The sequence below is a fragment of the Hippopotamus amphibius genome, chromosome 3 (assembly GCF_030028045.1).
Source record: "Hippopotamus amphibius kiboko isolate mHipAmp2 chromosome 3, mHipAmp2.hap2, whole genome shotgun sequence".
Taxonomy (NCBI): domain Eukaryota; kingdom Metazoa; phylum Chordata; class Mammalia; order Artiodactyla; family Hippopotamidae; genus Hippopotamus; species Hippopotamus amphibius.
The window spans coordinates 46,454,117-46,526,205 of NC_080188.1; the positions used below are offsets into that span (position 1 = coordinate 46,454,117).

The 72,089-nt window shown below is 39.4% G+C and overlaps 1 protein-coding gene across 1 annotated transcript; it reads right to left on the reverse strand.

Moving 5' to 3' along the window:
- Window positions 1-4,958: 4,958 nt before the first annotated feature.
- On the reverse strand, window positions 4,959-45,337 carry BTC (betacellulin). The gene is made up of 6 exons (XM_057728557.1): window positions 45,259-45,337; window positions 20,493-20,591; window positions 13,512-13,629; window positions 8,388-8,534; window positions 6,504-6,614; window positions 4,959-5,064 (listed from the first exon to the last, which is right to left on the reverse strand). The coding sequence occupies exons 1-5, from the start codon at window positions 45,320-45,322 to the stop codon at window positions 6,506-6,508; spliced, it is 537 nt and encodes a 178-aa protein (XP_057584540.1). The 5' UTR covers window positions 45,323-45,337; the 3' UTR covers window positions 4,959-5,064; window positions 6,504-6,505.
- Window positions 45,338-72,089: the final 26,752 nt, after the last annotated feature.

Below are 72,089 nucleotides of genomic sequence, written 5' to 3' on the forward strand. Positions count from 1 at the left end.
AACAAACAAAAAACACTGTGCAAATGATTTGTTTAGGATTGCTAGTTCTGGATCACTGAGTAAACAAATGTTCCTAGGGTGTTAAAAAAAGAATATGCTAGAAACAGGTTTATTAAAATTAGTTTATACATGGCAGTATTTCAAAAACGGTTTTACAGAGCAGTCAGAAAAAGGTTCTCTCTCACTGCTTACTAATACCCTGCATATGACAAATCTGCATCCAGCTTGAATCACAAAGCTTCAAAATATTTTATCATTCTGCACACGCCGTACAAGAATGATTATACTTTCTGCAGCAAGCAACACGGAGTTCTGTGTTTGTGAAGGATTGTTTCTTTGACTTCTTTTAAATGACCTGAAGAAGGAGAAAATGGAAAATACATACTGAAGTCCCTCGGTTGCGCTTTTTTTCTGGGAACTTAAACCTGAGTAAGTATAAGAAAAAATGAAGGAAAAGCTCTTTAAAAACATGTTTGGTTAACATTTCTTTTATAACACAAGTACTGCCTGTAATTGTTGCTTAAACACTCCTAGAGATCCACATTTTGAAATTTCCAATAGCACAAACATAATTTTATCTATTGAAAATAATTGCTGATATAGTTTTTGGAGTTGTATCATTTATTTAGTTTCCTAATATAGAATTTCAGAATACTTCAGACACCAATAGCTGACGGGTGCTGAGGACGAATGCGCTTACAGGAGTGCCAACTAGATGTTATTATAAGATACACATTCTCAGGATCCAGTAACACTAGCAAACAGACAAGAATAGACTATTCGCACGTTATGTTCTGGCATCAACACTCAGCTGCCAAAGCTGATCACATGGGAACAGGTTTCTTTGCAGAAAAAATGCTTTGAAGCATAGAAGATGCTTTCAAGAAGAACAGATGCCCAAATATAGCACCCATATTCATCAACCATAACAAAAAAATGTATAAAGCAAGATTCTTACACCAAAGAAACATAGTTATACATTTTTGCTCCTGACAGTCATTGTTAAAATATGTCATTTATTTCAGGGTCAGTGGAAGTCTGCTCATCTTCCCATACACTGAGTTCATCTGTGAACGCTCATCTTGAGTTTCATGCTCCAAGACCGCGGTATAGGTTGCAAGCCTAATGACAATATCCTCTGGATAGCATAACTTCTTGGATAAACCTTGTTTTAAATTCAGTGCTTTGAAAAATTATATCCACTGCAACATAAACTGGTGAGCATGAGGTCACTATTTGTCCACTGATGAGGTCCCAGAGCCTAAGGTACTTAGCGCTTAGTAGGTACTTAATAAATATTTTTGAATGAATGGATGACAACGATGCCCCAATATACTTAGGTTCTCATATGATATCAATAGTATATGCAGAGTGTACTAAAGTGAAAGTGTCATTAAGGCAATAACTTGGCCGTAAAACCGTGAGACTGAAATATGTGCTAGACTTCCTTCATAAAATTTTGTACAAACCAGGGCCTTATCTAAATGGCAAGTTATTTGACCCAGAACATTTTACTCTACTCTCTATGTAACCTGTTTATACCACGGGCAATAATATAGAGTGGAAAATGTAAAAGGCCCAAATAATCCACTTCAGGAAAGAAATCAAAAGCTCTCCTCCATCTCAGCCCATCACTATATAACAGTATTGGAACCAGAAACATCTCACCTCACAGCTCACATGCCAGTATACTTTACCCTGTCAGGTGCAGGACATTCTGGAATAAGGCATGAAGCCTTGATTCCTTCTCTTGTCATATTCTTTTGTAGCAACACCCACTAGTCCCCCACTGCTAGAGCTTTCCAAGAAGTTCTGTAGAATATGACAAGCAGCCAACAAACAGCTGGCTTTACCCAGGATTTGAGGTAAAGGCCCTTGTTCTCAGAGCCAGTCATCAGCTCAGATGTAGTTTTCCTCCAGAGCCTTCCCCAATTCCTTCTAAACTGGCTAAGTCATCCTCCTCGATGATCTCATAATACCTTGAGCCTCTCTCAGAGCCCCAAATTGTATTGAAAATTTCTCTGAGAGGCTGTTTCTCCCATTAAACTGTAAACTACCTAAGGGACCATGTCTTCATCCTCCTTAGCATTTGTCACAGTGGATGGAGCAGTGCCTAGAATACAGGAGGTGCTCTGTCAATGCTTGCTGGACACGCTGCTGTCTCCATGATCCCCTGCAATCATGGTCCTGAGTGCCTACACAGTGAAAATGGAATACTGTTGCCAGAAGTGTTCCTCTAATACAACTGGAAGCATAATTTGATAGTATCGTTTCATAAAGGATGTCATTTCTGCTTTAAGAAACTGTTGTCCCAGATGGAGAGAACAAACATATGGGCACCAAGTGGGGAAAGTGGGGAGGGTTGGGGGGGGAATGAATTGGGAGATTGGGATACCAAATTGTACACTCTAAATATATGCAGTTTATTGTATGTTAACTGTATCTCAATAAAGTTTCTTAAAAAAGAAAAGAAAGTGTTGTCCACAGTCTCATGATGCACTGGAGTTAGGATCTTGGTTCCAGCTTACAGAAATGAAATAGAACTAGCTTAAGCCAAATGAGGAATTTATTCTAAAGATACTAACAGGTCTCATGGAGGCTGCATACAGGAATGGAATGAAGCTAAACTTTGAGAATGCACGGGACAGGAACTTGGACTACCAAGAAACTCACTTCTCATCTCTATTCTTTCCTCGCCAGCTTCCTTTACATTTCTGGTCCATGTGGAGCACAACGAGACTGCCAATGGTGTCAAAAAGCACACGTGTGTACCCCAAGAACCCAAAGAGAGTAACTTTATTTCAAGTTCCCAATTTCCCTGGGAATGACTCCAGTTGGTCCAACTTCATTAATTGCCCACCTCAGACCAACCAAATGAAGCTGGAGGTGGGGTTAAAAAATATGGTTAGGTTATTGGGCAGATAATCTCACAGGTGTCTACCACACTTCCAAATTCTTTAGTTTCTAAGGAAAACATATGGTCAGAGTAAACTGTTTCAAAGGTATTCATGACAGCTGCTATAAAATACAAGGTTTTTTAAGGCAATAATATTCAAATTTATTTCTATTCGTAATTTGTGGTAACAATGGAAAATTCCTAAGTAAACATATATTTGTTTTGTTTTAAAAATAAATTTATTTTATTACATGGTAATACTGACAGTATACATAAACAAGGTCAACTCATATGCACAACAATTATAAAATACATTTTAAAAAGATATGAAAATCTTTGAAGTTCTTTCTTGGTAGTTCAGATGTACCAGATTTCAAGAGACACCATCAACATTTTAGCATCAAAACAAAATTCCCAAGCTTAAATTGCCTTGAGAGATTCCATTGGTCAACTAACCTCTGTTAAGGAAATAAGAAACATTTACAACATTTTTATTTATTTTAAATGCTCTAACAAGTGTTTGTTTCAAGCACTCTTGGTATCAGTGAAGACTGAGAAAGAGAAAGAGCTCAGAGGAGGCTTTTGAAAATAAAGTGTATACAACATGGATCAGATGAAACTGATCGTATTTCACAAACTATAGAAATGATCCCTGAAAGTATAGTCTTTGATCGTATTTCAAAGATGCTCATTGTCAGGAGAAAAAATGGGTTTAGAAAATTCTGCATTGTTTGACTTGGCTCTTATTGACATTTGAGCTATTTCTGTGTTATACATAAGTACAACCTCAGTCTCACTTGAAACATGATGTGCTAAAAGGTCAAATACAACTTCACCTTTTCTCTGAATTCTCTGCTTCACTTTGGGTATGGAGTCTTTACTGCAAAGTAAAATTTACAAAGATTCTGGAAAAGCTGCTTTACTGACAGGCACAACAGCCAAAGTGTAGCAATTCGAGGATATCTGTCATCAGTTTTTGTAAATTGTCCACCCAGCTAATGTAAGAAACTCCATATTCTATAGAATTTTGGCTAAATGTGCATTCTGCTTTTTCAGGTTTAAAAAGAATCTTTATTAAACGTCATATGGAGTTGAAGGAGCATTTGGCAAGATGGTTCCACGTAATAGATGATTATGGCCATAATTTCATCATGCCAAAATTCACCTGAGAGCAATCACAGGTACTGTTTTTTAAAAGAACAGAAATAGAGATATGGTCACAGCCAGTCTCTGCCTGGGCTCTGTTGTGCTGTCACTGACCATTTACTCCAGGATAAATCGCCTCTGCCAGTGCTATCCTTTAGCGAGCATAAACACTTACCTGGGACTTAAGGACTGTCAGGCATTTACTTTGCATCTCTGCTCATTACCCTAGCTCTGGGGCAAATCTGTTTGCTTAAGTGTAAGAACATATGTATATTACTGAGAATTTATAAAGGAGCAAAGAAACATAATGGAAGTCATGACTACAGAAAGCATGATGATAACAGTAACATATATCCAGGACTCTGCATTCTGAGTTTCTGCAGGAAAATGTACCCGTGTCTCAGAGTCATGGCAAAACACAGTTTAGTGTGAAGTCTTGGGTTATATTGTGAGTTAGGTTGCAACAACTCCAATGAATAAACATGATGGTTAAGAGCATAAACTTTGAACCTGGGTAAATCTTGGTTCCAATTTCAGCTCCACCAGTTCCTAACTCTGTAAATCTAAATTAGATTATTTAACTTTTTAGGGTTTGTTTCGATACATGAGACATGAGGATCATAGATTCTTGAAGAATTAAAGGAAATAATGTATTTCAAACTCTTAGCACGTAGTAAGTTTTGTATAAATGGTAGCTTTATTATTAATTCAATTCCTAAGATCTAAATTCCTTCTTACTCTTCTTTTTTGTTTGACTAGTAATCCTGGTGACAAAACTTAAATGAACGTTTATTAAAATTTCCCTTCTTAACTGGGTGCTTTTCCCAAATACTATATAATAGTAAAATTACTTATTATTATTTAAAACAATAGTAAACAACACAAATTAACATTACAAACAAAAAGTAGATACATTATTTAAAATTCATTTTGCTAGCTGTTTTCCTGAGACATATTCTGTCCATTTTCAAATGAGTAAGCCATTCTGTAGCTTGCCACCAGCCTGGAGGTACCTTCATAGACTGTAGGAAAAAGGGAAAAAAGAGCAAGCCATTGAAAAGCATTGTGCTATGTAATTAAAAAACAAAAATGTAGAGCCAGCATTTTTGTTCTCAATTCATTCATGTCATTCTGGTAATAAGTTAGGAGCATGTTATAATTTCTCGATAAGCATTTACTATAGCCTATTAATCTGTTGGGAGTTTCTGGGAAAGGAGATTCTTTGTACTGCTGGGCAAGCTATGGAAACACAACTTCCTCTTGTTGGATGGAAACAAGGAAGCATGTGGCCCTGATTGCTACTGGCCTCTTCTGTGACCTGAGAGGAATTAGCCAAGGATGAAGCCAACTCTCGGAATGGTGAGCAGAAAGACAGAAATAACAGTCCTCTGCATGGGAACTCTGGTACATGCAAGTGCGAACGCTACCTTCCCTCCAGACTGCCAGTGCACGTGAGCCAATACATTTCCTTTAGTTTAAACCAGTTTGGTTGTGTTTGATGCCATTACAGACAAAACTACCCTGCACGACTGAGCTAGCTATGCTCTGTCTGCCCCCTTAGGGCCTTCCTCTGCCCTGCTCCATGCTCCATGGGGCTGACCTACAGATTGCATCACAAGGGCTCCCTTACCCTCTGGATGGCCATTGAGTTTGGCTAGTGGGAGGCACCTGCTGAAGATCTGAAGGCAGGAGGAAAGAAGGTTTGGAGGCATTTTTCTCCATTTCCTGCCTCCTTCCTTGTTTAGGTGATGGCCGTGGCTATTTCCATCCACAGCTGTAGCTCCTGCCTCATGGGCCCTTCCAGCACAGCCAGCTTCTCAGTGCCAAGGTAACTCTTCCCCAGCCCTTCCCGACACAGGAAGGGGACAGCCTCCTGCCACTGCTAGACCCTGGGATCCTCAACATTCCTCTGGGTTCCCTCATCCCTGCCCTCCCTGCCCCTTCATCGAAATGTCTTTATTGGATAATCTGAGAGAACTTGTGATTCCTGCTGGGATCCCAAATGATAGAACATTTAAAAGAGCTTAGAACGGTGCTTGGCATGTGGTAAATGCTCAATAAGTGCAGTTATTATTAAAACATTGCTTTTGTTATTCCCTTTCAATGTGAGATGTCTAAACAAAAATTCTTCATTGGGTCCCCAAAGGAAAAATATATCAAATATCTTATACTATTTTATAAGAATATAAAATAACCACCACAACCACGCAGAACTAGCAAGTAGACTGATCTCAGTACATTAGAAAAACTGTAAAAGTCTACTTTCTATCTCTGTGGTAACATGCAAAAGAAAGATAAGAGAAAGTCTTTTATTTGGCTTCAGATTCTATGAAAAAAATAATTTATTTTTAGATGTTTAAAAATATAATCAAATTCCAATCAATGACTCGCAGTTAAGACCTACTTCACCAGGTAAATGTCACCTGAATAGTTCCCCATCTACCAAGTTTATCACCCTTACCATTAAGCAATACTAGTCTCTTGAATGTCATCATTGATAGGAGTTATATCTTTACCCAGAGTTTCCATTTCTTCTTCCTTCTTTCTTCTTCTACGATGTTTCCGAAGAGGACTTGGAAAATAAAGTATTAGAAATTAGTGTGGACCTATTAGTTAATGCAGTCACAAAATTAATTATCAAGAGAGTCTATGATCTTATCTCTAGACTGTTAAAAATGTATAGGTTCCTTTTTAAACAAATATTTTAGGTTCTCTCTTAACCCATCCCTTTCTCTAGGCTCAAATGATAGCTACCGTAGTAACCGTGAGGATAGACTGTAGTTACAGCTTCACAAGAAGAATGTGGTACCTGATTGCTGATAGAGCTTGGTGAGCACAAGAAAACTTTTCAGGCCAAGTCATTTTACAAAATAGACTGAAAAGCATTATTTAGTGTGTAAATAGAAACAGCACAAAACGGAAACAGATATAAGAAAACCAAGAGAATGAGGGTAGCCTCTGGATATGTTAATTTTCTAAATATATTAACTAAGAAATGTGTTAGATATTCTGGACTGCAGTCCAGTTTTCTTAAAGTATAATGCAAAATTCATGTAATAAAATAGGGCATTTCCTAGCTCTGCCCCAAACTTGGCCTTACAAAAACTCCTTTTTGTCATGAAGTAGATAGAATGTTAAAAAATACCTTTCAATTTTATAGCTAAAAGGAATCCTATAGGTTATTTGGTTTAATTCTCTCATCTTACAGAAAATAAAATTAAAGTTTAAAGCTGTTAAGAAATATGCCCAAGGTCTCAAAGATGTTTAAAGCCAGAGCTGGGACAAAAATCAAAGACTCTAGACTCCCAGTAGCTATGCTAATGTTTTTCTACCAAGAATGTTGTAAAGAAAGGAATTCTCTAATGAATACCACAGCCCAAGAGTAAATCTAACAGTTTAGGAGGCTTCTCCAGACAAGAAGGCAGAGTTTTAAGAAAGTGTCTTTTTAGCATGCTGTGTGGGAGTCCTGGTGTGATAAAAAATTTGATTGGTCTCCAAAACTTACTTAAGTATTACACCAAGCCATTCTGTCTCAGAGGAAAAAACAAGGTTTTTCTTGATTACCAAAGTTGTGGTATATAATGAAAAGTAAATACCGGAAAAACAGTGCAATCATCTTTTGTAAACAATATACATTATTTTAATGTGACCAAGAAGAAAAGATATTTGTTTGTTTCTTTCAAAGTTATTGTGTCATGATACAATTTAAGAAAATAGAAGTCTTGTTTAGCCTATTAACAAACCCACACAAAACATGACTGACTTTAGGACTAAATAATTGACTTTTTAAATTGAGATATGATTGACATATAACATTGTATTCGTTTCAGGTATACGACCAAATGATTTGGTATTTGTTTATATTGCAAAATGATCACCACAATAAGTCTAATTAGCATCCATCATCACACATATTTACAAAATTTCTCTTTCTTGTGATGAGAACTTTTAAGATCTCCTCTCTAAGCAATTTTCAAATATACAATACTGTATTATTATACTGTATTAGCTATAGTCTCCATGTGTACATTATATCCCCGGACCTATTTATCTTACAACTAGAAGTTTGTACATTTGGGTCACCTTCATCCATTTCACCCACCTCCTTTCAATTAGGAGATGTATATAAATTTTACTTTAAATTACAATAATTAGCAGAAAAGTGACACGAATTATGTCATGTATTTATTATAAATCCTTCAAAATAAATGATGGCAAATTGTGAAAAGTGATTTAAATTAAAGCAAAAAGGAAAGAGAAAAGGTGGGAAGGAGGGAAGGAAGGAAAGAAGATAGGAAAGGTAAAGTTTTCAGATTTCCTTAAAATTAAATTTAAAAATACTTACTGACAGCATGTGCAGACACCAACCACCAAAATGATAAAAATTACCATAACTGCTATCAAACAAATCACCAAAATCTGCCCTCTATCTCCTCTTAGGTAAAACAAGTCAACTCTCTCACATCTTGCCCCAGCGTAGCCTTCATCACAGCTACAAAAATAAAACAAAAAGAAGGCAACAAGGTCAAAAGCGAAAGACTTTTAAGAATCTCTACTATTTCTTTTTTGAAGAAACTAACACTATTTCCATTACTTGGAATTAATAAAGGGCGTAATTCCTTAAAAAAATGTTAGGTTGTACAACCACTGTGTCCATGAGAAATTTCATTCTTTGCGGACAACCTGTCATCCCTTGAACATCATGAATAATATGCCTAATAGAAATAAATAGGGATGATAACAATTTACTAAAATTTATCTTGAAATTTTAGATTCTGAGTTTGAAAGGGAGGGAATGATAAAATTCCCTACACAGCACTCCCAAGTGCTTAAATACCCCCAGCACAGGGAATTCAAAAATCCCCAGGATTTCCCATTTCATCAGAGGGCAATACAAAGAGTTTCAGTGTGCCCAAATTCTCCTATTACAAATCATTTCTTAAGTATATGGTTTCATATGATCAAACATGCAACACATACAAAGCTCAGTAAATGTCATTCTGCAGGATTTCTCTCTCCCAAGCCCCAGCCCCCTGGCCTCTCCTTTTAACTTCCATGCATCAGTTCTGGTTCTACTGCTTTCAGGAGTCACAGATAGGTAACACTCTTCCTTCCACCACCTCCCCAACTGCATCCCCTCAAAATACAATAGGTCTTGTCCTCTCCAGTTCCTTTATCTGACCCTCTGAGGCCACATATTCAGAACTGTACACCATTTCCTCCATTCTCCTCAAATGCCCCCTTTTTCTAGGCCCTAGTAAAGCGTTGTGACCAGAAATCAACAAACTCTCCAAGTGGCACTATTTCCTCTCTCATTCTTGCGACACCATCAACACAGCCCTGAATTCACCTCAACTTAGCAGATGCCCCACGCTTGAAGTTCCAGATACAGAGCCATTTGACCAAGCTGAGACTTGTCTAAGCAACACTCAACCCCCTAAAGCTAAATGATTTAAGGACCATCTGTAGCATTCTCTGAACTGTGTAAGACGCTTAACAGAAGACTAAGATGTTTGTCTGAGGACGTTTTAAAATTAAAATTATATGTTGTAACAACACCTTTGCACTAACAAATATTTTCCCTTTTTTTCCCCTCGTACTGATTTGAAACACAAAGAGATACTGGTCAAATACATAAATATTTAAATCTCAGAAAGATGAAGCTCTGCTTCTTAAAAAGATTTCTATGCAACCTCATTTTTTGTTGTTATTGTTTGTGTGTTTGTTTGTTTGAAGAAAGGATCTACTGCCAGGCCACTCTAGAATTTATGTTTGGTAAGAGCCAAGGCAGTTAATCCCCACAAAGTCTTATTTCTCAAGTAAGGCGATCCCTTACTGGCAATATTGTAGCTGATACAATGCTTTAAAAAAAAAAAAAAAGCCTAGGTCAGTCACAATCAATTGACAGGTGAAGCTCAATGCAAGCAAAGGAGAAAACAACACCTAACACTATCTATTGCAAAATGACCCCAGGATGTATGAGGGAAAATTGCTTCCTGCAAGATAGCTAGGATCTTCATTGCAAGATCAAAACAGAAAGAGAGCTTAGAAATATCTTGAAATATCAAAAATCTTTTGCACATAGGACTGGAAGTGGGGGAGGGAATCACTTTTAATTGCATGTGTGGGAGGGAGGTTTTTAGGGTTTTTTTTAAGGTTATAATTAAAATCAATAAATATAGTCTCTTCCAATTAGCTGAAATTTCTCTCACAAATTTACTAAATACGGCCTTTTTAAACAATAACTTTGCCCATAAAGTACACAGCAATTACTTGCTGCGTTTTTAGAATGTTTTTCTAATTATAAGCTCTGGGTTCAGTTGCTTACCCATGCATTAAATGAATTTCTCAGTAAGCAGTCCTTCCTGTAAGTTGTAGCCCAGTGAAGCATGCAGAGGGTCAGACCCTTACACAGCCAGTTACAGTGGTTCTCACATTATCTCACTGCTCACCAAATTAATAATGTATCAATTGATGGTCATTTCAATAAGAGAGGACGAGGCAAAGGGTGAAAGATGCTAGTAGATGTTTAATAAATGCGGAACAAATTAAGAAATGAGTTTTTATTTAATAAGCATCTTATAAGTTAAAATTTCAAATAACATTTAAAGATGCTATGACCTATGAAGACTCTGAAAAATCAGGATTTGGGATCCTTATTGTGAAATAATCACCAGACACAGTTCTAAGAGATTTATAAGTATTAACTCGATCCCTATAACAACCTTTGAAGTATGTGCTATTATTAACCCAGTTGATAGGTGGAGAAACTGAGGTACAGAGAAAATAAGTGAATGGGGCTAGGATTCAAATGCAGGAAGTCTGGCTCCCAAGTTCATGTGCCTACCACATGTAACACTGCCTAAATGAACTGTGCCGTGTGAATAAATAAAAGTTATGTATCTGGAAACAAATCATCTCCATTCCAAGAAAATGCTGAAAAAACTAAGAAGGGATTTGAGTTATTTGAAACACACTTTGGAATTTTTATGTAAAGACAGGAGTCCACAAACTCCTATGATCCCAAGCAAAAGGAGATATTTCTGGTTTCCCAAGATAGCGTAATCACCAATGACAAGACAGTTTTGCCTGATCGGTGCTGCACCAAGTCACCTAAAACGTCAGGTCTAGGTTGAATATCTCCCATTTATTTGAATGGTACCATTTAGGGAACATTTACTCTGTGCTGGGTATCATAATCAGTATTTTTGCTTGATGCACTACTTTGCTTTATTTTCAACACTTGAAAGGAAGATATCTTTTTTTTTATAGATGATAAAACACTCAGGAAAGGTAATTGACCCATTGTTAATGCTGCTTAATGCTGGTGGAAACAAAATCTTTATAAATTTATTTATTTATTAATTTATTATTTTATTGTCTGTGTTGGGTCTTTTTTTGCTGTGCGTGGGCTTTCTTTTTAGTTGCGGTGAGTGGGGGCTACTCTCCGCTGCAGTGCGCGGGCTCCTCGTTGCCGTGGCTTCTCTTGTTGTGGAGCTTGGGCTCTAGGTGCATGGGCTTCAGTAGTTGCAGCACATGGGCTCAATAGTTGTGGCTCACGGGCTCTAAAGCGCAGGCTCAATAGTTGTGGTGCAGGGGCTTAGTTGCTCCTAGGAGCAGGGATCCAACCTGTGTCCCCTGCATTGGCAGGCGGATTCTCAACCACTGCACCACCTAGGAAGCCCCGGTGGGAACAAAATCTTAATTTAGGTCTATCTGACTCCAAAATCTGTGTCCTGATTCCTATGCTCTTCCTCCTCCCCTTGGTTTTTGTATCATTCCACCACCAAGAAGGTGCTCCTGGTTCAGATGCAGGCCTTGGTTTTGACATTTAACACACCACTAGATGAACCGTGAGAGAGGGACTTGTTCATTTATTCATCAGACATTTCTTGTGCACCTAGTAAATTCTACACACTGTGCTTGGCACTGGAATATGAAAATGAATAAGCCATCATCCCTGGCATCTAGGAGCTCACAGCCACAGAAGGGATGTTCAAAGAAACCAACAGTGATGCTCCAGGGGAAAAAGCTTTCACAGAAGTGTGACCAGATCACAGAAGAAAGACATCTAACTCAAGTCAATGCAGGGGTCCAGGAGGAGCTGATGTTTGAGGTGTACCTTAAAGAGTCAATAAGAATAAACTTTCCAGAGTATGAGAAGAGCTTGTCTAATGACTGATGCAAAGGAATGTAGGGTTTTGGAGGAACATTTGGGAATGCAGTGAGAGATATGGCTAGAAAGTAAAGCCAGGATCAGAGGAGCTAGAGAGGAAATGGGTTTTAACCTCTGACTGATGGGGATGTGCTGTGTGCTGATCTCAGGCAGGTAGATTACACCCTGTGGCTTTCATTCCAGAAGGCAGCAATATTAAAGAACAATACATCTACAGACCTAGGGACCAGTTAAAGAAATGTACTGGGTTAAAGGGCATTAATCTTTTAAAAATTCATTATATTCTCCCAAGCCAGTGAGCAATTAAATACATTTTTTAAAAAAATCAGCTCTATCTTTCCCAACACATGCACAAGCACATTTTCCTTATTTCCTTACATGAGTTTTTTTTTTTCTTATTCCCCATAAGTATTATCTATGTATATTGATTTTTAATTAAATTTAATTATAATCAAACTTTGAGGAAGTCCATGATTCTTCGATGTTCCACTATATCAAGGCTTGGAATCACTGTTCTGCAATAGTTGTGAGAAAAAAAAAAAAAAAGAATACTGGGGAAACTACAAAGAAGACCATAAGCATTCTATAAACTTTAGGTCAAAATTGTACTTAAAAAATCACCTTGCTTCTCTCCAAGGTAGGGTCTCAGACAGCACTTGAGTGAGACATCTTTAGAAGAAAATAAATATTTAAGATATGCAAAAAATTTGTTTGTGCCTGAGTAAAATTAAACTTGGACTCAATCTACCAAGAGTTGGAAAGAGAACTTTCCTCCCAGTTCCCTGCTGTACTAAACAGGCTCTGTGAATTTCTAAAAATAGGACTGATTTCCATGCACTTAATTGACACCTGCAAAAGTAGCTTTTAGTTTGGCAGAAATTCCTTCATATTTACATTCCCTACGAACCACCTAACCCTTGCCAGAAGAATGTGTTTGCATTCGAGCGACCTGGGAGCTCATCTGAGCTGAAAAGCATCCTTAACATTGGACAGAAACAGCTTTGCTTGCGCAAGGCAGCAGAGGACAGAGCCCCGCGAAGAAGGGGATCTGGACTCTCTCGCGCTCATATTTCACCAGGAAAGTGTGCGTCAGTTTCTCCGTCAGTAGCTGTCCAATGGGGCCCCTAAACAAGTGGTGCGGGGCGGGGCGGGGCGGGGTGGGGGGTGGGGGTAGGACGGGGGAGAACTGCATCCCAACAGATGGCTGGGTTAGCTCAGACTTTCCAGTCCTGTCACCCTGCAAGCCGGCACCAGTCTGTACCCCTTTGCTTGTCGGCTCCGCGCTCCACTTACACGCAGGAGGGCGTCTGCTCGGCCACCACGAAGCGACATCTCCCTTTAATGCAGTAATGCTTGTACTGCTTTGGGCACCGAGAGAAGTGGCCTCTTCGCTTTGGTTGTGTGGTGGTAGCTGAAGAATGAGAAATGATTCAATAAATCAACTCACCTTAAATACACATTTGTAAGTAGAATCATATTCCTACCTGTGCTGCCAGTTTTCCTGTAGGATATACTCCAATCTCTCATTTCTCCTTTCCACACTGGGTTATTGCAGACTTTTGTGACCCGAAACTGGCCCTAGAGATTGGCTAATGAGGATTGTGACAGGAACATTTCATATTTTAACTAAGATTTTTGTCCAAACTACCTCTCAGAAACATTGATGTTGTTTAAAGGGTAAAGCATAATTGTGATAAGAGAGAAGGCTCTTCTTTCTGTGAAGATTGTCAGAGACATGGGGCTGATGGCATTGAAAAGAGAGAAGGGTTTTTCCCTTTCTTTTTCTTTTTTTAACTTAAACACAGTACTTACTGAGTGCCAGATGCTGATCTATATGCTTTATATAGAGAGTCATCCCTCAGTATCCACGAGGGATTGGTTCCAGGACCCCAGGTGATACCAAAATCCACAGATGCTCAAGTCCCTTGTATAACATGGCATTTACAGTCGGCCCCTGGTATCCCCCGGCTGGGATCTGTGGTTGGTTGAATCTGCGGATGCAGAAGCTGAAGATTCGGAGGGAGAGCTGTATTAACTCACTCAATACTCGTAACAGCCTTGTGAGGGAGGCACCATTCTAACTCCTATTTATGGATAAGCAAAGCACAACGCATAGAGGCTTCCTCGCTTTCCCAGATCCCACAGCTAGTATGTGGCAGAACTGGGGCTCAAAGCCAGGCAGTCCTGTCCCAGAGTCCATGCGCTTGACTGCTCCACTGTGGCATTCTGTCAAGCAGGTCACTGGCATCTGCTGTCAGCCTGAAGTACCCAGAAGTCCTGCGTCTCTGAATGGGAGATTATCCCGCTCATCTGAGCCCTGGAGGGTTTCTCTTGCCCTGAAGGAGGAAAACACTGGAAGCTTCATATCCAGGATTTCACTCCTTCACTGACTTCCTTGCCTTGCCTTTCAGAATCTGAATTGCCTAATTTTTCAACATGGGGGCCGGGAGCGGGGGGAATAATATGGAGCCATTTCTCTACTGTTTACATGTAGAAAGTTTCAATAAACAAGGATTGTCAAGAGAAACAGTAAAGAAATACTAACTAGCAGTTCCATGTGTTGGTTCACAACAGACACCTGCCACACCCAGAGAAAACTGCTAACTAGCCAGCTCCAGCCCAGGGTCGAACTTTCCATGATCATGGTATAACCAACAGCTTGCAGGCCTCAGACACCTGTGGAACCAGAAAGCCCACGGTGGTCACTTCAGAAGGGCATCTCACACTAGGTTTGGTATGGCACCTGGCACCCCAATGACATTAAACAATCCTTTTATAAATAGCAATGACCTCTAAACTTTTAAATTAATATTATGATTAATAATGATTATAATATTTATATGTATATATATATATATGTATATATGTAATTGTCCGGGGTCACCAGAATGGAGACTTGCAAACGACTCAGGGTGATCTATACACGGCAAATTGCTGTGATGCCAGGTCACAGAGTTTCAGAGCATGACAGAATGTTGCTGAGGAACTGGCTGGCCTGGTTTTGGTTGGTGACTTCAGTACCAGCCATGCTGACTGTGCATGCCAGAATGCCAGACATTTGCTCCCATGCATGCCAATCAATGGGAGTCTTATTGAAGTTTCTCCCAGAAATAGCTGCAAAATGTCTCAAAGGCAAAGATCTGTGTATTTTGGCAAATAAGTTGATCAAATGAAAGTCGGCTTCCATTCATCAAGTACTTCCTCTTTCTGTAGCCCCATAGTAGGTATTGGAAAACATCAAAGAAATAGGGATATCCTATCTAACTATCTACATGGGTACAATAGAACAAATTTAAGTCAATAATAAGCAACAAACTAGTAAAAACAACCATAGTAACTGTGTAAACAGTGTGCTACACTGCAAACAGTACAAAAAACACTAGCTTAGGAGGAAGGAAATTAGTGTTTCATTTTCAGCTCTGTTTTTCATGAGTCCTATGGGTCCAGACAAGCTAATTAAGCTGTCTGAGCCTCAGTTTCGTCATCTGGAAATTGAAGATGATAACATCGACCTTAAAGAGCTGTTGAGAGGCTCAAATAAAAAATACATGTGGAAATTCCTAGCAGAGCACCTAGGACAATAACATCCTCAGTAAGTGAGTTGATTCTAGAATCTTAAAAATCTTTACAATTCTTAGAGCAATCTTGTGCCAGTACAAAAAGGGCTTATATAATTAAAGAAGATTTCTAGAAACTGTAGACTTCTTAGGAGGAGGTGAGTAAGCAGTTGAGTTGTAGAGAATGTCAAGAGCCACAGCTCGGGGTCAGGAATAGGCCAGGCTAATGCAGGAGGTGGGAGGCAGATTTAATGGCTAGGGAAGAGACCTGAAGGGGAGCAGCCAAGGATGGCTGGGAATGGAAGTTAGAGACCTCAAATGTCAGTGGCCTAAAGTGTTTACCCTTGAAATCCAAGGTGGGAGAGAGCTGAAGACGGTTCTTATGGATTAAGTTAAATGTAATATGTAAAAACTAAACTGTGAAGCATTTTATCAGTGTACTAGACAGGAAAGTGCAGAATGGATTAAAGTAGGAAGATGCCAAGGGGGAAAGGAGGAAACCAAGGTGTACCTCAGCCATCCAGACATACGTGATACAGGCCTAGGGCAGGGGAATGGAGGGCAAGGAGATGAATTTAAGAATAGATAATCAACAAGGATCTACTGTATAACACAGGGAACTCTATTCAATACTCTGTAATAACCTGTAAGGGAAAAGAACCTGAAAAAGAATAGATATATGTATAACTGAGTCACTTTGCTGTACAGCTGAAACTAACACAACACTGTAAATCAACTCTATTCCCAATAAAGAAGCAGTAAGACTTACTGATGGATCTGTGGTGCTCCAGAAAGATCTTTTCTACTTTGCAAAGCACCCCTGACCTTAAATATAAGCCATATGGCTCTGTATCCTGAACTTTACTAATTCCTCTGGCTGTCATGCCCCTTTAAACATAGCCAGTCTTTTAACAAACACCATAGAGAGCAAGATACCAGAGAGCGCCTTCACCAGCAGCTGCTGGATGCAGTGATTTGAGCAGCCTCCGTTCATCCAAGCAACACAAATCCATGCCAGGGAAATGGTTGCCAGGCCCTGTTCTGATTGCTCACAGAGTTCTCTCCTTTGCCAAATAAGCATGCCCTTAAATATTCCCAGCATTATCTGGATTTAAAAACCCTTCCATGCCACCAAGCAGAAAACGTCCTGTGATTTCTCTACGGAACTTTAAAACCTGGAAGAAAAATTAATCATACATACCACCCCCACCCCCACCCCCCAAAAAAACACAAATGGGATCCTCTCTCTCCCTCATGGAGATGAGAAGTCTTATCAGCATTCCCCCTTTTGAAATGCACCTAAAATTCCAGTTGCTTTCACCTAATATTCATCAAGGTCACATTATCTGAAAATTGAACATCTGTGAAATCTAACATTTTCTGCCTGTCATGAGACCTGATGACATAGGGCAGGGGATGGCAAAATATACCCTTCCATTCCAGAGATGCTTGTCAAGAAAAAGGAAAAGTTAATCTTATGACAAAAGAATGATTAGTCCCATGTATTGTTTCTCTTTTGAGAAGTGAATGACACGGTCTTGAAAACGTAACAGCCATGAAGATTCCGCTGATACTGGGGGTGGTGGAACTTAATTGGTCTTTTTCCCCTCTAACCTTACTCTTTTCCAACCCACATTCCCCAAACCAAAACTTTCCTCTGGGAGTGAGTTTGTCCTGCAAAGTTACATGGGAAAATTACGTGTACCAGTGGACCAGATCACAACACAATCTTATAAGTGGATGGGCACCACAGGTAACAGAACACAAACTTTTCATAAGACACTGTATTCTGCAACCAATTAAATAAGAAACCACCAGGGCTACTGCAGGTCAGGTATGTCAAATTTGATTCTAAGAGTTAGTAAAAGAGATCAGAAGTAAGAACATCTTTACTCGATAGTATGGACAGACAGGTAGGAAGTGGTCACCTTCTTTGGGTCATGTGAAATAATTAGATGACACGTGATGGATTCTCTTGGGCCAAACTAAAGTGGAGGAATACAGCAGACGCCCAAATAACCTAGTTTAAATATAGAATTTTCCTCAATTTGATGGATGCTGTGATTAAACAGTGTGGTTCCTTAGTCTTTCTGTACATGATTCTTATTCTCAAGCCAAAACAAGATTTGTGATGCCTTTGTGATTAAAACTCTTCACCATTGATACATTAGGTTTACTTTTCATAAAACCTTCCTTTACTTACTCCAATAATGCTCAGGAAAAATCTATTTAATGGTTTTGCAAGTGATATTAATATCAGCAACTCTTCTGAAATCAACTCTAAGGGTAATATGCAATTACTATGACAATGCTTTTTTTTTTTTGGTAAATCTCATTACAATGTTTATAGCCTCCTGTATCTCTAAACCTTTAGTTAGATACATAGTTAAATCTCTGTGTAAGAGATTTAAAAGGGGGTGATAGAAGTCCCACAAGTGTTACCAAGGAGAGAGAGGAATGAAAACAAATACCTATAAATTCATCCTCTCACACAGATATCTGACCTAAAGAAAGGCGGGGAAACCAGTGCACAGAAGAGTTCAATTGGTCACAGAAGAATATGGAGAAAAGTTTCCTCCTAGTCTACAAAGTAGAGCCTGAGGCTTTAATATTCTAAGCATCTTCCCAATAGGGGTTTCTTCATTGTATAACCTTCTTAAGCCAAGAGGGGAGGAAGAAAGTTTTATGTATTTTACGTTAATTTTCCTTCTTATCTTGCCAACTGTCTCCATGGGGGAGGGGAATGTAAATCCAGGACGCTCTTGCAAAAGGGCAAAACTGGAAAACTGACTGTAATTGAGGATTCCCATTTGTCTTACATTCAACGCCATTTCCTGTAAAAATATGAATTGGTCTGTTTCTCCAGGAAAAGAAAAAAAAATCTCACAGATGTACTTGTTCCCCTCCTGGGCTCCCAGGATATGCTTACACAGGGGCCAGTAGGCCTGATCAGCATGTCTTTTCACCAGAAGGACTGTGCCAACCATTTCTGAGCTCACAGGAGTGAACCTTCACTTAGAGCTGCCCTTTTCATTCTAGCCCTTTAAAGGAAGAAAAAAGAATCCAGTGTTGAGATTTGAGTGTATTTCATGTATTTAAAACTATTTATGGCTGGGAGACAAAAAAGAATGGACAGGAAAAAAATTGTATTTCCTTTTGTTTTTCAAGAGGCATGTGATGCTTCCTTTGCTCATCCTCCCCGGCTGGGTTGACCTCAACTCCCCTAACCTCTAAGTCTTGCAGGGCACTGAGGCTCGGTGCTTTCTCATCTCTTCTCCTCTCACCTCTTAAAGTTCCAGTTCTGTAAGATAAATCCTTTCTAGAGATCCGCTATACAACATCAGATGTCACAATTGATAACATATTGTACACTTAAAATTGTGTTACAAGGGTGGATCCCATGTTAAATGTTTTTACCACAATAAAAAAAAATTAGAAATACATTTAGGAAGATGATGAGGAAGATTTTTTAATAACCTCCCCAAGGAAATGTGAAAATGCTGTCATGTAAGACATTTGAAACCAGACTGAAGAAAAGCACCAAACACATAAACGGACTTTGTCCTTCTCGCTATGTGGGTGACAAGACCTGCACAAGCACGACCTAAGACAGTGATGGACTCCATATCCTGTGGACACTCTCCAGACAACTCACTGGGGGAGGGGGGAAAGAGGAAGGCTGGCCTGGAACACTGATGACTCACATCAGGATGACTTGCTCAGCATGTTCCTGGCTCAGTTACAACATCCCCAGGGTTGTAACTTACACCAAGGAGCACTTGCACCAAGTCACCATACTCCCAGTTCTGAGAAGTTTCCAGGGAATACAGGAGGATCTTCTCCACTTGGCTGTACTTTTGGAATTGACCTGTGTTGTGTTTTATTTTGTTTTAAAATAAGAAACAACCCTGTAGAAGACCAGACCATATAATTCATAATGGACAGACAGACCTTAGACCAGGAGTCAGCCAACTATGGCCCCAAAGCCAAATTTGGCCCACAGCCTGTTTCTCTAAATAAAGTTTTATCGGAAGCCATCCAAGGCCATTCATTTGCACAGTGTCTCTGGCTGTTTTCATAGTTCAATGGCAGGGCAGAGCAGTTGCAACAAAGACCACATGACCCACAAAACCTAAATTCTTATTATCTGACTCTTTACTAAGGCTGATCCCTGCTTCAGGCTAATAACTTTGAAAATACTAATTCAAGCATCTCCAAGGTAGAATATGTTTTAAAAATTGTTGCCTTCTTCCCTTCTTTTAAGTCATAAAATAGAAAAAAAATTTTTTTAATTTGAATAGAATATGCCAACTTTCTACGAATCTAGTCCAAGATATCACATGCTAGAGGCCAGAGCACACATCTACAATGCCCAAAATAGTATAATGATGAAGAATGGAAGTGCTAGAATGAGAAAGACCTGAGTGTGAACCCCAGATTTGTAATATATCAGCCGTGTGACCTTTGGCAAGTTACGTATGCTTTCCAGCTTCACCTTGAAATAAAGTAAAAAATGTCCTCCAGCTCATAGGGTTCTTGCAAGGAATGAATGAGTTACTATATGTAAAGCCCAGTACCTGGTACATTAGCACGTGCTCAAAAAACTACCTAGTTTTATGATTACTATATTATCAATAACTGAAAATTTAGGGGAGTCAAGTTTCTGAGGTTGAATATAAAGCTGATAAAAACAAATGCATCGCTTGTTATGCATTACCTGGGCAGTTTTCTCCACGATCTGCACAGAGAAGGCCATCATTTTCAGGACTCCTGGTTGAATTCCCATCTGCCACCACACAGTGGAGGATCACTAGACCTTCAATTTTGAAACAGAACCAAAACAAACATGAAAACTTGCTCAATGGAAATGTGCTTAATGTGAAAGTGTCTATCAAAGTCATGACCATTTATGAAAATAACAAGCCTGCAGCTCCCATTTCCAAGTCATTCTCTTGCAGTGAGGGAGGGGTACACAGGCCAGTGTGTCTCATTTTTTAAGCTCAGGGCTCAAGACAGAGTTTTCAAGCCAGCATCACTTACATCTGACAAGGCCTGGCCCCTTAAGTGAGGAGACGTGACCATAGTTGTGATGGAGCCTTACCCTACAAGCAGAACAGAGGGAGTTCTCAGCCGCTGGATAAATACACTGATGAACCCGTGTGGCAATGTATGTTCTCCATTCCACATGGACCCAGTGTTTTTCAGGCATAAACTATTGAGCGTGCTTCTTTCTGGGGAGATGCAAACTAGATATTCAATTAACAAGAATAATTTTAAAATGTCAAGTTCCTCCGGCTACGTATCTCTGTCTCTGAGAAGGACAGGCCTCATGGAAAGGCATGGGGAAGAGAGGAATATTATCTTGAGGTTAGGACAGCTTAGAAGAGGCGTCCCCAACCCCTGAGCCTCAGACCAGTACTGGTCCACAGCCTGTTAGGAACAGGGCCACACAGCAGGAGGTGAGTGGTGACCGAGCAAGTCAAGCTTCATCTGCTGCCCCCATCACTCCCCATTGCTCACATTACCACCTGAACCATCCCCCACTTCTGTGGAAAAACTATCTTCCACGAAACCGGTCCTTGGTACCAAAAAGGTTGGGGACCGCTGGCTTAGAATACAAAGTGTAGTCCTTGTGCAGGTCCTGATTCAAACAAACCAACAGTAAAAATCACGTATGAGACAATTTGGAAAATCTGACATTGTCTGGACATTAGACAATATTAAGAAATTTTTATAGTTTCAAGTGTGATAATGATATTGTGGTTTTGATTTAAAAAACAGTTCATATCTCTTAGAGGTATGTATTTAAATACTTATTAAGGAAATTAATATATCTCTGATTTGCTTTAAAATAATGCAACAAGGGAAGAGGGGTATGAGGTAGTGAGGGAAAGGCATAGATGAAACAAGACTGGCCACATATTGATAACAGTTGAAGCCAGGTGGTAGGTACATCAAGGTCACTCTGCTGTTCTCTCCACTTTTATATATAGTTTTTAAAATCTATAATAAGAAGTTGGGGAGGGGAGGGCAGAGGAGGAGAGATAAGATGGCTTGGGAGTTAGCTGGTCCTGAGTTCATAACCTGTTTTTGCCACTTTACAGCCTTGCACCTTGGGCAGGTTTCACAACCTCCTGGTTTCCTCATCAGCAAAGTAGAGGTGACTATTAACTCTTCTTCAGAGCATTGTGAGCATTCAACCAGGTAAGGAGGCAAAGCACTTAACACAGTGCTGGCACATAATCGATGCTCAATTAAACTACTCATTATTATGTAACCAGAGGAACAGAGTAACTTGGCCTCTGGCTGTATTGACATTTATACATCTAGACAAGTTTCTAAATTATACATGTCCTCCAGTACAATTCAGTTCAACAAACATCCACGAGCATGCAGAAACACACAGGTGGATAGGATATGCTATACCCTCAAACTGCTCCAAAGCTACTAAGGCAGGTAATCAGCCAACTAAGTAACCAAAACGCAAAGTGATAATATTGTACCAGAGAACAATAGTATCCAGAAAGTTCAAAGGCCAAAAGGGTCTTCAAAAAGAGTCTTTCAAAACAGATTCTTTTCTATCTCTATTGAATTGGGGAAAAAAAAAAATTTTTAAAGAGGTGGTAACTAGCATTGGAAACAGTGAAGAGAAATGAAACTCATATCCATTGGGGATGCGTAAATTAGTATTACTTTTCTGGAGGACAATGTAGCACTATGTGTGCTAAAAGCTAAAAGCTTAAAAATTGTACAAGAGCTTAAATCTAGTAATTTCATTTCTAATAATTTTCCTAAGGAAATAATTTAAGATATGCAAAAAAATTTTGCTACAAAATTTCTGCATGTGACATGGGTTATGAAAAATTAGAAATTACCTAAATATCTAACAATAGAGAATTGATTAAATATATGGAAACACTTTCATGGAATAAAATGCTATTCAGCCATAAAAAATGATTTGCAGACATTTCACAATATTCCTCAGTAAGAGAAGCAGGCTACAGGATAGTGATGTAGTGGGATCTGAGTGTTTGTCTGTGTGTGTTTGTGATCATTATAAAAATATCCATGTAGATAAATAATCAAAAAAGATGGGTAAGTAGAGACTTGTCCCCAGTGGTTAGAGGAAGACTTTTTCTTCAATTTTCCTTATTTGCACTTTCTAATTTTCCTACTTGAATATTCTGTTTGTTGCAACAAGAAAAAAGGAGTAGCTCAAAATTAAAAAAAAAAACAAAAAAACAATTTGGCCACCAAATTTCTAGATTTTTCCTATCATTTATCCCAATACCACCCCCTCCTTTCACGCTTAGAACAAACCAGAAATAATCATTTATGACTTCTCAAGCACAGAAATTGTATATTACTCAGTTTGGTAATCCTGGAATCTAACACAGAATGCAACGGATATTCAACAAATGTTGAAATATTGATCATTCTTAGGTCAATCTATAAACAAAAAACAAACAAAACAAATGTCAAGTTCAAAGATCCCAATATCAATTTCTAGTGGAAAATTTTAACCAACTTCTTTTTTTATATAAAACAGGTTTAAACCATCTTTAAAATCCCATACGTGGGCTTTCTTCACAGACAGAGTCAAGAAGCATTAATTCTGCAGTTAATCTGATGATGGAAATTGAAAAAAAGCTAAATCTCATAGAGATTCAACATATGCAAACTGAGGATGACAATATCTCTGTCTCAGGAGTATTATAAAAACTAAATTGAGTAACATAAGAAAAGGCACACACAAGCTTGGCACATAGTATACCATTTGCAGTCTTCTTCTGCTCCTTCCCACTATCACTTATAATTTAACACATCACTCTTTATGTCCACATAACAGAAGGAGTCCTGATTCCATTGAAACACTGCCTGGGCCTCCAAACATTCTGACAGGCTGTGCCCAGGCTCTCTTCTGCTAAGGCTCACTCCATACACTGGCATCAGCTGGGAAAGGAATTCCACTGGGGCGAGACCCTGGGGAGGACCCTTGGGGTAGAGACATTCTCAGGCCAACCAGACACCAAGCTCAAGGCTCTGGGACAGGGTACACAGTTCCTCCCACTCCCCCCCAACAATCTTCATCAGCTGGTGGGCATGAACTAAATCGAGCTTGAGCTTGAAGAACCATTTACTTAGTCTGCATAGTTTTTAAAAATTGGATGATAACAGTTCATATCAAGCCTGGATTTTCCTGCTTCTATTAAAAAAGCAGAAGGTCTGGAAACACAGATCTGAAACACCTTCATGGCAACCACTGGCAGGAGCCTGGTAGCATGTGACCCCTTTAAATGCCACAGACCTCATCAGGCTTGCCGTGTTCATTTATCTTAACTGCCTAGAAGCTGACAGGCATTTGAGTGAGTGATCTGTATGGAGCGACTCAGAAATCATAGAAATGCTCACAAAGCCAGCTGCTCAATATTGGAGGCTGCTTCAAAGATAAAGGACACTTCTGTTCCATCCATAATTCAACACATATTTATTAAACATTTTGGGTTTGGCACTGGTGCCAGACATTGAAGGTTCAAGGATAACAGATATTATCACTAACCTCAAGGAGCTCGTATTCTGGCAAGGAAGACAGACACACCAATCTATAAGGTATAGTGTGATAATTACAAAAGAGGTAACACAGAAATAACACAGGGTGGAGAAGCAACTCTGCCTAGCAGCGAAGACTAACGGAGAGGGCGGGAATTATGGTGAGTTTTTAATGAGTAGTAAATGAATTTTAAAACATCAATTAATAACTGCTAGGAAACAAAAAGTGTATAAGCAAGATAACATAATTATAGTATATTATTTGTTTCAGCAGTGGACAATATTTATATGGTAATAATAATGTAAATACTGATAATTTAACAAAAATTTGTCATAAAATCAGGACCAGTAATTAGCCAACACAGACCACGTAGGGAAATTGGTTGTAACTAATCATTATCTCTGCTGTGCTAGTGCTTCAGTGTTTTGAGTATCACCCCTATAGTAACTATATTAGAATTAGAAGAGAAACTCAATAGGTAAAAGTTTAAACTTGACAAGTCAATAAATAACATTATAAGCAAACTGTTTAGCAATACAGAGGTAAATACAGAAGAAGCACCCTGTAGAGTCAAAAGTGGTTGATTCTAGGGAGGTGAAGAGGCAGGAAAGCAGGTATAAAGATCTGCTGTTTGTTGTTATAAACTTTTTAGTACTATTAGATTTTTTAAAATCTGTGTATATTTATTACTTTATTAAAAATGAAATTAATTTTTAAGAAAAGGATAAATAAAATTATAATTAATTTAATTATAAATTAAATTCTAAATAAAAGGGACAACTTATAAAAAGACATGGCGTGAATAACTTCTCTAGTTCATCTGGAGGGTGACTGGCGCTTGTAAGGGAAGAGGAGACTGGAGGGGTGGTAGGTCACAAATGGCCTAGAAGCCATGTTAATTACTTTGCGTTCTGTTATGTAGCTAAAATGGGGTCACTGAAAAGTTTTAAAAGTGAGAAGCAACATGATCGTCTTATTTTTTTTCAGTTTGAAAAGGCTGCTTTAATACCAGCACAGGTAATTCAGACACACCTAAATGAAGGCAGTGGCACACGAATCTCTATGGAGAAGAATAAATGAATATGAGAGATATTCACAAAGTGAAATATGAAAAAAGACTTGATGACTAATAGGCTAGAGTAGGAGATGAGGAAAAAGGGGTCTAGGATGACTCCAGAGTTTGTGGCTAGAGTTACTGTCTGGATTGTGGTACCAATCACAGATATACAAGGAGACAAACAGGTTGAGGATTACTGTAGACTGAACTTTTTGTTGAAACCTAATCCCTAATGTGATGTGATGGGCCTTTGGAAGGTGCTTAGGTCATGAGGGTGGAGCCCTCATGTATGGGATGGGAGCCCTTGTAAAAGACACCTCACGGAGGGCCCTTGCCCCTTCTGCTATATGAGAACACAGCAGAAAGACGCCCGTCTATGAACCAGGAAGCAGGTTCTCACCAGACATTGAATTTACTAGAGCCTTCATCTGGAACTTATCAGCCTCCAGAACTGTGAAAAATAAATGTTTGCTGTTTACAAGCCACTCAGTCTATGTTATTTTATTATAGCAGCCCTAACTGACTAAGACAAGCATGGAGAAAAATTCAGTTTTAGACACTCTGAATTTGAGATGACTGTGTCTCATTTAGAGGTAGTAAACGGGTATTAGATCTGGAGCTCTGGGGTGAAGTCATAGCTACAGGTTCTACATTTGGGAGTTATGAAAAATAAACTGGTAATTAATGCCATGGATATTGATCTGTTAGAAAGGGCCATGTGAAAAGAGAAAGCTGATTAAGGATAGAAGCCTGAAAAAAAATCAATATAATAGAGGGGCAGAAAGAGAAGAGTTTTCGAAGGATCAAGAACAGCCACAGAACTAAGAAGAGAGGTTTTCTAGAAGCATTTGATCAACTGTATAAAAACTGAGGGAGAATTAAAGATGAGAACTGAAATACATACATTAGATTTGACAACCAAAAAGCACTAGCGATATTTTGCTAGAGAAATAGTAATGCCATGAAAGATTTGCAAATAACTGTAGATTACTCTTCAAAGATATTGAACTGAGAGAGGGCAGGGTAAGATCAGTCAATATGTACAGAAGAAAAGAGAGTTATTTTGCTTTTATTTTTATCATGAAAGATAATTGACAGGAAGATGCCAAAGGTACAGGAGAGAGGCAAAGGATGAAACAATAACAGAGCAGAAAGGTTGGAAAGTTTAGCCCAAAAGGCAGGGCCATTGCTGCAATTGCAGTGTAGTCCTTTACAAAGTTAGCAATGCTGGCAGGTATAACTTTATTTTGAGTGAATGGAAAGTCTTTGGAAAATAAGAGCTTAAACATTCAATACATCTTACCTCGTTGCCCAAGGAAATCCAAGTTCTGGTTAAAATGAGTGGGAAACATCTAATGGGTTTCCAACTTCCATATTACTGGCCTTTTGGACTGGATAATTCTTTGTTGTGGGATGCTGTGCATTGTGCTATGACTAGCAGTATCCCTGGTTTTTACCCACAAAATGCCAGTAGCATCTCCCTTCCTTCCTCCATCTACCCCTGAGATGTCACAATCAAAACCATCTCCAGACCTTACCAAATGTTTCCTTGGGGGAGAAATTCAATTGGTTGAAAACGATTGAAATTCTCTCCAAACTGTATTAATAATTTTATCTAAAACATAGCTTTCATTTTTAATATATTCCTTTAATCTAAGTCAACCGCATAGCCTCAAAGGCTCAATTTTTGACTTAAAAAAATTTCTTAGGAAAAGTATCATTATCTTATGGAAAGATCACCAGACTCAGTCATTAATTCACCATGTGACTCTGAGCTAATTAACACACTATACTGACCTTTTTCCTCAAGAGAAATTAGGATCATAGGTTCCCTGCTTATCCCATAATCTAGTTCACAAAAATCAAGTAAAATAATACAGCAAAAGAATTTTTAAAGGAAGATTTATTATTAAAATCATTTTTATCAGAGAATCTGTGGATTGTGTTTTAGAGAACAGGAAAGAAAATGGGGAACTTAGAAATGGAAAACATAAGATTTTCATTCAAAAGAGTTACAAATTATATTAAATTTCAGAATTAGTAAGAACCTTAGCGTTATTCAGATCTTCTACCAACCAAATCTCAGCTCCCCTAAAAATATCCCCTGGGAGAGTTCATCAAGCCCACCTTTAAGATTTCAGCACAGAGACTTCACTCTCTTCTAAGGCATCCCATTTCAATGAAACCATTCATCCATTCTTTCAATCACAGTCATTCATTCAAAAAAAAAAAAAATCTGAGCACCTATTTCTTAAGCTCTATAAATGCGTCTTTGTGTTGAACTGGTTTTTGCCTTCCCATAAGTTTACTCTGCTTGTTGGCATCACCTAGAATAAGTCTAATCTCTCTTTTTCATGACAGATCCTCATATATTTGAAGCCAGAGATCAAGTCTTCCTGAAAGGATTTCTCTTCCTCAGGCTAAACATCCTGGTTCCTTCAATCACATTTTACCTGACCTCTCAGAAGCCTTGACATCCTCCTTAAATACAAGGTTAAAATACAGTGCCATTTTACATGATTTGGCAAAGACAGAATAGAACAGGGCTCTCAGCCCTCACAATGCAGGCACCATATTCCTGGTAATGCAGCCCCACAGCATATCAGCCCTTCTTAACTATTCCATTAAATACAGGGGGTTTATTCTGCTTAGAATAAAAAAGAAGCTCCTAAATCTCTTATACTGCTGGAAAGTAGTGTATTATTGATGGCTTTTTTGTTCTTTTTGTTTTTGCTCTGTTTTGTTTCATTTTAATTTTCCCCTGAAAAATGATTTTGTACTTGTCCGTTTTAGATGTTATTGTGTTAAATTTTACCTGTCATCCGAATATTTCACAATCTCTTTGTTTTCTTATTCTTTCATTCAACCTATTATCCATGCCTCTCTGCTGCACATGACCTATAGAATTCTCAAATGCATTCAAGCAATAAAAACAAAATAAAATAATGTTAGATTAGCTGCATTTACTAAGTGACTGGATATTGAGTCCCTATTTCTAGGGTTGCTTTTTAAATATCCACCCCACTCATAAAATTAAATACAAAAAGGAAAAGAAACCCAATTCTACTTTAGTGAGTCAAAGCTCCATTTACTTTTATGCACTTTGAGATTCTCAAATTAAAAATTACAGAATGTATTAAAAGTATTACCCCCATCAGCCAGCATGGAGAATGAAGTCATTGGGAACAATACAAGCCTTCAAGGAGACACAGCTTGACAAGGAACATGACCCGCTGTCTCAAAGTTACCACTAACACTGAGGTAAGTCATATACCAGCTGGGTCAACTATTTAAAAAGTTCAAATGTGACCAAGCTAAACAGTAATATACGTTATATTTGCCTCATCTCTGAGGTCAACTTTCCATTTTTAGAGCCAAGTGCATTTTATATTTTTCAAATAAATATAACATTATCACAAAATGCTCATATGTCTATATTCTGATAACCAATAACTTAGGACACCTTCTTAGATATCCTAACTTCTAATTGTGTTTACTAAATCCAGTGATTTCCTATGATATCACATCAATCTTATTTTAGGATTCAAACTATGCTCCATGTCCCGTTAGACAATCCAGCTGTAAATCAACAGAGAATGTATCAATTTATGACTATAAGCAGAAATTAGAATATTTCATAGATCCCTGAAATTTCATTTATATTAGAGGGAAGCAGCATAGATTAATAGGAAAAGTATATGGAGTCAAATGGAGCTGTATTTGAATCCTGAATGCACTTTTTAATCATCAGCTTTGGGATATAATTAAGTTATTCAGCATTGAACTTCAGGGTCCCCATCTGGAAACTGAAGCCCATAATACATAACTTACATGGTAATGATTTAGCTATCTGCTTAAAGAAAGTGAAAAAAGTAAATTATGAATTATTAACCTTGGTAATGCCTGGCACAAAATAGGCACTCAACAAAATATCAGCTATAAGAGACCAGAAGTAAAAAAAGAATTCTTATTACTCTAGTAAAATACAGATTCTCACCTTCAGTAATGGATAGTGACACATTTCTACATTTATAGTGTGATTTGATGTGTGTATAAAATATATTTATGAATCAAACTACAAAAAAATAAATACACACACATATACTATTACACTTCCAAAGTGCACTTATATGTATGTGTTCAGTAAGGAAAACCTATATATGGTCTTTCCACCCGCATGCTGTTTTTCTCCAGTATTTTTTCTTTTTTTTTTTTTTCTTGCCTCTAGATTCTTTTTTTTTTTAGAACTTTTATTGAGATACAGTTAACATACAATACACTACATATATTTAGAGCGTACAATTTGGTATCCCAATCTCCCAATTCATTTCCCCCAACCCTCTCTGCTTTCCCCACTTGGTGTCCATATGTTTATTCTCTACATCTGTGTCTCTATCTCCGCCTTGCAAACAGGTTGATTTGTATCATTTTTCTATAGTCCGCATATATGTGTTAATATACTGTATTCGTTTTTCTCTTTCTGACTCTCTTCACTCTGTATGACAGTCTCCAAGTCCATCCATGTCTCTAGAAATGTCCCAGTTTCCTTGCTCTTTACAGCTGAGTAATATTCCATTGTATACATGTACCACATCTTTTTTATCCATTCATCTGCTGATGGACATTTAGGTTGCTTCCATGTCCTGGCTATTGTAAATAGTGCTGCAATGAACATGGGAGTGCATGTGTCTTTTTGAATTATGGTGTACTCAGGGTATATGCCCAGCAGTGGGATTGCTGGGTCATATGGTAACTCTATTTTTAGTTTGGCAAGGAACCTCCATACTGTTCTCCACAGTGGCTGTATCAATTTAGATTCCCACCAACAGTGCAAGAGCATTCCCTTTTCTCCACACCCTCTGCAGCATTTATTGTTTGTAGATTTTCTGATGATGCCCATTCTGACCAGTGTGAGGTGATACCTCATTGTCATTTTGATTTGCATTTCTCTAATAATTAGTGATGTTGAGCAGCTTTTCATGTGCCTCTTGGCCATCTGTATGTCTTCTTTGGAGAAATGCCTATTTAGGTCTTCTGCCCATTTTTTGACTGGGTTGCTCGTTATTTGATATTGAGCTGGATGAACTGTTTATATATTTTGGAGATTAGTTCTTTGTCTGTTGATTTGTTTGCAAATATTTCCTCCCATTCTGAGGATTGTCTTCTCATCTTGCTTATAGTTTCCTTTGCTGTGCAGAAGCTTTGAAGTTTCATTAGGTCCCACTTATTTATTTTTGTTTTTATTTCCATTACTCTAGGGGGTGGATCAAAAAAGATTTTGCTGTTATTTACGTCAAAGAGTGTTCTTCCTATGTTTTCCTCTAGGAGTTTTATAGTGTCTGGCCTTATATTTAGGTCCTTTATCCATTTGGAGTTTATTTTTGTGTATGGTGTTAGGGAGTGTTCTAATCTTATTCTTTTACATGTAGCTGTCCAGCTTTCCCAGCACCATTTATTGAAGAGGCTGCCTTTTCTGCATTGTATATCCTTGGCACCTTTATCATAGATTAGTTGACCATAGTTTATCTCTGGGCTTTCTATTCTATTCCATTGATCTATATTTCTGTTTTTGTGCCAGTACCATATTGTCTTGATCACTGTAGCCTTGTAGTATAGTTTGAAGTCAGGAAGCCTGATTCCACCAACTCCACCTTCCCTTCTCAAGATTGTTTTGGCTATTCGGGGTCTTTTGCGTTTCCATACAAATCGTAAAATTTCTTGTTCTAGTTCTGTGAAAAATGCCATTGGTAATTTGATGCGGATTGCATTGAATCTGTAAATTGCTTTGTGTAGTATAGTCATTTTCACAATGTTGATTCTTCCAATCCAAGAACATGGTATGTCCCTCCATCTGTTTGTATTGTCTTTGATTTCTTTCATTAGTGTCTTATAGTTTTCTGAGTACAGGTATTTTACCTCCTTGGTTAGGTTTATTCCTAGGTATTTTATTCTTTTTGTTGCAATGGTGAATGAGATTGTTTCCTTAATTTCTCTTTCTGATCTTTCATTGTTAGTGTATAGGAATGCAAGAGATTTCTGTGCATTAATTTTGTATCCTGCAACTTTACCGAATTCATCGATTAGCTCAAGTAGTTTTCTGGTGGCATCTTTAGGATTTTCTGTGTATAATATCCTGTCATCTGTGAACAGTGACAGTTTTACTTCTTCTTTTCCAATTTGGATTCCTTTTATTTCTTTTTCTTCTCTGATTGCTGTGGCAAGGACTTCCAAAACTATGTTGAATAGTTTTTCTCCAGTGTTTTTTAAAAGATAATTGACATGAATGAACCTCAACTGATTAATAGAAATACATCATCTTCTGCATGCATGGTTCTTTGTATTTTCAGTATGGTTCTACCAGTGACTCGGCGTGGTGTTTATGTCAGATGGGAGTTACTGATTCAGTTGGTTAGTTAACTGATTCAGTGATACAAATATAAAAAAGTCAGATCTTAGATGATACTATTTAACAATCAAATGGATTATATTTGATTATAAATCTAATTTTTAATTTCTGAAAAATAAAGTTAATAAAGTTTTAAAACTTAACTCAACATTAGGAGTAAAAACTGTAAGCATCTGGGGAATTTCCCCAATGTATTTTTATTGTCAAAAAGAAAAACAGAATCTTGAGTATGCACACAATACGCAAAAAGTATTTTCTATGTCCAAAAAGAGGACATGTCTAACATGGAGTTGAAAAAAATATTAAGGGGTGGAAATGCTGTTTAACATTGAGCTTGTGGGCAGCTGAGTAAAAAACTGTGAAATAGATTAAGTTTGACACTGCTGTTCTCCTTCCTCTCTTTTTAACTCCTTTTCTTTCTTTTTTGTTGTTGTTGTTGTTGATTTTTCCCCTCCTATCAACCAGTATCCACCTACTGCTTTAACATTTCCCCTAATAGAACATAAATTCTTCATAGATTTCCCCTTCTAAATGCATTTGCTTTCAAAGCAGACCTGCAAGGAGAGAAATTGCTTAAGTCAACAGAAATACGCTAGAATCAAGTGCCTCAACCTGGATCTTCTGGAAAGCAGAGCCTGAGATATAGATTAAGGGGTCATCACTTTATTGGGGAGGTACAAGCTCTGGGCCATGAGAATGAGAAAAAAAGAAAGAAAGCAGAGAAGGAGGCAAAGCAATGAAATGTGTGTACCCATCATGCTGGGTGCAGCTCCAGGGTAAGCCACAAAGACACCGAAATGAGTGACACGTTCACTCACCCATGAGCTATGTAAAAGGTTCAAAAAGGAACTGCATCTTGAAGTATCCCACAGAAGAAAGAATGAAGGATGAGTTTTTCTGCCCCAGTTACTTCCATCACCCATTTCCCTTTGGACAAAATTTTCCCCACTGAGTGCTGCGTGCCCCAATCTCTGGCCCCTTGGTGAGTGAGAGGCCAGAACACATGCCCTGGGACATGGCCTCATATCTAAGTCCAAAAAGAGGGGCAACCTGATATAAGTGGGGAGCTGATTAAGGGACAAGGGAGGTAGTTGAAAAGCCCTTAAGAAGTGCATGATCTTGTGTCCCAATACAGTGAGGATTGGGGGCATCAGGACATTTCAGAGGGAGCCTTGTTCCAGGACAAGGAGGGATTTTTCTAAGGTCTCTGAAATCACACCACCTGGAGGATCAACTCCATGATGGGTGATGACCTAGAAGGGTGGGATAGGGAGGGTGGGAGGTAGGCTCAAGAGGGAGGGGATATGGGGATATATGTATAAACACAGCTGATTCACTTTGTTGTACAGCGGAAACTAGCGCATCAGTGTAAAGCAACTGTACTCCAATAAAGATCTGGAAAACAAATAAACAAACAAACCTGAAAGACAGGCTTCCAAATTTTCAGGGCCAGGAGATGAGGCCAAGACAAGGGGTAGAGAAAAAATAAGAGTCTTCACAAATAATTTATGTCCATCCAAAATCAGGAAAGTAGAATATGACCTCCTTCCTCCTCCAAAGAAGAAATTCTATTCCAAATGGTAGAAACAATATCTTGGTGTTTAAGAAGGGCTTAGAATGATGGATAACATTTTGTTAACTCATAAAAGAACTCCACAATCTTATATTTTTAAAGCCCAGAGAGGGGAGAAATTTAACAACCTATCATACATAAACTAACTCATATATCTGAAAGCTGTCAACACCACGATAATGCCTTTGCCAGTAAATCAACCTTTATTATTTTTGCCATGACCATTATTAAATCTGTCACAACAATGACTAAATTGCATGGGGACCCATAGTAACCTAGAGCTAGTTTCTTAGAGATCATCACTTGTCAAAACTTGACTTTCTGAATCCTATTCCTTTATGATAAGGCTGGACAAGACAAACATCGTAGCACTTTAAATGAAAAGCTCTGGGCTCACTGAATTTCCATAATAGTTCAAAGAGAGGAGGCAAAAGGAACCATGGAAAAAAAGAAGAATTTGTTATCAAGGAGGATTATCTGAGTGCAAAGTGAGAGGGATAGTGGAGTTGGCTTCTGGATCCAGTGATAACACAGCCTCTGACCCATGAGGAAACAGTCATCAAACTCTAATAATGGTAAAGAAAAGAACACAGGATTTCAGAGTAGATGCTCTCCCAACCTGAAAAAAAACCCAGAATTTTGGCCCTTAAAATGAGTTAGGGTAAGTCAACCCAACTTAACATTAGCCCATTATTATCTTTATTGATCAAACCATTTGCAGAGACCAGAAATATCAATCAATCAGTATCAGACAGTATATTATAAGTGCCAGGTATAATAAATTCTAATAGAATTCCAAAAAGAGGCAATGTGTTAAGCTGAAGAAATCATAGGGAAAACTTTCACAAAGTAAGCTGGAAACTAAACTGGACCGAAGGCAATGACTAACGTAGAAACGAGCTGTGTGTTTTGGGGGACAATGAGTAAAGATGTCCAGCTGGAGTGAAGAATTATACAGAGCAGTATTAAGAAACAAGGGCCTTCTTGATATGTGTGGTGTGACTGTGAAATAATTCAATTGATTTTCTTGTGTGACCTATGAAAATGACTCATTAAGAAATAGTCACACCACGTTTCCAGTTGAAACTTCACCACGTCTGTTCACCACATCCTGAATAAAGCATCTGACTAATCTAGAAAACCACTCAAGAAGTATTTAATAGTGATGAATGCTGTTGGGTAGAAATGGGTGAGAAAGAACAGGGTGCATTTCTTTTGTTACGCTTCTGCAGAGGCAAATGGAAAGTGTATCATTTCATCTGGCATCTAAATCACATTTTGTTCTTCTTATCCTCTATTACAGGATAATTATCATTTGTGTAAAAATGAGTAGAGAATCTTCTCACAGAAGTTTCCTATCATAGGATGGCAATGTTAGAAATTTGTCTCCTGAAATAATAACATCTGAAATTTTTGTCAATGTAATTTATCAATTATAGTTATGCTAGGGTTTTTCCCCCCAATCACAAGAGGATCCCAGGTGATAATTATTATCTTAATAGATGGTAAAATATAAAGAACACAGAGTCTTTAAGGCAAAAACTGAGCCTGGGGCATGGGATTGATACTATGTCCCAAGATGTCCTCTTATCACATCATATTAGTGGTACATGATATCTACATGGCATTATTGGTGATGTTAACCTTGATATTTCTATTCATGAAAAGACATGGTCACTGAATACGGTTTGGGGTGGGTGGGGGGAGTGAGGGCACTTAAGTGATTTTATTTTTCAAAATTCTTTACCACTGGTACTGTAAAGTTATTTTTTTTTCCTTTTCATACTCTATTCTTTGGAAGCAAGTCACCAAATCCAGCCTACACCCAAAAAGCTCAAGGAATTAAGCTCTACCTCCTAGAGGAGGAAGTATCCACCCCTATTATTTGCAGTTATTCCATAAGGAAATTTGTTTCCTCTCCTGAAAAGTCTTCAAAAATTTAGATTCATAGGGACATGTCAACCAGACTTTACTAGGTCTGGGGAGAGGCCTAATAGTCTGTACTTTTTGCTTTTCTTGGAAGAACAATCAGACCTGGGGTCTACTGCTCTAATTTGAAGTCAACATCCATATTTCCAAATGCTCATTAAGACATCTGAGTGTCTCAAAAGCAGTTCACATCTCTACCAAAAAAAAAAAAAAGGCAGTTCTCTTTCACATGTAACACTATAAATTCTTGTTCTCTCTTGGGTTAACAGTGTTGGACATGGCTTTAATTCTTCTTTTCCCTTTGTTACCTACACAAGTCATTATATCATATAAATTCTTATTTAGAAATATTTATTGAATTTATTCCTTTCTCTCCATTGCCTGGCCCAGACTTTCTGGGCCTTTTGAAACCAATCATAAAACCACTGCACTCCCTGTATGATACCCTATTGAAAAATATCACAATAGCTACCCATTATCCATTATTATTGCACTCCCTAGAAGGAGCCTCCTCTAAAATGAGTTCGGGACAAAATGATGCCCTTAATGTTACAGAATGGAGTTGCCATAGAATAAGGTGAGGTCTTCTGTGAGACGAATGATGTTCATTGCCATCTGGTTTTCTCTCTCTAATTGTTGTGTGGTCATGAGTCAGTTTCTTGAATTTGTCCTCTTGGATGTCTCTTTCTCCAGGTGCTATTGCTACTCTAAGATGGATCTGGGGCTACCTTCTGCTTATGAGCCACCTCCAGCCTTAGAAAGCCTAGCAGTACATGGTTAGGAACCATGAAGCAAACCACTTAGGTCAGCCTCTGATCTGGACTTAGCTCTTCACCAAGCTATAGGGCTTCCAGTAAAAATGGAGTCTAGACATTTCCACAGAGTTAAAACAGGGTCCTCGGGGAGGAGATCATATAATATTTTAAAATAAGGTCTTGACATAAAAGTATAAATTTAGATAAATTACAAAACCTCCTGGCTCCAATCCCTATGAAATCCTGCAAAGATGGTGCTGCATTAAGAATTCAGGATTCTGGGGGAGGGTGCAGGTTATGCTGCCTGTAGGGTAGGGGTGTTGGTGGCTGGGGATGAGTTGCTTTCTCCAGCAAAACTTTCAGGACCAAAGAGCAGAGGTCTAGAAGGAAGGACAACCAGGACACTCGTCGGCCAAAAAATAAAAATAAAAAAATAAAAAAACTCAGGATCCTGCCTAAGGCCTTCATTCTGAAAAGCAAGTCCTTATCCAGTCAATATCAGTATTTCCCTCAATACCACACAAAATCAATTCTTTGTTCTAGGCTTCGGGTCTGCTCACTCTCTGCTACACCAAAAGGAAAAATAAGTAATTAATTTATCCACCTTCTAATTTTTCTCCCATTTTTCCTCCACCACCATCATGGAAAAACTAACTCAATTCTCTGTTACTTAGGTGATATTTTTTCCCAATCACTCCAGCCCATAATAAATCCTCCTTCTCTGAGATGTTTAGCCTATACTGGGTAATTTAAACTTTGTTAAGTATTGAACTACTACACAATGTTTCATTTCTGATGAACATTTATACCCAATATAATACAAACTCCTTTTGCAAAGACAATGACTTAGACAATTCTCCTTAATGCTAAACACAGTATTAGACACACTTTATAATAGTACTAGACACACTTTATAATAGTACTAGACACACTTTAAAATTGTATAACCTTTTAGATATGCCTTCCTCATTATTACATGTTTTAGAAATAAAGACTGTACTTCCCAACAACCGACCCAACACTATGCCACGGTGGTTTTGGATAAGTTCTTGCTTTTGGATGAGTTCCTGTTTTGCTGAAGGTTGTACTCAATACCTACATTTCATGAGCATATCTCAAATCCTATCAGGTCAACCTACTCAGGAATGGGAAGTACAGCCGCCAGCTTAGTGAGGAACTGTCTAAAGTAAGTCATTGTTAGCAAATTCGAAGACATTAAAGATGAAATACAAACAGTTGTTGCAAAATTAGGAGTATTCTAGTTTCTGATTAAGGCAGCTAGGAAAGCCTGCGCATGCGCCCATGCTGAAACTACAAGTTTACGTCAAGATCTTTGCGATGCACTAAGAGAAGCTACGGGTTGTAGGAGGACTTCCTGGGCTGTGTGCATTCAGATTTGTTCTTTGAACAAATATATACATTCAGCATCTACTATGTACAGTAATCCTCTCGGCACTTGGAATATAGTTGTGAACAAAGACAAAAATCCCTACCATCGCGGTACTCATATGCTAATGGAACTATTTAAAGCACTGTTGAAAGCATGGTTATGAGGGGCAGATTTCTGCTTTTTTTTTTTTTTTTCCCTTTGATTGCTTCCAGTGGTGAATATTACAGCAGTTTCCTTTGATCAAAGTACAAACACACTCCAACTGGCTTAATGAACACGATTCTATTTCTCCTTTTTAGACATACCTATGAAATACTTTTAAAGTTATCCACATATTCACAAAGTTAAGAATATTAATAAATATTGAACATTTTCTAGCTAACTATTCTGCTAAAATCTTTGCCTGCATTATCCCATTTTATCCTCAAAACACTCCTGTGTTCCTAGATGACAGGTACTATTATCATTATTAACGTTCTACAGATAAGAAAATGCAGCACAGAGAGATTAAGTAATTTTCTCAATGTTACAATAAAATTATTATGGAACAAAATATTTATGCATGGCTGTCTGCTCCTTAAAATCTAAAAAAATTATTTTGTCATAAGAAAACTTTTCTAAAACAACTTTATTTTCCATTTGTCTGACATTTAGAAATGAATTTTGACATTGCATCATCACTCATTCTCCCCAAATGACAGTTTATTTCTTTTCAGTTAATTATTTGTATAACTCCATTAAATGAGACAACCCTAATTCTGATGAGATTAAAAGTACTAAAATTATCTTGTAAATGTTTCATTTTTCTCTGCTAGTGAAGACTGACTTTTTATCTGAGTCACCTTAAGATGTTAGGTTCTGGTATCAATGCCAGGCAAGTGCTGGAAAGCTTTTCATTGCATAAAACTAGGATCAAAATTGGCAGTTGAAGAAGAATCTATGGAGACTTTTTTTTTTTAGAAAGCAGATAAGCATTTTGCTTTTGCAGCACCATTTCTTACATTTGTTCCTCCCTATCAAAGCCAGCTGAAATAGAACTCTTTTGAGAGTTTTTATCTATTGCCTATTTCATAACTAGTGGGAGCAGGAATTTGAGAAATAAAGGCAAGGGAAAGTTTTTCCACCAGTTGGCAGACCCTGATTACACTTCAGAAGTACCCAGAAGTAAAATACCCAAAATTTTTAAAACTAATGATTTCTTCTATGCTTTCCAAATATCCATTATAACAGCTCATATTAATCCAGACCTTACTATGTTCCTGGCACAGTTTAAGTGCTTTATGTAGTAACTCACTTGGTCCGCATAATAGTCTTGGTTCTATTGCTCTCAGCTTTTACAGGTGAAGAAACTGAGGCCAAGAAGGTTTAAGAGATTTGTCCAACATTAAGGAGTTAGTAAATTGCAGCACCAGGGGAGTCATGACTAGATGGTCTGGTTCAAAGTCTACACTCTGGACTATAACATGTTGACTCGGGATATGCTGTTTTTACCCCTTCTCAGTAATAGGCCTTGGGTCCAATCAGGAGGAATCTAAAGCAATGTCACCCCTCTCCATCCCCCCTAAGAAGTGTTCCCTAAGTGTCACAATGCTGCAAGCAGTCCAGGAAAGTGCAGGAATCACCCCACAGGTTCAGGTTCATTTAAGGATAGGGTCAGACTAGGATAGCCAAAGTGATCCTAAGCACAGACCAAAGGAAAACACCTGGTCTGACCAATGCCAACTGTTCACTACCAGCTGGGATGGCCTGGGTCTGGGATGTGAGTGGACAGGTTTCCTGGCTGGGATGAAGAGCCAAGAGTCCAAGAACATGAGGTATAGCCAGAGTCAGGGATGCCACAGATGTGTGGGTAGGCAGCAGAGAAAGCAAAGATGGTAGGAGACTGCTAGAATGAACTTAAAAGCTTTTAAAATAAGTCAGAAGAACCGGGTTCCTCTTAAATACAGTGAGGCATCATTGTACTATACTTTAGTGTTCTATGCCCCACTGTCTCCCGCGTTCGGCAACAAATATTTATCTGCCATGATCCAGGCACTGTCACTTCCTCCTCATTGTTCAGGCTCATAAAGCCAGACCCTTAGACAAGTTACTTAATGCCTCTATGCCTCATAACCTTGTCTATAAATGGGAATAATCCATTATGTGCAGCTCGTGTGCTCAGTGGATAGTGTTATGTGGAGGAAACAAGTTATTACACTCTTAGAATAGTGCCCGGAGTGTATACTACGTAACTACTCTGCTGTTATTTTTGGTGTGAAGATCAATGAGGTAATGGTATGAAAATGCTTTTTCAATTGTGAAGATCCCCAGAATGTAGAGTAATTATGTTGAGATTCCATACCCAAGGTTAAGAAGATGTCTGAGTACACGGCAACATCTTGTGTCAGTCACCCTAGGAGACTGGACCAGTCAAATGTCAGAAACTCAATGGGAAAGTGGTCATGAACAAGTCAAGTCTGGGTCCCCTTAAATGTCCTCCTTCAGCTCTGAGGACAATTCCCAGTCCTTACTACTGGGCTTTCTGCACTAGAGGCAGAGGTAAGTAAGCCTTCCTCTCCTACTCTGGACAGGCCTGGACCGTGTGGCTCACAGTGCTTAGATCGAACCATCAAGGAATCCAGACAATTGATGGCTATGAAATATCCAGACATAAGGTTAGATTAGTCAGAGAATTCCTCAACACTAACAAGTCAGACTGCATTCAGCCTCCTCAGCAAATCTATCCCAACTCCTACAGGAACCACCAAAGGTTTCTTATATATTTAATACTAAGTAGAAACCCATGAACATAACAACTCGGTTATTCCCAGTTAATGAAACACATGTGTATTAGAAAAAGTTCACATTAAATAAGAGAACAAGTCACTTCACACCTCACAGAATTCAAAGGGCCCTTTTTAATGAACCACTGGAGAATGTCGAATCCAACGCTTTTCCCTGCCTGCTTTAAACACCTATTTTCAAAGCCTATATTTTGACTGATGAGGTCTGCCCTTGAACCAAACACGTGGGAGACAGGTAGCATTACCAAACATAAGAAACAGAAGTAAACTTATTACTTGCCAAACAAAAGTCCTTTCATGAAAGGATCCCTAGCAAGGCGGGAAGCAAGTCCCAAGTAAGAAGAGACGAACACGTCCTTCTACATCATCTCTGAGCTGTGGGCATGTTTTGCCAACAAGAAATAGAACTGTTTTCTTTAATGAATCTGCTGTTCCTTAAATGCCTGGGCATTGTTACCAACAGCCACTTGCAATCATTCATTCAATTAATATGTTTTCAGCTCCCACTATATGCCAGGCACTCTTTATACATCTCAAAGATAAGGCTAAGTGAATGAATACATCCATGATCTTGCAAAGAGAGAAATGCTATGTCAGTAACTCATCCTATCATACAACCAACTGAGGCACTTTGAAATAAGAAGGCTGAACACAAACATCGTTATACTTTTTGTCATTGCTTTGGAATCAGTGCTTCTAGTCTACAGGTCAGGTAAATAATATACTACATATCCTCAAAAAATGTAAAGAATGAATGAAAGCACTTCTTCGCTATTTGACTTGGTCTTGCTGATAATCAAAGTAGGTTACTACCTAACTGATGTAAATTAAGATTAAATACCCTATCTATCTCCAACCATCTAAAAAAAAAAATCTCCTCATTTCTTTAAAACAATTATAGATTCATTTGGGCTACCAAGATTCCTTTTAAAGACACAAATATGCCTGGACAAACTAGTAGTCATTAGCAGTACAAAACATAGCCATTTTAATCAGATTACTTTCCTCTTCAATTTTCCTTTGGGGGACTCTTGACCACCTGGAATATAGATTCTTTGTGGATCCAGGGGTCTGTCCACAATTTCAGAAGTGTATCAGGATCATGGCTTAAGCCTGAACTGCATGCAGCCTAGATTCTAGCTTATCTGGACCCTCCTGGGAAGACACTAATTCTAACGGAGAAGCTGACAAGCATGGCTCATGGATCAGAGGGGTAACTTGGGCGACAGCTTGGTGCCTGCTTCTCTGCCTGTCCCCTGACCCAGCCTCCTAGTGACATTCATGCCTATGTCCTGACATGAGCTGACTACTATCAGAGGGTGAGAAAAAACAAGATGAGGCTTTCCCACTGGGCTCTCCATGAATTTCAGGAGCACAGGGTACTGGGGTGAGCAGTCTCAGCAGAGATGGAGCAGCACCAGGGGCATGGACAGAGACAGCTACTCTCTGTCCTGCGCACCTTCCACTTCAGCACAGATATTTGCAGGCCAAGCGTCATCAGGGCCACCTTCAGTGGGCACAACAAAGCTTTCTGTATTATTGGTGTCTGTCTTCCACAATTATTTGGGAATTTCCACACAATAACTGCGACTGGAGCAACAGCAAAATTTGATTTGTAACACTTGTTAATATGCACGTGTGGCCTGTGAAACCTGGGATTTCTGAAGAGGAAAAAAAAAATTAAAGAGGAAAAAACTGCTAATGCTCTTCTAAGCCAAAAAGCATATCTGAAGAGGCAAATCCTAAAATTTTCACTGTGTAGGGCTTCAGCTACTTCTTTTGTACAATTAGAATTTTACTTGCTGCCACCTACCTGCTTTACAACGTGAAACCTATATATTACATCATGAATACATTCATATTCTCAAGAACTTTAAAAACCAATTTACATATATTAATAGTTTAGATTTTAATAAGGAGGGGAACATATTTTTGACCTTAAAACACACGCTTTTTAAAAAGAAATGTTTTTTCCCCTTTTCACTGGTTATTATTTTAGCTTTAGTTTGTTACAGCAATTGGATCAGAGGGAGAAATTTTAAAATGGCATTAATAGGGAGTCCAATTTCCTCAAGGTTAAAAAACAAAAACACTTTAAACAAAGTTATTGCCCCTTTGCCATATTTATCAAAGAAGCAAGCATCCATGGTTCTCTTTGTTAAGATAAAGTTTACAGGAAACAAAGATCCATTACAAGTAAATGGAAGTTAAATACTATTGTAAAAAAGATTTTCTCTTAAATTCCCAGTAGAAATGTTGGTTAAAGATCAGCAGAATGTCTACTTGGTAAGGATCTTAGTCTCATCTAAAACAACCCCTTTATTTTACAAATGAGAAAAACAACACCCAGAAAATTGTGACTTATAGACATCTCAAAGTCACAGAATGGCAGAACTGGAACCAGATCTCATGTCTGCTCTCAAGGCACATTCACTGTGACACACATACACACACACATCCATCGAACATCACACAGCCATTGCTCACATTCTCTTCAAAAAGTAAGATAACATGTGACTTAAATTAGGAATGAGACTTAATTAAGTGTGTATGAGAGAAATAGGACCACTTAATGGAAACACTGATGTCAACAAATTACATCCTCTGGCATATTTTGCAAGGAGTGGAGCCTCTTAGGGAGTCTAGAGACTGAATTCAATTCCCTAAACCAAACATTCGACAAGACAGTTGCACACTTAGGTTACCCTGAGTTACAATAGCACTGGATTCGAATTCTGGGTTTTTTGTTTTTTTTTTTTTTTCATTTCTGCCCTTTGACAAGTTTTGAGAAAAAAACTGTATGATAGTAAATAGGGAAGAATGCCCATCACCCTGGAATAGTCATTTCTACCATAACATTTCTACCAGCACATCACCCTAATCATGTCCTGAATTAGCTTGTGCCTGGATTATATCTAAGAGATTATCAGGTCGTCTGGCCCCTCTGCCCTCTTCCCACGCTGCACCCCATGGCCAGGTTTATCTCCTTAAATCATTGTTTGTATTATATCACTCCTGTATTCAAGACCTATGATGGTGTGCGTTTAACTGTTCATTGATTCATGTCAAAATATTTTAATCTGGCTTTTTCGGCTTCTCATAATATGTCTGCCTCTCATCACTTCTACTTTCTGGCAGGCCGACTGCCTGTCACTCCAGGAAATTAATCTCATTCCCACCGTCAACCCTTTACTAAATCCTTTTCCCCTCTCTCGTCCCCCTCCCTACTATTTCAAACCCTACCAAGCTTCAATCCCACCCATTCAGGTCCTCCATGCAGCCTCCCCACTGCTCCTTCTCTCCCTGTTGAGCTCTTTTCTCTGGTTTCATGACCTTTTCTCCAATTGTTTCATATCTGTTAGTCCTGCACTTTCAAATTCCCAACATTCTGGGGGGCAAGAATCATGTCTTAGGACTCTCCTGAGCCCTCTTCCCACCCCCATTCCCATATACTCTAGCATCTTGCTGACGGTAGCAGATTCTCAGTAAACACTTTGACGGTAGGACAGACCTGATAAGATGGAGAAGAGAATGCCAGCTTCATCCAGGTGATGCTGGCAAAAGCATACTACTGTCTCCCCGCCTAACTCTTAGGCCCATTGCCCTTCTTCAGGCCCCACATCACTCCATCACTAAATTGTTTCTGACCTCTCCCTTGGCAGGGTTTATAAATCAGTCCTTTCTCTCTAACCATGATCTAAGTCTGATCCACTTCCAACCAAGGTCATGACACATTTTGGGCACCTCTCTTATTCCAAGGACACAGCCAAATGTAAGTTTCCATTTAGATCCCACCTCGTTTCCTCCATAAGAGAAAGCCCAGCCCTCTCCAGGCTGGAAGGTAGCGTCCTCATCACATAGACACTTCAGCTGTGGAGATGTTCCTCCTCCCACATTGATGCCCCAAGCCCAGATGTCCCTACTCCTCACCCCAGCCACGACTGCAAAATATTGCCAGTTTCCCTTCCCTCTGGTCGCACCCCCCTCCCCCCAATGACCATGATGCAGAGGGGATGCCTTGAAATAGCAGGGTTTTCCCACTTAAGTATTTTCTTGCCACCTTCCCATACTGGCGGGTGAGGGGAGCCTTGCTTCCAGCACTATAAACTTTCCCAAACATCTGAAGTTCCAGCTCTCTCTCTGCCAGCACTGACTCCCAAGGAGGTGAGCAGAGCCTCCAGGGGCTCTCAGGCATCCTACCACTTCTCCCACTGGCCACTCTTCCCTCACACCAGGTGACCACACCCAGCAGTCCTTAACCTAACCACCCAAGTTTCACCTTCGAAGTGAAGAAAAGTTTTCTCTCTGCAACTTCTCCTTAAAATAGGAAATAATGTGTTGCAAGTAAAGCATCTATGTGTTTCATAGTGCCCTCAGTAAAATATATCTCCCTTTCCTTTTGCTTCCCTATCAGCAACAGGAGATCCGGGTCTCAAAAGTTGTCTTTTTCTTCCTCCTCCTGCTCCTCCCAACTTCACCAGCAAGAAAGGGGTGTAATAATTCATTCCCGGGCCATCCTCATCTCTTCTCTCTCCGGGGTCGTGCCCCTCCTATCTCTGGCATCCGCCCAGGGCGCACACGCAGGCAAATCGCTCTGCACCTTGCTCCTCACTCCCGGCGGCCTGCATCTCAAGCCAAGGAGCTCCCTTTCCTCTTCCTCCGGGGCGATGTCTTCTCGGGCTAGTCTCCCAGGCTCCCGCTTTGGTGGATTTCCCTGCGTCCACTCCTCGCTCGCCGGCACCGCGCCCCAACGCCCGAGAGCACCTGCGCCCCGGGCCTCGGCTCTGCGCCGGCCCGCGGGATCCCTTCCGCCCTCGGACCGCCCCCTGCGCCTACGGCCGCCGCAACAGGTGTAGCCCCAGGGGCCCGATTGCCAGATCCTTAACCTCGCGCTCCGCCAGTCGTTCAAGTTCTTCGACCCGCCCCTGCCAGCCCCAGGGTGCCCTCGGGTCCAAATGCCAGCGCGGAAGGTTCGCCCTCCCTGCGACTCCACCCTAGACTTTCCTCCTGGGTCTCCAGTGCCCAGTGCGGCCACTTACCCAGGGCGAGGGCCAGGAGCAACGGCAGGGAGCTGGCGCCGCTGCCCGGGGCGGCCCGGGCCATCAACCCCGCTGTGGGGCCGAGCAGCCCCCAGACGAGCCTCCCGCCTCCTCCTGCGCCCCCTTCCCGGGCCACGGGCACCCGACGGGGTGCCTGGAAACGAATCCCGGAGCTCGCAGGAAGCGAAACTACTCCTCCGGCTGGCACTCCGGCTGGCACCCCGTCTGCCGGGCGGGCAAACACCCAGGGCGGGCGGCCGGCCGGCTCCGCGAGTGTCGCCGGGAGGAGGGAGCCTCCTATTTTTCCGCGCTCTTTCTGCACACACCCCACCGACGGGGCGCAGGACTTCGTCGTGGTGGCCTCCACGCTGTTCCCACCCAAGTTATCCCACACCCACACTCCGGGACACTTTGGGGCTGCCCTCGGGCCAGCTCACCCACTCCCCCTGCTGGGTCGCACCTGAAGGTTCATTTCCCTCCCCCTGGGGAGTCAAGGAGGTGGGGAGGGGGGGCAGCGAGAGCACGTGGTGAGGTCCGAGGTGCGGGGCCTGCGGGTGGCCCTGGGGAAAGCCGCCTCTAAACTCGCGAGCCACTGCGCGAGAGCCGGAGACCCGGACTGCTCTGGAATTCCAGCTTGCCTTATTCCAGCCAATAGCTGGTGTTCTAGAGGGACCGGAGTCAACACTCACTGTGGTTAGCCTCAGGCATTTGACAATTTCCAAGCTTCTCTCTTTCATATATAATTTGTTGAATATCTAGGAGTTTGGGCTCACCAGGAGCTACTTTAAGAAAGTCATATTTTTTTTTATTTCTCCATTTACTCATCTGTCCATTGTATTTTCATTTATTTACTTAATTCATCAGCTTTACTGAATCTATACGAATAAGGAGAATGCTTTTTGGGTGGGGCTTGCCAAGCGCTGTCTCTTCTTCAACACACCTCTTCTTTAAGGAGAGGTGGAATCTGATGCCTCTGCACCAAGCGTTTTCTGGAACACAAAGGCATCCTCACAGCTTTCAAAGACAGAAAGCAGCACCCAGTTTTACTTTACATGATTAATATGTTTGTCTCCAAAGTAACTAAAGGGCACAGCAGTTTTCATGCTGATCTATATTCCTCTTGCAAGATCAATGTGTGTAATCATGCCCCTTCAGTGCAGAAGTTGTTCTATAGCATCCAGAAGTCCAATAAACACTCATTTACATAAGAAATGCAGTTCAGACATCTTTCCCTTCCTCCCCATTGTTTAAGTTAAACAAATTATTATGTGCTTTTCTTCCACAAGTGACATTTCATTTCTAAACCAATTCACATTATTTTAGTGTGCCAGGCAACAAATATATCCAGGAATAAAAATCAGTTGTTAATTTCCAGAATCCCATTCTAACCCCCACATGACAGCTCATAAAGCATCTATGAGAGGACAAGCAGGAGGTTTAGAGAATTCAAGGTTGTGAGACAGACTATCACTGCACCCTAGATAAAAAGAGCAAGAGCACAGGAAGCCAAGGGGATTTGACATCAACTCCCTCCTTTCAGTCTCCATCCTTCCCCTTTTCTTTCTGATATTGTCTGCTTCCCTCAGGAACAGGGCCCTTGGTTAAGGCATCTTTCACTCTGAGATGGCATCCTAGCCAACCACTGTCCTGTTATCCTCAACAGAACGTTACTATTTTATTTTCCTTCTCCATAGATACTAATAAAAAATAAAGCAAACCTAAGCAAAAAGTACCAAATGATTGTTGAACATTGTGAAGTGTGAAGATTTGGTATAAATGTTCACCATTCATGCCATTCTAATGGTAAATTAACTTTTTCAGGCCACTGGAGTATGAAATAGTGTACTTTAATATATTAAATAGGCCAGATAAATTAATAATCTTCCCTAAGGGCTTTATTTACTGCCAGAAGTAAAATTAGTTCTCCAGAGAATATGTCTTCCAAATTTCCTGGCACCAAATGTTCAATCTCTTCAAGGTCAAGCAACTTTCTCTTTCCTTTCTTTCTTCCTACCTTCCTTCCTGCCTGCCTGCTTTTGTTCTTTCTCTCCCTTCTTCTCTTCCTTCTCCTTCTTCTCCTTCTTTTCCTCCTCCTCTTCCTCTTCCTCCTTTTTTCTCTCTCTCAATTCATTCACTATGGGGGAAAGTAAATCTGGCTTCCAACCACTAACTTTGGAGGAGTAGGAGGTAAGAAATGACTTTCGTGAGGCCTCATTCGTGTAACTGAGGTGTGCCTCAATGCTTTAGATTATAAACTGAGCTGCTACTAAGAGATGGTTGGGTCAAATCTACAGCAGAGTCACAAGGTAGAATTTGTATTCCCAGAATCCTCAAGCCAAGGATTGCTTGAATGGTGTGTTTCCTGTGCCATCTTTAGACTGGTATAACCAGCCCTCCTGAGTCTGGTATGAGGCTTAAGTGGATGCCTTTGCAGGCTTTTGAGCATCAGTCTTTTCTCCTCCCACACAGAGCAGCCTGCAGCAGGGACACTCCTCCCCCCTCCTCTGGACCAGACAAAATAAGCTTGTGGTTATTTGCAGGGCACAACACTTAAACAGACACACATATGGTGGTAGAAAGGAAAATCCTAGAACGCGTCTACTCAAGGTCAGCATGCATTCTCCAAATTATGACTTTAAAGTACTCAGTAGTACAGGAAGATTTCCTAGGGGTCAGTAACATTATTTAATTCAATAAGAGTAGATGAATGAAAAGAAATATGAATGGTGAGTATAGTGCTTTTATAATAATGATAAACAGGCATTGTAAATTATTAAAAATTAGCAGTATGTATAGAGGGTTTTCAAATATTCTTAAAATTATTGAATACCAGTAAGGTATTTCTCTAAGGAAAACCAGTGAAAAATCACTGCTCAAAAGCTGTAGTCAGGTGATTTTGCTTTACACTCTAGTTTTTCTGGGGAAAGGGGATGATTAGCGGTTTTTTTTTTTCTTACCTATTTTAACACACCTTCTTCTTCAGTCCTTCAGGTATCCATTTTTTGTATATATGCCTCAATCTGTTTGACTTGTTGTCTTTTAAAAATGGCAGCTCAATAGAATTTTAATAAATCTCACATATAATTGTCTCTGTCATACATAGTGAAGTAAGTCAGAAAGAGAAGGACAAATATTGTATGCTAACTCACATATACGGAATCTAAAAATGGTACTGATGAACTCAGTGACAAGAACAAGGATGCAGATACAGAGAATGGACTGGAGAACTCGAGGTATGGGAGGGGGCGGGGGGTGAAGGGGAAACTGAGACGAAGCGAGAGACTAGCACAGACATATATATACTACCAACTGTAAAATAGTCAGTGGGAAGTTGTTGTATAACAAAGGGAGTCCAACTCGAGGATGGAAGATGCCTTAGAGGACGGGGGTGGGGAGGGTGGGGGGGACGCGAGGGGGGGGAGTCAAGGAAGGGAGGGAATATGGGGATACGTGTATAAAAACAGATGATTGAACCTGGTGTACCCCCCCAAAAAAAATGGCAGCTCAATAGAATTTTAATAAATCTCACATATAATTGTCTCTGTGATATCCATCAGTTTCAGCTCTGTTAGGACCTTTCCCTGTGACCATATTCATACATACTTGAAAAAGATACTTCTGATTTTTAAAAAATCTGGACTGGGGGGGGAGTCAAGGAAGGGAGGGAATACGGGGATATGTGTATAAAAACAGATGATTGAACCTGGTGTACCCCCCCCAAAAAAATAAAAAATAAAAAAAATAAAAAAATAAAAAAATAAATTTTAGGCAGAATCCTTAAAAAAAAAAAAAAAAATCTGGACGTTTGTGCAGTCCCTGGTTGTAGACTAAGTAGGCAAGCACCTAAGTGGCATAATTTTAATACTGTAATACGGCCAGGCCCTAGACATCCCTCCCTAATACACCTGGCACAGTGGCTTCATCCCTTCCGACATGGTCATAGTTTCCCATTAGTGCTGACACTCTTCCATGTGGGACAACAGTGTGGTATATTATGTACAATTGGTTTTGGAGTTTATTTAGTTTGTTCAAATTGGAGTTTGTCACTGAATGCCTAGATCACAAATTCCACATTTCTCTGAGCCTTAGTTTTCTCATCTGCAAAATGTGATGGTAATGATTGGCACAGTTTTTATGATTCACAATGATATACATCTGCAAGGCAAAAATCGGGCGTATTAGGAATTATTCAGCTTATTATGGTTATTAGATTATTTTACAGTCTGTTTATAGGTTACATAAGGATAAAGAGTAGAAACTAGCTTCCCTCATTAACCCTCTCTTACTAATATTCCTAGTGGAGTGAAGGAAAGAGCACAGAGCAAATCTCTGATGGGAAAGTAACAGTGAGCCTAAAATTCCATCAATTTGGGCACTGTTTGTGCCTCTGGTAATCCCTTAGACCCCTCTGACCTCCTTTCATTTGGTAGCTTCAAACTTATCCCAGGATTTGGTGCAATTGTAGCAATCTTAGAACAGAATATCAGAAAGAAGCGGAGTTGTTAGAAGAGGAGGTGCTGACACCTCTGTGGAAATCTCAGGTCCTGAAGACAGACCTTAGGAAGCATGGTAGAAAGTATTAGGGGTTAAAAAAAAAAAAGAGGGAGGATAGAGAAATAGAAGTAATGTTACTGCAGGAAAACCTGCAAACAACTGGCCAGTTAGAGAATATTCTCCTAACCCATGGAGTGGCAAAACTGTCCCCCCACCCCCCAATTTTTTTTCTGCTCTTGTTCTTATATTCTAGTTCATCAAACATATATTGAATACCTACTTTGCACCATGCATTGTATTAGGAGGCGCTGGTACTACCCAAATGAACACATCTGAGATGAGGACATTTTGCCTGTAGCATCTTTCACCCCACTGTGGATACACTTATTGTGGACAAAGTGAATGTTCCTGTCCCCTCCCCACTATCCCATAAGTCCCCCCCACAGGTAGGGGAGGAATTTTTCCAGTTAAGTTTACATGAGTTCGTTAATCCACTGCCAGAAATAGTAATAACAATGAACACTTATTGACGCTTATTGTGTAACAGGCACCATCCTCAGCACTTACGTACACTAACTTTTTAAATGCTCACCAAGTATAACGTGAATTATGTATTACTGTTACTCTCATTTCACAATGAGGACATTAAAACATGGAAGTTAAATAAGTTGCTCAAAGTCACGTAGCCGATGCATGGCAGAGCTATGTGGCGTATGCTCAGGTGCTGAATCCTGGGCATACTCTTCAAATCCAGTGACCTAGTAGTAAATCATTGCCTCTGGCTTTGAGCAGCTCAATTAGTCCTGGCAAGTGAGGGTCGATCCTCTAGCCACCTGCTGGAAGTCTCATTTGGGAACAACAGTGTATCTAATGACTTCCTGAAAAACTGTGTCTCTTCAAAATATAGAGGAAGAGATGAGGGGATCGCTGCACTGGATTGTAACTCTAACTCACAAGGTGAGATTGGCTGTAAAGTTAAAAGCAAAATAAAACATAGGAAGAGAATGACTATGCAACCCTAGAATTAGTTATGGCCACGTAGGGGAAGACTTGGTATCAGCTATGCAGCATCAGTTGAAAGAAGGCGGGCTTTCAAAGGCATCGCAGAGAAAAATAGGCATGGTAAGAGGGCCTGAGAAGCTAAAAAGGGTGAATGTTTCAACAGAGTTAGAAACTCTAAAAAAAAAACATGATTCCTATTATGTAATTATTAACATTTTCAGTTAAAAATTACCTAAAATCTGGAGGAGAAGTCACATAATTATATGCAGACAAGAGTGACTGTCACAGACCTGTGAAAAAAGCCTCTGAAGAGGTTGAGATGTCTGAAGATGACTTGGGACCACAGAACTCTAATTATGTTCATAATGAAAACATAAAACAGGGCATGGCCAATTGGTCTGTGCCAATGGTGGAACAAACATGAATCTCACACACATGCACACACACACATTTTTTTTCACTTTTATTGTGATTTAATTTTTTCTTCCAAGCAGAATAAAAGTGAAAAAAAGAGCATCTGAAGAGGTATCAAAACCCAAGATGAGTGCAGAATTTCATTCTTTTTTCAGGCTGACCAGTATTTCATTGTATATACATACCACATTTTCTTTATCCATTCATTTGTCCGTGGACACTTAGGTTGTTTCCATATCTTGGCTATTGTGAATAATTATGCAATGAACATGATAGCAGTGCTAATATCTCTTCAAGATCCTGATTTCAATTCTTTGGAATAAAGACCTAGAAGTGGGATTGCTGATTCATATGGTAGTTCTATTTTTAACTTTTTGAAGAAACTCTGTACTGTTTCTCTTAGTAGCTGCACCATTTTACATTCTCGTCACCAGTGTGCAGGGGTTCTAATTTCTCCTCATCCTCACTAACAACTGTTGTCTTCTTTTTCTAACAACCATCTAGCTGGTGAATTACGTAGTCTGTAATACCATGGGTGAATCTTGAGAACATTATACTAAATGAAATAAGCCAGTCCCAGAAAGAAAAATACTGCAGGATTCCATTTATATGAGGTATCTAAAATAGTCAAATTCATAAAATCAAAGAGTGGACTGGTGCTTTCCAGGGGCTGGGCAGAGAAAAGAGGAATTACTAATCAACCGGCATAAAGTTTCAGTTAAGTAAGATGAATAAGCTCTAAAGATCTGTCCTTTGCACCCATGGTCAACAATAATGTCATGGACACTAACAATTTTGTTAGGAGGGTAGATCTCATGTTGTGTTCTTACCACAATAAAACAAAATGTAAAAATAAAAAACCCAAGATGAATGTAGACATTTTACGTGTTTGCAAATCCTTTGATGAATTTAAGTGTTTTGATTCACATGAGTTATATTCCAAGGTATGGAGGAGGAGGTGAAGCTATTAGGAATCTATGTAAAATCAGTTCCAAAAGACTGAAGATAAGGAAATATATTTTTAGCATCCCCAAAAGGGAAGACTGTGTATCTCCTAAACGATAAGTTGCTAAACTTAACCAGACTGGTGAGGATTCTTGCTTCTGTGTCACAAATAACAGTTCTGTCTGGGTTGTTTAGCCTTAAGCAGAAAGGACACAGGCAAGGAGCGGGGGAAGGAAGGTGGCTTGCATGATAGATTGCTTCAAATATTTGAAGAATTGTCACATGGAAAAATTACTTATATTCATACTGCTCAGTCCCAGAGGTTTCAACAAGGACCTAAGGGTTAGAGGCAGATGAACTTGGATTCAATATAAAGATCTGTCTAAAATTCCAATGAGAGTAATAGCTTCCCTAGGGAAATAATAAGTTCCCTGGCACTGGAAATGCACACACTATATACTGTAAAGGCAATTCAAATAATTTCATCTCATTCCTAACCTGGAGATCCTGAGATTCCAAGGCTAGATGACTTTAAACAGCCTTTTTCAACCATAAAATGCTAATACAACATTGCAAGTTTTCTTCCTTCAATACTGTTTAAAGTGACCAGATGGTCACTAAGAAACCATTTCTGCTGAAATCTGCCATGAAACTAGACATTTAAAAAATAATTTTGAAAGCTAATTAACATACAAAAGGCTAAGAATTCTCCATATTGTAGACTATCTTCAAATTGCAACTTAATTTAAAACTAGTACTTTTGCTTTATGGTCCATAATATTTAAGTGGTCACCAGCTCCCATAGAAATAAAAAATAAGTAATAAAAGGTACTTATTACAAATCATGGTCTATTGGTCTCACAAATGATACAGTTTAACAATTTCTGCATTCTTAGCCTATCAACAAGTACAAGATTATGTCAATTATTAAATCATTTAAATGTGAGTTGCATAAGTTTAAATTTTGACACAGCTCAAATCACAATCTTTAAGCTATCTAGATTATATTTTTTAATGTATTCCTGAGGGCACAAATTGGATATTTAACTTAGGGGTATGGACAGAAATTGCATTTAAACAGAGTAAATATTCCCATGAACAAAGAAATCTAAAGGAATGATTCTTTTTAACTATAGTTGATGCCCCAGGAAGATGAAGACCGAGACTTGCAATGTAGTCTAGACTGAAAAGCTGTTATTGAGACTTCCAGCTGTGATGACAAATGACGTTTGTAAATCTTAATGACTTCTAACTGCTGTATCACTTTCTTTGGGCAAACTGTCAAAATGGTAAATTCAACAGAAAAATCCCCTAGAGTGAGTAAATAACCTTAATTCTCTCCCTCTAAATGTTCGTAATTTGAAATTTCAGTTTTTCATGATGTATGTAATACTTTTCATTTGTATTTTCTTCATCCTTAAAAAGCCTTGGAAGCATTTGTTCTTATGGCTGTCTCTTATTGTCTTTGTTTTATAAATCAGGCATAAAGAAGTTTTATAATGCAAGTCTCAGCATTAGAACTAGAATCAAGGTCTTTTACAACTGAATGCAATACATAATCTAGCATACTATATCCTTCTGCCACCCTAGTGCTGACAACTTCATTAATAAAACCCATTTCAGGTCATTCCAGACTTGCAAATTGTCATTGCCTGTCATCCCACAAGTAAGATCGAAATTATCCCCCTCCTTTAGAAATTTACTTAGCAGAGATGGTGTGGTAAAGAAATTAAAACATTTATTATCCAAACCTTCCCTCAATGCTCTCAATTTTTATATTTCCACCATCACTCTCAGTTTAAGGATATATTTACAGGCAGTCATTTTCAACTATCTCCTTTATTATCACCTGAAATACTTTTCGCCGTGAATCAAAATGATAGTTCTGCAAACAATCAATGTCTCTCATAGCTTTACAAAGAAAATGTTTCCAAAAGCACTTCTGCCCAGAGAAGACATTCAAGCCTCCTGCACCATCTTAATGGCCACTTATGCTATGCCCTGTGCAGAAAGAAGGAAATAAAATAACAAAAGATGGAAATATTATCTTCTCTTCCCTGCCACTTCACCACCTGATTTCCTGCTTCATTTCCAATCTATTGCATTAATTCAGACCCTTATCATCTGGTGCCTGGAATAAGCTTCTGATTTTCCCAACTCCAATATTATTTCTCTGCTTCAATTCCCTCAAATGTACAGTGGAGAATAATAATGACTCCTCTTTCATTGGATCATTGTTGGAAATAAATGAGTGGATACATAGAAAATATTCAGACTAGTATCTGGTACATAGTAAGCACTGAATAAATGTTAAGTAAAATTTTACCCTCTACACTGCAAGACTGGTAATTCCACAATGAAAATCTGAATATATCCAGAATCTAACCCTTCCTATCTCTTCCATTGCTACCATCTGGGTTCAACCACCATCATTGCTTGCCTAGATTATCATAAGAGCCTCCTCACTGGCCTTTCTGCTCCTGCTCTGGACAGTCTGTGCTCACTAGCTGAATGATCCTTTTGATTTTTCAAATGATATTAGATCTATTCCTCCTCTGCTTCTCTCTCTATCTCTGTTTCTCTTTCCCTCCCTAATGGCTGTTCATCTCGCTATAAATATAAACCAAAGTCCTTAAAGTCTCTGTAGGGCCCTGCACAGCCCATGGCCCCCTTTCCATTACTTCCCTGACTTTATCCGCTCCTCCTACTTAACTCCAGCCCTCAGGCTTCAACATTCTGCATCCTGGCCAGGCCTGCTCCCACCTTCAGGCCTTTGGACCAGAGCTTCCTTCTGCCTGTGGCATCTCCCTACTCTCTGCACGCTGCCTCATTCACCCTTGGCTCCTTCAAACGTCTAATCACCTTTTTCAAACTGCAACTCTTCTTCCCCCTCCCAGTGCCATTGATCCACCTTAACCTGCAGGATATTTTTACATGACACATATGACCTATTAACATACGATACAATTAACTAATCGATCATATATATTGTTTCCCACCAGTAGAAAGTAAACCCCACAGGGGCAGAGATTTTTATGTTAGTACATTGATGTGGCCCTAATGCCTGCAAGTGTGCCTGGCATGAAACACCTTATTCTATAAAACACTGAATGAATAAATGAATAAATGCGTTACCACCCTGCCGCATACCCTTCAATACTTCCCCATGGCTGGAGGTCAGGCCAGACTCCTCGGCCAGCATATAAAATCTCTGACCATCTGGCCTCTTCCTGTTCCTTCAACCCTGCTCTCTGACTGGTGCCTCCCCACACTACAGTCTCAATGAACTATTTGAACTACAGGCAGTTTTCTGGACATAAGCTGAACATCTTCTGCTGACCCAAATGCTTGTGCTCTCTTGTCTACCTAGCAAATACTAGGTATTTCAGGATGTCACCTTGACTGTGAAGCTCTTCTTGACTTTCCAGTTCCTGGTAGAATATATTCGCCCCTCTTTTGTGCCCCTAGTGTAACTGAAGAGAGTTCTAACTCAGCAAGAAAGTCACCATAATGGCCTCCTTTGTTTCCACACCTGTTCTCCTTGACTACATCATATGCCACATGAGGGCAGAGAACTTACTCAGACACCAAGCATCCTACGCAGTGCAAACTGGGTCATATGAGACACGGACACTCAATATATATTGCTGTATATTCACAGGAATGAGTGAAAGATGTCTAGTGCATTCTTCTAGTTCCAATTCTGTCTAATAGTAGTGGCGAGGTTAGAAAGTGAAATTCCTCCGGGTCAAAGATTCTGCCCATGTCATTCAAAGGAACTCAAGACACATGCTAAGAGGGAGAGAGGTGAAACAGACTGTTGAATGTGGAGAAAAGGCAAAATTCTGCCCAGCAGCACACAGAAGTCTGGGGCTCTGTCTTCACACTTGCTGTTAGAGGCCTGGCCGTCAAGGGAGAATCCTATCCAGACCACCTGGCTCCCTGGACTTTTGCTGAATTACATTAACTCCAAGGGAGACTGTCTTGAGGTGTGAGGAGCAGGGGAAGTGCAACCACATATGGCAGGGTGACTCCAAGGAGCTGCCCATAGTGGAAGCTGGATAAAATGTCGAGGCAGCAGTAAGTAGAGAAGTCAGAGAGGAGGAGAAGAAGGAGAAGGAGAAGAAGAAGGGGAAGGGGAAGAGGAAGAAGGAGGAGGAGGAGGAGGAGCAGAAGGGGGGAGGGGAGGGGGAGAGAAGGAGGAGAAGGAGATGGAGGAGAAGAAGGAGACGGAGGAGGCGGAGAAGGAGAAGAAGAAGGAGAAAAGGAAAGAGGGTAGGAAAGGAAAGGCAAGGAAGAAACTGCAACTTACTTTTTTCTCTACCAAAATTGCCCTTGCAATGCCCTGCTTGTCATTAACCTAAATTTCAACCCATATCCTTTCTATGGGGACAGTCCCTGAGTACTAGTACCATAAATCTCTTTTCTGTCACTGCCCTTTAAGCATGGCTTTCAAATATCCTCCCCTTTTGCCATTGATCATAAACCCTCTTCTCAGTCCAGGCATTTTTCCTTGTTTTGTTATCTGTTCTTTGGGCCAGGGTCACATAACATGCTGACTAAGGTTAATTACTTCATTAATTCTTCCACTTTCCTGATGCGCAATATTACTTTTATCACCTTCTGTTCAAAAATGAGTTGAATTCATTACTAGGATTTTGTGCGTGAAGGTCAAACTTCAAATGGTAGGCCAAGAGACAGGAATGCAAAAAAGCCCGCAGTGCTACTGCTGAAAGTTGTCTCCCAAATGTACCAGCTGTGCCCTCACGTTGCCTTGCTGGGAATATCATGACACATCCTGGGCTCAGCTCTGTTTCCTCCAGTTCAAGCTCTCCAGCAAGATACACATCTGCAGCATAAAGAGGCCAGAGTCTCCTGCCCTTTCTTCCCAAAGTACCTCTTTTACATGCACATTCATTCAATTAATTCACTCAATAATCAGGAGAAAAGCACCCACTCTGTGTCAGGTACATTGGAAGCCTCCAGGCATTTCAGGTTAAATAAGACTAGTCTCTGCTCTCAGAATGTGCAGTGCAATTAAAGAACAGAAAACCAAATCAAAGCTGTTGCAAAGTATGATAAAAAGAATAATAGTAACAATAACAAGAATAATAATAGTTGCTGAAATTTATTGAAATTGCACTATATGCCAGCCACCCATTACTTTTCATGTATTAACTCGTGCATTTAATTCATTCATGTATTAAGCCAAACAACCCTAGGAAGGCAGATCATTTTATTATTCTCTATTTTGCAGGTGAGAAAAGTAAAACACAGATTAAGTAATTTGTCTAACTGGTTGATAAAGGGCCAGGCTCTGATTTGACCCCAGCTACATACTCTGAAACATTTAAATTAGACCAAGTGACCCAAGATCGCTTTCCTTAATTCTGCCCTAGATATACATATCTACCGGTAATCACTGTTCCTGACTTGTCATCACTGTTCCTGTGGAGACACTCCCATATCCTAGCATTTGCATACTTGATGTGCTAACCCAAGACATACATATGGCAAGGAAATACAGGAAAAAGGTGATGAGAATAATATTGTAATTGTCTGGGTTCTCCAGAGAAACAGAACCAATAGTACTTATTATAAGGAATTGGCTCTCATGATTACGTAATTGTTCAAATTCCAAATTAGGTAAGGTGATGTCAGTGAGGAGGTTGACCAGCCTCCCACACTGGCAGGTGGCTCATTCAGTGACACGCTATGAGAGCAAGCTTCTGTTTTACAGAGACTTTCTGAGTTTGCCCTGGAGTTCCTCGGTAACACTAATGCATATTCCCATCAGTCAAAACACAAGTTAAGAAAATGGATAAAAGAAAATGTTTCATGAGGTCCCATTCGTTTATTCTTGATTTTATTTCCATGATTCTAGGAGGTGGGTCAAAAAGGATGTTGCTTTGATGTATGTCAAAGAGTGTTCTGCCTATGTTTTCCTCTAGGAGTTTGATAGTGTCTGGCCTTATATGTAGGTCTTTAATCCATTTGGAGTTTATTTTTGTGTATGGTGTTAGGAAGTGTTCTAATTTCATTCTTTTACATGTTGCTGTCCAATTTTCCCAGCACCACTTATTGAAGAGGCTGTCTTTTTTCCATTGTATACTCGTGCCTCCTTTGTCAAAGATAAGGTGCCCATATGTGTTTGGGCTTACTTCTGAGTTCTCTATTCTGTTCCATTGATCTTCCTTTCTATTTTTGTGCCAGTACCATACTGTCTTGATCACTATGGCCTTGTAGTATAGTTTGAAGTCAGGAAGCCTGATTCCACCAACTCCATTTTTCCTTCTCAAGATTGCTTTGGCTATTCGGGGTCTTTTGCGTTTCCATACAAATCGTAAGATTTCTTGTTCTAGTTCTGTGAAAAATGCCATTGGTAATCTGATCGGGATTGCATTAAATCTGTAAATTGCTTTGGGTAGTACAGTCATTTTCACGATGTTGATTCTTCCAATCCAGGAACATGGTATATCCCTCCATCTGTTTATGTCATCTTTGATTTCTTTCATCAATGTCTTAAAGTTTTCTGCATACAGATCTTTTGCCTCCTTAGGCAGGTTTATTCCTAGGTATTTTATTCTTTTGGTTGCAATGGTGAATGGGAGAGTTTCCTTAATTTCTCTTTCTGCTCTTCCGTTGTTAGCGTATAGGAATGCAAGAGATTTCTGTGCATTAATTTTGTATCCTGCTACTTTACTAAACTCATCAATGAGTGCTAGCAGTTTTCTGGTAGAGTCTTTAGGGTTTTCTATATATAGTATCATGTCATCTGCAAAGAGTGATAATTTTACTTCTTCTTTTCCAGTTTGGATTCCTTTAATTTCTTTTTCTTCTCTGATTGCTGTGGCTAACACTTCCAAAACTATGTTGAATAACAGTGGTGAGAGTGGACACCCTTGTCTTGTTCCTGTTCTTAGAGGGAATTCTTCCAGTTTTTCTCCATTGAGAACAATGTTGGCTTTTGGTTTGTCATATATGGCTTTTATGATGTTGAGGTAATTTCCTTCTATGCCCATTTTCTGGAGAGCTTTTATCATAAATGGATGTTGAACTTTGTCAAAAGCTTTTTCTGCATCTATTGAAATGATCATATGGTTTTTATCCTTCATTTTGTTGATATGATGTATCACGTTGATTGATTTGCGTATATTGAAGAATCCTTGCATCCCAGGGATAAACCCCACTTGATCGTGGTGTATGATTTTTTTAATGTGCTGTTGCAGTCTGTTAGCTAGTATTTTGTTGAGGATTTTTGCATCTATATTCATCAGTGATATTGGTCTGTAGTTTTCTTTTTTTGTGACATCTTTGCCTGGTTTTGGTATCAGGGTGATGGTAGCCTCATAGAATGAGTTTGGGAGTGCTCCGCCTTCTGCAATATTTTGGAAGAGTTTGAGAAGGATAGGTGTTAACTCTTCTCGAAATGTTTGATAGAATTCGCCTGTGAATCCATCTGGTCCTGGGCTTTTGTGTGTTGGGAGATTTTTAATCACTGCCTCAATTTCTGTACTTGTGATTGGTCTGTTCATGGTTTCTATTTCCTCAGAATGGGAAAAAATAATTGCCTATGAAACAACGGACAAAGGATTAACCTCCAAAATATACAAGCAGCTCATGCAGCTTCATACCAAAAAAGCAAATAACCCAATCCACAAATGGGCAGAAGACCTAAATAGACATTTCTCCAAAGAAGACATACAGATGGCCAACAAACACATGAAAAGATGCTCAACATCACTCATCATCAGAGAAATGCAAGTCAAAGCCACAATGAGGTATCACCTCACACCAATCAGAATGGCCATCATCACAAAGTCTGGAAACAACAAATGTTGGAGAGGGTGTGGAGAAAAGGGAACTCTCCTGCACTGTTGGTGGGACTGTAAGTTGGTACAGCCACTATGGAAAACAATTTGGAGGTTCCTTAAAAAATTACAGATAGAACTACCATATGATCCAGTCATCCCACTCCTGGGCATATACCCAAAGAAAACCATAACCCCAAAAGAAACTTGTACCATAATGTTTATTGCAGCACTCTTTACAATAGCCAGGACATGGAAGCAACCTAAATGCCCATCAACAAATGAATGGATACAGAAGATGTGGCATATATATACAATGGAATATTACTCAGCTATAAAAAGGGATGAGATGGAGCTATATGTAATGAGGTGGATAGAACTACAATCTGTCATACAGAGTGAAGTAAGTCAGAAAGAGAAAGACAAATATTGTATGCTAACTCACATATACGGAATCTAAAAATGGTACTGATGAACTCAGTGACAAGAACAGGGAAGCAGATACAGGGAATGGACTGGAGAACTCGAGGTATGGGAGGGGGCGGGGGGTGAAGGGGAAACTGAGAAGAAGCGGGAGAGTAGTACAGACATATATATACTACCAACTGTAAAATAGTCAGTGGGAAGTTGTTGTATAACAAAGGGAGTCCAACTCGAGGATGGAAGGTGCCTTAGAGGACTGGGGCAGGGAGGGTGGGGGGGAATCGAAGGGGGGGCGTCAAGGAAGGGAGGGAATATGGGGATATGTGTATAAAAACAGTTGATTGAACCTGGTGTACCCCCCAAAAAAATAAAATAAAATAATAATAATAAAAAAAAAAAAAAAAAGAAAATGTATGTTCTTAGCTATCTTCTAAGCTAGTGATTCTCAAACTTCATTGTGTATGCGAACCTCCTGTGAAATTTTTTTAAATGCATGTCCCCAGGCCCCGATCTCAGAGCATCTGCTTCAGTAAATCTCAGGTGAGGCCCAGGAATCAAGGATATGACAAAACAACCAGGTGAATTCTAATACAAGTGTTTGATTTTCAGATCATACTAGGAGAAAAGATCTCAATTCACTCTCACATCTTCTCGTTTCCCAGACAGGAACTGCAAATTATGATTTGATTATGGTTTACAGCATAATCATCCTATCACATTTTCTCCAGACCCAGGAATGGTGTCCCCTGGTGTTCTAATTGGCCCCTCACCAGAGTCACAACCACTAGGGGGACAATGTAATGAAGCTTCTCCAACCGCCTGCTTTGTAGCTTATCTCTTGATTCTGTTTTTCTCCTGAACTCTTCTTCTCACCTTACTTTATCTCCCTTATCCCTATTTCTTCTTTTTTAAAAAAAAATTATTTATTTATTTATTGGCTGTGTTGGGTCTTCGTTGCTGCACAGGGGCTTTCTCTAGTTGTGAGGAACAGGGGCTACTCTTCATTGTGGTTCATGGGCTCCTTATTGTGGTGGCTTCTCTTGCTGTGGAGCATGGGCTCTAGGTTCACAGGCTTCAGTAGTTGTGGCACATGGGCTCAATAGTTGTGGCTCTTGGGCCCTAGAACACAGGCTCAGTAGTTGTGGCTCATGGGCTTAGTTGCTCTGCGGTGTGTGGGATCTTCCTGGACCAGGGCTTGAACCCGTGTCCTCTGCATTGGCAGGCGGATTCTCAGCCACTGCACCACCAGGGAAGCCCTCCCTACTTCTTTTTATGAAGCAAATTGGAACTATAACTATTAAAGAGAGAGTGTAAGGATTTCCTTTCATCATTAACTGCCTTTAATTCCTACTGATACATTTCTGAACACCTGAGCCATTGCCCAGAACTGCCTGTTAGCTTTCCATTATCAAAGGACATTTCGATTTATGGGGCCATAGCTAGCTTGGCCCATTGATTGAGAAGGTTTTACCTCTATTTCAGCTTATCCTGAAGTAGACAGAGGAGAGAGCCAAATGGGGTCAGAGTTTCATAGGCAATGTAAAACCCTCTTAATAAATCTGACTAGGCTTTGGCTAAAAAATAAATAAAATTCTGATTTGTCCATTAAAGTTAGTTGGTTCACATTTGCCCTGTAAGCCAAAGAATTTCTAACTCTGAATATCTGCAGTTCTCAAAGTCCGCTTCCCATGACTACTGATGAAGGGATGGTTCTCTTTTTTATTATCCTCAGGACCCTGTGCTCACCATGATTTGTCTCTTTTTGAAATTTTAAGACCAATACCCATCAATTATCAGTTTGTACACATGTGCATCTTATTTCCACTTATTCCTTCAAGATTTCTCCTCTTCTTCATTTTCCTTTCTTTATTCCTATCATTTTCCATGCTCACCCCCATCTCAACATAGGCACACACACACACACACAGACACACACCAGTGGCCCCAACACGATCCTCTTGGGCCTCAGCCCTCTGAGATGAAGCCTTGCAACTCTGCAGCAGACAGCAGTGCTCAGAGGGCCAGCATCACCTGACAGAGGGACGTGGAAGCTGCCAGAGGTGGCAGAAGTAGACCCAGTGCTAGACTTGTCAAGATGGCTTCCTGCTGTCAGATAACCAGAAGGTGCTAATAGGAATAGAGGGAGATGGAAAGGAAAGAACTGACACGTATTTGGAGAAACATAAGGATTGAAGCTAAGGGATCTCTTGAGATGGGAACAGGCTCCAGCTCTGCTGTCCCAAACAATTGTTAGGCCTAGGGCAAGAGTAAAAATGGAGGCCCATATATCATATGCCTAAATATTGTAAAAATATAACTCAAGCTAAAAAACCAATAGAATATAGTCATACTCCCATCTTAACAAATATGCTTTCATAACAACAAAATAAAAATGTGTGTGAAGCTATGCTTTGTATCTGACTGAGGATGATAAATCCAATTGTTACTGCACAGGTATTCTGTTCATAGTGGCCAAGTCTGGGTGGCCTTGTGATGTGTAGTTGAATAATAAAATACATACATAATATATAAATTATTAGTATCTATTCTTTAAGATTTTTCCTTGTTTGCCTTCATTTCTGCAAAACCACTCTTGATGTTGTTACTATCAAAAGTATCCATATAATTTAATGGAAAACAATATGGAGATTTCTCAAGAAATTAAAAATAGATCTACCATATGATCTAGCAATTTCACCTCTGTATATATATACAAAGGAAATGAAAACAGAATTTTGAAGAAATATATGCACTCCCATGTTTATTGGAGCATTATTCACAATAGCCCAGATACGGAAACAACCTAAGTGTCCATCAACAGGTGAATGGACCTTCTGAAATATATACAATGGGATGTTATTCAGCCATGAGAAAGGAGGACACCCCGCCATTCACAACAAAATGGGTGGACATTGAAAACATTATGCTAAGTAAGATAAGTCAGAGAAAGTCGAGTACTGAATGACATCACATATGTGGAATCTGAAAAAGAAAAGCTCATAAAAATAGAGAGTAAAATGGTGGTTTACCAGGGGCTAGAGGTGGGAGAACAGGACACGTTGTTTAATGCACAGCATAGCGAATATAGACAACAATATTGTACTATAATTATCAAACATGTTAAGAAACTAGAATTATTACAACCCATAAAAAGAAAGGATAGTTACGTAACATGATAGAGGTGCTAATTATCATTACAATGGCAATCATATAACAATATATAAATGTATCAAATTAACATATTGTATACCTTAAATTCACAGAATGGTATATGTCAAATATATTTTAATTAAAAAAAAAAGATTATCCACACAATTTGGGTTTTAATGACAGTGATGATCTAAAGGCTTAAAAAGTAAAGCGTAATTGTAAAAAGGCCAGGGACTGGACTTTTACTGACCTGACTTTAGCCTCGCGTTTACCCTGAACCTATCACAGTGGCCCAAGGGATGGAACGCTCTGATTGGTCAGTTCTGTTTCATTTCAACAATCATAGAACCAATGAGAAGGTCTGCACTCCCTTTACCCTCTGCCCTCCCCTCTTTAATCTCACACACACACACACCCCCACATAGACTCAAGGTAGAATTATCATAAAAGATTATCATAATTAAAAACATGCAGCATTGCTTTTGCTCTTTTTCTTTCAATTTACACTTAATGGAAGTGACAGAAGGGAAAATTTTGGGAAATGAGGTGTCTTTGAAGTATTCTTTTTAAAATTGTATCTGTGGCAACATTTTGAAATGGGACATGTGACCGTAGTAAACAGCCAAAGAAATCTTGCTTTCTATTCACATATAGTTCAAAAAGCACAAAACTAAACATATGTGATTTTAGCTTATATGTGTATGCGGTAAAATCTATCAAGAAAAGCAAGACGGTGGAAAAGAACACGAAATTCCAGCCAGTGGCTACCTTTAGGGAGAGCACAGGCAGGGAGAGGATGAGAAAAGGCACAGAAGAAATGCTGTTAATGCGCCATTTCTCAAGCTGGGGTCAAGTCCATGGGTGTTCATTTTACTATTATTCTTTATTTCTCATATATGTTATAAATATTATCTTATGTGTATTTAAAATTGAATTTTAATTAAAAGAAAAAAAAAGAAAATCTAACCTAAGTTTAATTTGAGACTTTTGTAAGTAGGAGTTACAGGGATTTGGGTTTGTCCAGTATATTTATATCATTTGTAGGAGGTATTGGAGAGGCCTTTTCTTTACCTTTTGCCTTCTGTGTAGCTGCTAGAACCTGCCCTGATTCTGCAAATAAAGCTGGAATTGAGTTTGACTGTGATGCCATCACCTCCCGCCCAGCAGTCTTATCACTGTCCATGGCAGTATGACTGCTATGAGATACTCACGGAAGGCCCTCACTAAGCCAGGCACAGCACCAGGGTCTGTGGAGCTGTGCAGTTGCTTTGCACTTAGGAACAAGAAAGCTCAGAGTGCGTTCTCTTCTGCAGGCTTCTTGCCAATGCCCCTGTGACCGTGTGCAGTGTGTAAAACAGTCCACAATCAGTTGCCGTATCAGAGATGAGACTGTGTGCTATGCACTGAATGTCTGTGTCCCGCAGACATTTATATGTGGAAACCCTAACCTGCATTGTGATAGTATTTGGAGATGGGGCCTTTAGGGGTAATTAAGGTTAGATGAGATAGATCATGAGGGTAAACACTAGTGATGGGATTAGTGCCCTTTAGAGACAGAAGACCTCTCTCTCTCTCCCCCTCCCTCCCTCTTTTTCCTTCTCTCTCCTGTGTGAGGACATAACCGGGAAGAGGGCTTAAAAGGAACCAAATCAGCCAGACCTTGATCTCGAACTTTCCAGCCTCTAGAACTGTGACAAAATGGATTTCTGTTGTTTAACTCACCTAGTCTGTGGTATTTTGTTCAGGCAGCTCAAGCTGACTAGTGTATTATGAAATCATTAACAGTAACTAAACAGCAAGTTATATCACAAGATTCACAGTCCTGAACATATACAAATCCCCCCTCAATAAAAAAAAAGATAGTTTTTCACAATAAAGCCGGGGTAGTATTTCTGTTACATTCCATGTGCAGCCAACCTTATTTGGAGTAAAATGAGGCAGTTACATGCATGGCATGATTTCTGGAAGTTCAGCCTCTCCTCCAGCTTTGATACAGTACCTGAAATTCTCTCCCCTTAGGGTCACCTCTGTAAGGAATGTCTGCAAAATAAGCATTTTTAACTGGGTCATTTTCAAAGAATAACAAAAAAACTCGTAACGTATTCAGAGGGATGATCTGGACTTCAACAAAGGTGTTTCAGGTTTTCACATGTGATTCTTACAGCAAAAATGTGAGGTAGGCAGAGCAAATACTATTACTTTTGCTGTAAAAACGAGCGTCACAGAGACTGGATGAGGGGCTTGCCTTTATCTACACAGGGTGGCAGATCCAAAATAGTAGACATGCATAACCATCCCTCCACTTCCTTGGAATCAGGGGAAGAAACTGGGAAGTTACTTACTTATCTGGGATCAGAGCAAGGGGGCTGAACAATCCTGAGGGGTACTTGGTCCAAATCATGAGACAGCTGTTACGATGAACCCCCTCTCCACCACGACGGGCAGCTCACTCAGGGAAAGTGTCCCTCCACCAGAATGAAGCAGAATTACCACCAACATGTTCATTTCTGGTTCTGATCTCCAATCTGGCCAAGCCTCTTCTTCTGGCTCTAATTACACCTGTTTCTGTGATCAGAGCTCTACATAATAAACATGCGTATAAGAAAGACCAAAAGTTAATTCACAAAGGCAATAATTTTGTGTTAGGATGGGTGATCTTTCTAGAAGGTCATTATAACAATTTTATAATTTTAAAATACTGTCCAAAAGATTTTCCTCTGGGAATTCCTGTCTTAAACTAATAGACTGAACTAATACTTTTATTCTTGTTGTACCAAGTATACTCTCTCTAGCTCACAAAAAAGAAAGAGCATGTGGGCTTTGGAACTATGCAAATCGTGCCTGTGCCACTTTGCAGCTGTGTGTGTTTAACATCTCTGAGCCTGAGTTTTCTCATCTCTAGAACTGCAATAATAATCCTTACCTTGGAGGGCTGTGGTAAGGACCAGAGATAACCTAGGTAAAGCAGCTAGTACAGTGCCTGACACAGAGCCAGTGTGTGATACGTGGTGGTTCTCATTTCACCACAAGCACTTTCATGGCCAGCACCACATAGTCCATGTCACATTCCACGGTGCCCAGCGGAGGCCCCAGCACAAAGCAGGTGCTCAAAAACTGTTTGTAGAATGCATAAATGAGCAAATGAACAAATGAATGGATACAGAATACACAGTAATCTCACTGGTAAGGTATTTACTGAAATACTAGGATCTATGTCCTCTAGCTAAAGACCACTGAGGACACCCTTGTAGTTCAACAAGTTGAGTTTATTATCTTCACAGCCAGAAAGAAATTACACTATGGGGAACCATGGGGCATCTCAGTCAGAGTGTTAGAAAAGACTTATTATGTTCAGGCTTTATGTTAAGAGACTTTGGGGGAGGGCTTAAGGGAAACAAGGCTTGCTCTTGATTGAGTGCTGTCAGGAGGTGGGTATAAATCTATGATTGGGGCTCTTAATAAATCTTATCTAGAGAGAGGGCAGATAAGAGTGAGCCTAATGCTATACTTGGTAAAGAACCAGCAGCCACTCATTGTAGGCAGGACAGGGGAAGTTGGGTCATTTTTGTGGTTTGGACAATGTTCATGATTTTGAGAGTGTTCAGACATAATTGTGGAGTGGTCCGGTTGTCTCGGTCCATCACATCATAGAGCGGCCTTGTTATCTGATGCTGGTGTGCTATGAAATGATCCAACAGGAGAACACCAAAGCCTAGCTGTGAGTGCCAGACCTTTTCTTGATGCTAGGACAGTATTTCTTTTTCTCACTCTGCAATAGCTTTCTGGTAACAGAAAATATATCTCTAAGGACTGGGTCTATCTCTCTATGGGACGTTTCTCTACTTTTCATTGATTGTTAATCAAATCTCTATATTTAGACAGGTGAGTGTTTAATTTTCACCAAGAAAACTCCATTTGATAACTCCACTTTTCAGGTTAAGATTGGAACAATAAATGAGAATATAGCACAAAGAAACAAATCAAGGCTTTTTAATGTTCTTCTGTTATATGAAGTAATTTGGTTATAGGTCCAACATTAAGATAGATCCCAGAATTTAGAGCAAGAAATGAAATAGGTAAAATTCCAAAAACTTCCAGTTTAAGTTAGACTATAACACAGATCATAATTGAATGTCACGAAAAGCAGCTCATCCAAGATGACATAGCATTATACTACAGCTTCCCAGAGTAATAATATTAGTAGTATGTCAATCAGAGCTATACATATGTATACGTATATGTGTGTGTGTGTGTGTACATATATATTGGTTTTTAAACCTCCCAACATTATAAATTATATTACTCTCATTTTACAGAAGATGGAAACTGAGGCTCAGAGATATAAAGTAACTCTTTCAAGGCCTCATGAGTACTAGGTGATAAAGCTGCGATCAGAATTCAAGACTGCACAACTGCCCAGACCACACCACCACTTCACTCTACTCCTTCCCAGAGTGACTGTCAATTACAAGTCGTTAATGATATTAACATGAGAGCAAGATGAATTAGAAACAACCAATTTAAAATTGTAAGTAAACAACACTTAATTTTGAGAATTGTCACTTGTTATGAGACTATATTAAAATGAAGAGGGATACTGTTGTCAAGACAATTACAAAAATAAGGTGATGAACAAGATGGAACCTATAGGAAAAAGCATCTGAGTTTGTTTTGTTTGCTTTGTCTGGTTGTTGCTGCTGTTGTTGTTGTTTTAGGTGGTGGTGCTGATCCAGCACGGTGCCATGGAGAAAGACATGAAATCCAGTATACGTGCCACTTAGTAACTGGAAAGGAATGTCAGCAGACTCCGAGACAGATTTAGAAATGCAAGAGATTTATTGGAAAGATGTCTTAGTCCATTAGGGCTGCAATAAGAAAAACACCATAAACTGGCTGGTTTATAAACAACAAAAATGTTTTTCTCACAGTTCTGGAGGCTGGGGAGAAGGCGAGTGCATTCTCCCCCTCCCCTCCCTTTCCAAGTACCCACCACAAAAGACAAAGAGGGAAGAAGAGGCTGGGTTGGGAAGGAAAACCTTTCAACCACCAAGCTGATTTGTCACCTGTAAAAGGAAAGGGAGAAGGGACAGGTAAAGCCTCAAACAGCAATGTGGCTCTAACAGGCCTCTGCCAACTCAGTGGGTCATTCCAAATCCATTGGGTAGAAATGGTGAGGCCCTAGGAACCGCGCCCTGCCCACTCCTTGACTGGGAGTTGCCAGAAAGAGCTTGGCCTTCGCTCACAAGCTTTGGTAGATCCTGAGGGGCTGCAGCTGAATGCAGCTGGAGGCTGTCAGCTAACTGACCTCCTTGCAGCTAGAAGGCAAAATCTCTCCTGAAAAGAGGTCAGAGTGGTCCCTCTCCATGGATGTCTCATGGTGCTACTAAGCAGTAGGGGGTCTTCCTCATGATCTCAAGGTGAAATATCTCCAAGTACATTCCTTTCTTTAGTCATGGGTTCGTGTTTATCAAGCAGCATTCAGCCAGGTGATTTAGTAGGTATTCCAATTCTGGAAAAGAAGTACTCGAGAAAGCCAACTCAAAGTATGATCGCCACTAGGGAGAGAAGTTACCCATTGAAATGAAGCATAGACCGTCAAAACAGCATGGCTACTGGCCCACTTCCCGATTTTACAGATGAGGAAACCAGTCCACAGTAAAGTTAACTCATTTACCTGCAATCACAGAATGATGGAACCAAGTAGGACCCAGGTCCACTCTACCCACTCATTCTCATTAAGAAGCATCAGTACACATTAGATCCGTCATTTCTGCATATCAGCTAGAAATTGTGTACTGAAACATAAAAAGCTAAGTACCTGGCTTGGATGCTGTTAATCACATCAGTGCTTAACAACCCATGAGATTTCTCCAGAAACAGTCTGTTAAATATTATTCTCACATATCACACATTGTGTTATAGCAGGCATTGGTAATGGCTTTGGATTTTCAGTCCATTAATCTTGCTGCAGCTGAAACAGATCCGTATGTACCAAGACAAAATTCTTTCAAGGGTCTTCTTTTGATGAACTTTCCTAGCTTTCACAGGCTTTATATCTTTAAAACTTAGAAAATTCTGCACTCCTAGGTGAAATGTTAGCATGTCTTGTATGTCTTAGTACCTGACTCTATTTTCAGATCATGGCCACAGATCATGTACATTTTACAGCAAAAGTCCACAAGGCATATACAGAATATATAGAGGAGATAGGAAAATATTTAACTTTTACCTCAGTCCTCATGTCTAATATTTCCTAGACACTTCTAAGTTCTCACAGTAGCTTTTATATGAATAGTAGTCTATATTTAATATTATCGAATAATTTTTAAATTTATTAGAAAATACTGATAATTTTCGATGGTCGTCCCATTAACAATTTTTAAACAATCTCCTGTGTTTATCAGCTTCAGCCATCAGAGAAGAAAGGGATAATCTCTATTTAAATGAGATGGTATTTTCTATTTCTTCGTAGTTCAGTCTTGGAAGGTCATACCTTTCTAAGAATTTGTCCATTTCTTCTAGGTTGTCCATTTTATTGGCATTTTATTAGTTTGTAGTAGTGTCTGATGATCCTTTGTATTTCTGTAGTGTCAGTTGTAACTTCTCCTTTTTCACTTTTAGTTTTATTGATGGGCTCCCTCTCCCTTTTTTTCTTGATGAGACTGGCTAAAGGTTTATTAATTTTGTTTATCTTTTCAAAGAACCAGCTTTTACTCTCATAGATCTTTTCTATTGTTTTCTTTGTCTCTATTTCATTCATTTCTGCTCTGATCTTTATGATTTCTTTCCTTCTACGAACTTTGGGTTTTATTTGTTCTTTCCATACTTTATGTGTGAGATTGGGTTGTTCGAGATTTTTCTTGTTTCCTGAGGTAAGATTGCATTGCTATAAACTTCCCTTTTAGAATGCTTTTGCTTTGTCCCATAAGTTTTGGATTGTCGTATTTTCGTTGTCATTTGTCTCTAGGTTTTTTATTTCCTCTTTGATTTCTTCAGTGATCCATTGGTTGTTTAGTAACATATTGTTTAGACTTCACGTGTAACTGAATCATGTTGCTGTACACCTGAAACTAACACAACGTTGTAAATCAACCATACTCCAATCAAAAAAATGTTTAAATGAGATGGCATTTCTACTCTCACTCCCTCCTAACTCACTCTGAGCTTCAAATAAAAATCAGGTAATTTTCCATGTTGGTAAAACCAGTAGGCAGACATCTAAATATTATATGAAATAAGGTGCATGGAAACCCCACTTATAGATTAACTTTGGGCAAATGGTCATATTCACAATATACACTAATCCATGAAGATGGTCTTCACATTTTATTTCCTAAGGATTTTCTAAGCACATTTGAAAATAGCTATGTTAAACTGTTATACTACCTACTGTTTTACTAAAGAGAAATACACTAGTGTAAATAAAATGCTTTGTGGGAAAGATACAAAGAAAAATTGGTCTATGTAAATTGTAAGGGGGAATTGTGCCTGTCTGTGGCTTAGAGAGCAAAGAGGTGGTGAAATATAGTCTTCTCTCACTCCCAGAGTGAGAACATAAAATTTATTTTGATCCTAAAAGAAACTGAAGACTGATGTCTCTCCTTCCTTATCTTCCTGTCTTATTTAAATACTAAGTTCTCAAGCCCTGAACACAAATGACCATGACCTGAACCAGATATGTGTAATATACAAAAAGTCCCTTTCATAATATACAAAAAGTCCCTTTCTTCTCCACCACTGAGAAAAGTCTCTGAATATGCATTCTCTTAATCATACATGTAATCACATTCCGTGTGTCATGCGCATTGCAGGTATCCTTTATCACTTTGTTCTGTTTAATTCTTGCATGTATTTTTCAAGCCACAATTATATATTCATGTTAGTCTATGCATTTTTGTCTTCCTCCTTCACTAGCCTATTAGCTCATGAAAAAGGGACTCTAATCGTTTCATTCATCATAGTATACCCAGGACCTGCACCCAGCCCAGAGCATACGTTCAATAAATACGGGTTGAATGAACGAATGAGTTTTTTGACTATCTATGTCTAAGAACCAATTTATTGTCAATCAGATAAAGAATTTTCTTAATTTACAGGCCTTATAAATTGACTTACATTGTTTCTGCATATACACATTACTAAATCAGACCTTTTGATTTTTCAAGGCAGAGATTTTAAATGATGAAACTGTGTTAGGAAACACCAGATACCACAGCCTCAGTCAAAATTAATTCTTCTCCTCTCGTACCATTTTTTCATAAATAAGATCCAACCAGAAAACAAAACTCTATGCACAGAGTGGGTATTAAGTATTTCTTGTTAAACAAGTCACTTAAATTATTATTAGAGTTTAGACACAAAGACAAGACTGTTGCAAGGAAGTAACAGCAGAGCAAAAAGAGAAAGCACTTTGGACTTCTGCTGATTAACTGGATGCCAAGGAAACTGTTATGATTTTAGAAAATGTAGATGAGATAGGATGCGTGGGTTGTATTCTGCCTTATGAGGCATTAATACAAACTTTATAAAATTTCCATCACATTTTCATAGCATGCACACATACACACACTAACAAACCTCCCCCATTAAAGT

Excerpts from the sequence above, each read along its gene's own strand:
- BTC (XM_057728557.1), bottom strand. The coding sequence starts at position 45,322 with ATGGCCCGGGCCGCCCCGGGCAGCGGCGCCAGCTCCCTGCCGTTGCTC. Across the intron at positions 8,535-13,511 it reads GAGCAGACGCCCTCCTGCGT|CTGTGATGAAGGCTACGCTG; the intron begins GTAAGTGGAGCG and ends TTATTTTTGTAG. Across the intron at positions 6,615-8,387 it reads GGTGTCTGCACATGCTGTCA|TCCTCTTCGGAAACATCGTA; the intron begins GTAAGTATTTTT and ends TTATTTTCCAAG.